This window comes from Vitis vinifera, chromosome 3 (assembly GCF_030704535.1).
Source record: "Vitis vinifera cultivar Pinot Noir 40024 chromosome 3, ASM3070453v1".
NCBI classification, from domain to species: Eukaryota; Viridiplantae; Streptophyta; class Magnoliopsida; order Vitales; family Vitaceae; genus Vitis; species Vitis vinifera.
The window spans coordinates 13,443,291-13,515,379 of record NC_081807.1 but is presented as its reverse complement, the minus strand read 5'-3'; the positions used below and the strand labels follow the sequence as shown (position 1 = coordinate 13,515,379).

The window sequence follows — 72,089 nt, the reverse complement described above, 5'->3', positions numbered from 1 at the left end:
CATTTCCCGGTATTCGCCGGGATTTTACGATTTTTCGTTATTCGCTCGGATTCTACCATTTTCATTTAGTCACACTGATTCAACCCTTTTTCGGTACTCGCCCGAACAGTTTTTCGGTACTCGCACGGATTCTACCATTTCCCGGTATTCGTTGGGATTTTACGATTTTTTGTTATTCGCTCGGATTCTACCATTTTCATTTAGTCACACTGATTCAACCCTTTTCCGGTACTCGCCCGAACAGTTTTTCGGTACTCGCACGGATTCCACCATTTCCCGGTATTCGTTGGGATTTTACGATTTTTCGTTATTCGCTCGGATTCTACCATTTTCATTTAGTCACACTGATTCAACCCTTTTCCGGTACTCGCCCGAACAGTTTTTCGGTACTCGCACGGATTCTACCATTTCCCGGTATTCGTTGGGATTTTACGATTTTTCGTTATTCGCTCGGATTCTAATATTTTCATTTAGTCACACTGATTCAACCCTTTTTCGGTACTCGTCCGAATACTTTTTCGGTACTCGCACGGATTCTACCATTTCCCGGTATTCGCCGGGATTTTACGATTTTTCGTTATTCGCTCGGATTCTACCATTTTCATTTAGTCACACTGATTCAACCCTTTTCCGGTACTCGCCCGAACAGTTTTACGGTACTCGCACGGATTCTACCATTTCCCGGTATTCGTTGGGATTTTACGATTTTTCGTTATTCGCTCGGATTCTACAATTTTCATTTAGTCACACTGATTCAACCCTTTTTCGGTACTCGTCCGAACAGTTTTTCGGTACTCGCACGGATTCTACCATTTCCCGGTATTCGCCGGGATTTTACGATTTTTCGTTATTCGCTCGGATTCTACCATTTTCATTTAGTCACACTGATTCAACCCTTTTCCGGTACTCACCCGAACAGTTTTTCGTTACTCGCACGGATTCTACCATTTCCCGGTATTCGTTGGGATTTTACGATTTTTCCTTATTCGCTCGGATTCTACCATTGTCATTTAGTCACACTGATTCAACCCTTTTCCGGTACTCGCCCGATCAGTTTTTCGGTACTCGCACGGATTCTACCATTTCCCGGTATTCGACGGGATTTTACGATTTTTCGGTATTCGCCCGGATTCTACCATTTTCATTTAGTCACACTGATTCAACCCTTTTCCGGTACTCGCCCGAACAGTTTTTCGGTACTCGCACGGATTCTACCATTTCCCGGTATTCGTTGGGATTTTACGATTTTTCGTTATTCGCTCGGATTCTACCATTTTCATTTAGTCACACTGATTCAACCCTTTTCCGGTACTCGCCCGAACAGTTTTTCGGTACTCGCACGGATTCTACCATTTCCCGGTATTCGTTGGGATTTTACGATTTTTCGTTATTCGCTCGGATTCTACCATTTTCATTTAGTCGCACTGATTCAACCCTTTTCCGGTACTCGCCCGAACAGTTTTTCGGTACTCGCACGGATTCTACCATTTCCCGGTATTCGTTGGGATTTTACGATTTTTCGTTATTCGCTCGGATTCTACCATTTTCATTTAGTCGCACTGATTCAACCCTTTTCCGGTACTCGCCCGAACAGTTTTTCGGTACTCGCACGGATTCTACCATTTCCCGGTATTCGTTGGGATTTTACGATTTTTCGTTATTCGCTCGGATTCTACAATTTTCATTTAGTCACACTGATTCAACCCTTTTTCGGTACTCGTCCGAACAGTTTTTCGGTACTCGCACGGATTCTACCATTTCCCGGTATTCGACGGGATTTTCGATTTTTCGGTATTCGCCCGGATTCTACCATTTTCATTTAGTCACACTGATTCAACCCTTTTCCGGTACTCGCCCGAACAGTTTTTCGGTACTCGCACGGATTCTACCATTTCCCGGTATTCGTTGGGATTTTACGATTTTTCGTTATTCGCTCGGATTCTACAATTTTCATTTAGTCACACTGATTCAACCCTTTTTCGGTACTCGTCCGAACAGTTTTTCGGTACTCGCACGGATTCTACCATTTCCCGGTATTCGACGGGATTTTACGATTTTTCGGTATTCGCCCGGATTCTACCATTTTCATTTAGTCACACTGATTCAACCCTTTTCCGGTACTCGCCCGAACAGTTTTTCGGTACTCGCACGGATTCTACCATTTCCCGGTATTCGTTGGGATTTTACGATTTTTCGTTATTCGCTCGGATTCTACCATTTTCATTTAGTCACACTGATTCAACCCTTTTCCGGTACTCGCCCGAACAGTTTTTCGGTACTCGCACGGATTCTACAATTTCCCGGTATTCGTTGGGATTTTACGATTTTTCGTTATTCGCTCGGATTCTACAATTTTCATTTAGTCACACTGATTCAACCCTTTTTCGGTACTCGTCCGAACAGTTTTTCGGTACTCGCACGGATTCTACCATTTCCCGGTATTCGCCGGGATTTTACGATTTTTCGTTATTCGCTCGGATTCTACCATTTTCATTTAGTCACACTGATTCAACCCTTTTTCGGTACTCGCCCGAACAGTTTTTCGGTACTCGCACGGATTCTACCATTTCCCGGTATTCGTTGGGATTTTACGATTTTTCGTTATTCGCTCGGATTCTACCATTTTCATTTAGTCACACTGATTTAACCCTTTTCCGGTACTCGCCCGAACAGTTTTTCGGTACTCGCACGGATTCTACCATTTCCCGGTATTCGTTGGGATTTTACGATTTTTCGTTATTCGCTCGGATTCTACCATTTTCATTTAGTCACACTGATTCAACCCTTTTCCGGTACTCGCCCGAACAGTTTTTCGGTACTCGCACGGATTCTACCATTTCCCGGTATTCGTTGGGATTTTACGATTTTTCGTTATTCGCTCGGATTCTACAATTTTCATTTAGTCACACGGATTCAACCCTTTTTCGGTACTCGTCCGAATACTTTTTCGGTACTCGCACGGATTCTACCATTTCCCGGTATTCGCCGGGATTTTACGATTTTTCGTTATTCGCTCGGATTCTACAATTTTCATTTAGTCACACTGATTCAACCCTTTTTCGGTACTCGTCCGAACAGTTTTTCGGTACTCGCACGGATTCTACCATTTCCCGGTATTCGCCGGGATTTTACGATTTTTCGTTATTCGCTCGGATTCTACCATTTTCATTTAGTCACACTGATTCAACCCTTTTCCGGTACTCACCCGAACAGTTTTTCGTTACTCGCACGGATTCTACCATTTCCCGGTATTCGTTGGGATTTTACGATTTTTCCTTATTCGCTCGGATTCTACCATTGTCATTTAGTCACACTGATTCAACCCTTTTCCGGTACTCGCCCGATCAGTTTTTCGGTACTCGCACGGATTCTACCATTTCCCGGTATTCGACGGGATTTTACGATTTTTCGGTATTCGCCCGGATTCTACCATTTTCATTTAGTCACACTGATTCAACCCTTTTCCGGTACTCGCCCGAACAGTTTTTCGGTACTCGCACGGATTCTACCATTTCCCGGTATTCGTTGGGATTTTACGATTTTTCGTTATTCGCTCGGATTCTACCATTTTCATTTAGTCGCACTGATTCAACCCTTTTCCGGTACTCGCCCGAACAGTTTTTCGGTACTCGCACGGATTCTACCATTTCCCGGTATTCGTTGGGATTTTACGATTTTTCGTTATTCGCTCGGATTCTACAATTTTCATTTAGTCACACTGATTCAACCCTTTTTCGGTACTCGTCCGAACAGTTTTTCGGTACTCGCACGGATTCTACCATTTCCCGGTATTCGACGGGATTTTCGATTTTTCGGTATTCGCCCGGATTCTACCATTTTCATTTAGTCACACTGATTCAACCCTTTTCCGGTACTCGCCCGAACAGTTTTTCGGTACTCGCACGGATTCTACCATTTCCCGGTATTCGTTGGGATTTTACGATTTTTCGTTATTCGCTCGGATTCTACAATTTTCATTTAGTCACACTGATTCAACCCTTTTTCGGTACTCGTCCGAACAGTTTTTCGGTACTCGCACGGATTCTACCATTTCCCGGTATTCGACGGGATTTTACGATTTTTCGGTATTCGCCCGGATTCTACCATTTTCATTTAGTCACACTGATTCAACCCTTTTCCGGTACTCGCCCGAACAGTTTTTCGGTACTCGCACGGATTCTACCATTTCCCGGTATTCGTTGGGATTTTACGATTTTTCGTTATTCGCTCGGATTCTACCATTTTCATTTAGTCACACTGATTCAACCCTTTTCCGGTACTCGCCCGAACAGTTTTTCGGTACTCGCACGGATTCTACAATTTCCCGGTATTCGTTGGGATTTTACGATTTTTCGTTATTCGCTCGGATTCTACAATTTTCATTTAGTCACACTGATTCAACCCTTTTTCGGTACTCGTCCGAACAGTTTTTCGGTACTCGCACGGATTCTACCATTTCCCGGTATTCGCCGGGATTTTACGATTTTTCGTTATTCGCTCGGATTCTACCATTTTCATTTAGTCACACTGATTCAACCCTTTTTCGGTACTCGCCCGAACAGTTTTTCGGTACTCGCACGGATTCTACCATTTCCCGGTATTCGCCGGGATTTTACGATTTTTCGTTATTCGCTCGGATTCTACCATTTTCATTTAGTCACACTGATTCAACCCTTTTCCGGTACTCACCCGAACAGTTTTTCGTTACTCGCACGGATTCTACCATTTCCCGGTATTCGTTGGGATTTTACGATTTTTCCTTATTCGCTCGGATTCTACCATTGTCATTTAGTCACACTGATTCAACCCTTTTCCGGTACTCGCCCGATCAGTTTTTCGGTACTCGCACGGATTCTACCATTTCCCGGTATTCGACGGGATTTTACGATTTTTCGGTATTCGCCCGGATTCTACCATTTTCATTTAGTCACACTGATTCAACCCTTTTCCGGTACTCGCCCGAACAGTTTTTCGGTACTCGCACGGATTCTACCATTTCCCGGTATTCGTTGGGATTTTACGATTTTTCGTTATTCGCTCGGATTCTACCATTTTCATTTAGTCGCACTGATTCAACCCTTTTCCGGTACTCGCCCGAACAGTTTTTCGGTACTCGCACGGATTCTACCATTTCCCGGTATTCGTTGGGATTTTACGATTTTTCGTTATTCGCTCGGATTCTACAATTTTCATTTAGTCACACTGATTCAACCCTTTTTCGGTACTCGTCCGAACAGTTTTTCGGTACTCGCACGGATTCTACCATTTCCCGGTATTCGACGGGATTTTCGATTTTTCGGTATTCGCCCGGATTCTACCATTTTCATTTAGTCACACTGATTCAACCCTTTTCCGGTACTCGCCCGAACAGTTTTTCGGTACTCGCACGGATTCTACCATTTCCCGGTATTCGTTGGGATTCATTGAAGAGAAAGAAAAAAAAAGGAAGAAAATACGCCCAAGAAGATTAGGCTCTTGATACCATGTTGAAGTAGAGAGAGGATTATTGAGAAACAATGGCTTGACTTTTCCATTGATTAAAAATGAAGATATATACACAAAACCTAAAACACAAAAATAGGAAAAAATCTACCCAAAACACAAAAATGGGAAACAATCCTAGAATTAGGGGATTACAACAAAAATAGGAAGTTACAACTAATTAAAAAAATTTGAAAATAGAAAGAAAATCTATTGTAATGAATTCTCTAATAGTGAGATGTATTCTCCAACACAGTTTGTATGAAGAACTTTGATTGGGCTACCTATGTCTTTCTCAACCAGCACTTTATAGTTTTTAAAGGCTGTAAAAGCTTCAAATTTATCCTGCAAAAAATATACCCAAGTTTTTTTACTAAAATCATCGATGAAGGTAATTATGTATTTTTTACCTCCATTTGAAGATGAATGTATTGGGCCACATAGGTCGGAATGCACCAACTCCAATGCCTTTTTTGCTCTCCATGACTTTCCTTGTGGAAATTAATTTCGATGTTGTTTGCTAATGACACATTCTTCACAAACTTGTTGAGGGAATTCAATTTGAGGAAGGTCAATCACCATATTTTTCTATTGTAACGTCTTGAGTCCACCAAAGTTCAAATGCCCATATCGAAAATGTCAAAGCCATATAACATACTTCATCTTAGCAGAGAAACACAAATTGGTAGCATTATGGAAATACAAAGGAAACATACGATTGGTAATCATATTGACTTGAGCAATCAACCCTTTCTTTGAATCTTGAATTCTGCATACTTCTTCTTTAATAACTATCTCATATCATTTCTCTTGAAGTTGTCCAATGCTAAGCAAACTTGTTTTTAAATTTAGAACAAAGAAAACGTTAGAAATAATCTAAGCAAAATTTTCTTTGGTCTAGATTATCACATTTCCTTTTCCCATAATAGAAACTGTAGAGTTATCTCCAAACTTTATAGTATTTCAAAAGGATTCATCTAGTTTTGAGAATACATTCTTGTCTCCACACATATGATTGTTATAGCTCGTGTCCAAATACCACATGTTCTAGTGAGTTTCTTCCTTAGCATAACACGCCATTAAGAGTGAGATACCTTCTTGCTTCTCTACAAAGTTAGATTTTTCACCATGCTCTTTATCCAAATTGGTTTGACATTCAGACTGATAAGGACCATATATGTGGCATCTAAAGCACTCAATATTGGATTTTTTTTCCTAACTTTTGCTATAAGTGTTGGAATGGTGATTGCCTCAACCTCTTCCTCTCCCTTGAGATTCATGAACCTGGTTATCTTTAGGTTTTTATTGTTGTCTATAGTCATTGTATCATCTATCTCTAACTTTACCTCTGTTTCTTCCTCTATCGACTTTAGATGATGTCGAAGACTGATTGTTAGTGGAGACTTGCAATGTTTGCTCTTCTTTATCTTGTTGTACCATTTTATGTTCATCAACCAGTAATGAACCCTGTAGTTCATCAATTGAAAGAATATCAAGATCTTTAGATTCTTCAATTGAACAAACCACGTAATTGAATTTCGGTGTCAACGATTAAAGAATTTTCTCAACCATAGTCACGTCTTCTATCTTCTCTCAATGGACTCGCATCTTATTAAGAATTGAGATTGTTCTGGAGAAAAAATTAGATATGGTCTCACCTGTTTTCATACTGAGTATTTCAAACTCTATACGAAGTGTTTGAAGCTGCTACCTTTTTGCCTTCAATGACCCTTGAAATTTCTTCTTCATAGAATCCCAAATCTGCTTGGAAGTTTCTTTGTTGAGAATGGTTTCCAAGATAGAATGATCAATTGCTTGGAAAAGGTAGTTCTTTGCCTTTAAATCCTTTAGCTTCAATCCTTCTAGTTCTATCCTTTGTGTCTTTGTCATCACGGTGCCAAGTGTTGGTTCTGCTACTCCAGAATAAAAAACTTGCTAATATTCTTTGGACCTAAAAAAATTCTCCATCAGCAAGCTCTACTGGTCGTAGTGACCATCAAAGCGTGGAATGGTTGGTTGCACAAAATTCTCAGAAGCCATCACCCTTTTCTCTTCTACTACACAAGTGAATAAAAGGCTACAACTTTACCACTCTATCTCACGACAATTTTGTAACTTAAACATGAAAGAAAATAACTCTTATAAAATAGGTACTTCCTAACCACTACTGTAACAAATAAAAGAAATGCTAAAGACTCAGACAACTTCAACAGAACTCATGTATAGAGTTCTTTGACTCTTTCAACAAATATCCATTTATAAGTTAATCTTGAATTGGTGGTCCCAATAGATGCTCCCACTAGACAATGATATGAGGTGAGTCCTAGAGTGGGGTTATATAAGGTAGGGCTTCTACAAAGCCAAAAGGCCAAAGAATGAAAGTAAGCCTTCCTCAAAGGTTAGAAAATGGATAAAGAACCTTCTTCTTCCTTTCCATGTCACAGTTTGAGGACAAGAGTAATGATGAATATGGTTATTGTGATGTAATGAGGACGAGGGTTGTAATCAATGTGGTTTCTAAAAGGAGAATCTAGGAAAGTTACAGCCGAAGGTAAGAGCTTTCAACCTTTATAACTCAATAAAAATTGCATTTTTCTTGCTTTAAAATTAAGGAAAAAAAAAAATCTAACATGTGCACATTCCACCCATATTTTGCCAAACTTATTTGAAAATCTCCTACTTCCTCAAAGATAATTTCAAAATTTTCAAAAAGAGTACACTTAGACTTGAATTTCCCAAGACCATCAATTGTGATGTTATAATAAATAAAAACATGAAAATTGGAAATCAAGGCTCGTTTCGGTCATATTTTTTAAAACTTGTTTTTAAAAATTGTTTTTAAGTGAAATAAAAAATAATTTTTTAATATTTTATAAAAATAAGTGTATTTGACAAGTTGTTTTTAAAAACAGTTTTAAAAATAAAAAACAAAAAACTTGTTTAAATAAATTGTTTTAAAAAATATTTTTTTTACTTTAGTTTTGTAAAAACATTACAAATTTAATTTATCTAATATAAATTTAATTTAATTTAGGACAAATTGAAAATGAAAATAGTTTTGTAATTATAAATAAATTTAAAAATAATAATTTTTAGTAAAACATGAATAATAATATTACAATGAAATTATAAAACTATATTTTTTTATAAAAAAAAATATACAATTTTAGTGTATGTTAGAAACATAAGGATATTAACACCTTAAAAAAATTTTGATTAAAAATGAATAATAACAATTTTTAACAATATTTTATTTAAAATGAATAATGAATAAAAAGTGCGTTTGATAGTGATTTTAGGAAGTATTTATACTCCTTTTAATACTTAAAATTTTTTATCTTTCAAGCATGAAAAAGGTTATAAACACTTCTTAGAATCATTACCAAATGAACTCTAAATTTTACTTTTTTAATATGTAAATGAGTCAAGTTTTTCATTTCATGTACATAATATTCTATGAACTTAAGGCTAATCTATTTAGGAAAATCACACAAGAGTGAGGGCGAATTGAGTTTTTGAAAAACTTTTCAAATCACTACAAAATTAATAAAAATAACCACAATATCAAGAGATTGAATTAGAAAGAGCAAATACAAATTTTATAGTGGTTTGACACCCCTTGCCTATGTCCACTCTCCTTAAGCTCCAACCAAGTGACGATTCCACTATTCTTAAAGTTTCAACCAAGTTTCTAATGTCTTTACACTTGGATTTTGGCTCCAATAGGCACTTACTTCCTTCAAGTATTCACCAATTTAAAGCTTTCAATGTTCACAATCTCATTTAAAAAACAATGAAACAAACTCTTAACCTAGCTCAATAAATGCTCAAATACACAAAAAAAGACTATGATAAATAACAAAGGGTGTACTAGAGGGTGTGTAAGTGGAGAATTAATGTACTAAAGAGAAAATGAGAACTTTATATGAAAAACAACATGCTAGACAATTGATTGCAAGTGGTCTCTTGCTCATAAGTGAAATAGAGCTATCTATTTATAGGTTTCTACCATTGGACATAAAAAATACTGAAAAATTACCTCATTCGATTGAGCTTCAGTTTGACCGATTGACTAGTCGTTAAGCATTAAATGCATAGTAGGTGACTGTTATGCTTCAACTAGGCCTTGATTGAGAATACCTACTCCTCAATCAAGAAAGGTCTCACCCTTGATGGGGAATGTATAGCTACGAAAAGGGAGAAAATGATTTTTACATCCCTCGACCGATCCTCGATTGGGTAGACTTAATAGGTCAATTGGTTCCCTGACTGATTGAGCAGGTTAACCAAACCCCTGAATTTGTTCACCTGTTTTAGCCCAAAAACATATCCTTTTTTATTTCTTTCACTTCTAATACTTAAACAAGGTCTTTAAGTAAAAAATTTAAAACAATTTGCCTAAGGTTCGGATGAGGATACTTTGGTTTTAATGAAAATCTAGTTTTAATGCATAAACCAAATTTTTAAAGATGCACGATTTAGTATGAATAACTTAAGTGCACGCATGCATTCACTTTACAAACAATTCCTAAGTTTGAAAGGTCTTCCATATGCTTCGAACTTGCATTCATTTAGTCATTTGATAATTTTCTTGAATATCCTCTTGAATTTCCAAATCAAAACTTGAAATTCTTTTGATTTAAAATCATTAACAGCTTAACCATGGTTTGTTATCATCAAAATATGATTAGGAGAACCCTTGGGCTAGCAATCTCCCCATTTTTTATAAGTTTGAAAGGTCTTCCATATGTTCTGAGCTTGTATTCATTTGGTCCTTTGATAATTTTCTTGAACATCCTTTTGAATTTCCAAATCAAAACCTGAAACTCTTCTGATTCAAAATCATTAGCAATTTAACCATGTTTTATTATCATCAAAACATGATTAGAAGACCTTAGGCTAACAATCTCCCTATTTTTTATAATGACAAACGTCAATTATCTAGGAGGAAATGAATTTTCCCCTCAAACCAATCATAGATCACCAACAATTATTTAAAAGTTCATAACAAGATGATCAATTATGTTAGTTCAATCTATTTAGCATAAGAGTATTACAATGAAAATCATTAATCAACAAGTCATCCAAGCATTCAATATAAGTAAGGATCATCATTAGTATAGTCATATGATATGTCAAGTATATCAATCATGTCCAAAAATCCAAAATATCAAGGATAGATCATTCTATCCAAAAGATAAGTAGTATATGATTCCAAATAAGTGAATGTCAAAATAGTAAAGTATAAAATGCAAACATATAAGAATCCTAAGGTATCCTATCCTCCTAGATAAGATAAATTATCTCCCCTTTTGGTAACATAAAAAAAAAAAAAGGACTAGGGATCCCCAAGTGATGATAAAGGCTAATAAGGAAGTGGAGGAAACAAGGATCTCAATTATGCCATCATCTCCTTATGCTGATGCACATGACGATTAATTTGCTACTACAGGTACTCAAATTGAAAAGTGAACCCACTCTGATACTGGTCCATCCTATCCTCCATAAAATAGAATCGAGTGTCACTATTCATGGAAAGCTCCTCCATACGGGTATAGAAAGCTGACCTGAGCAGACAAGTTTATTCATGGAGTGTGATCGTGAGCTGGAGACGCCTAAGACTATGGTATCTCAGTATAAGTAGGCTTTGTGAATGTTGGCTCAATAAAAGCAGGCTCTATGTATGATAGCTGAGTAGAAGGTCCTTCTATATAAGTAGGCTCAATCATAATAGGCTTAGAGAATATTGGCTCAAATTAGACACCCTCAATCTGGGTATGAATCTTTGTCTGTAGTAGAGAAATGTCGAGCTCGGGCTCATCCTGTTGGCCACCCTAAGAATCTACCCCACCCTTCATTTATCCAATTTCAACCTTCTCTTCAACTCTAAGAGGTACCTATGCATGTGCCTATGCCTGTACTTGTGCATGTGCATATGTCTGTGCCTATGAAGGTCATTTATTTGCTTTTCTAACTCAAGAGCTATTAGGAGCTTTCTCGAACTTCATTCATCCCATAAACTGATCATTGTAAATATCATATATGTTGGGTGCCTCAAAGTCTATCTCTCTCTACTCAAATCCATGCCAACCTTTTTTAATACTTGAGTAAGAAAACAACAATAGGGGAATACACGGGTAGTGTTCTAGTAAAAGGCAATCTTATACTACAACATGATATGACCAAGATGTACTCATTGTTGGGTCAATATTGACTCAATCAAAAAAGCCTTCAGATACAAAATCTCATCCCTATGTCTCCTCTAGGCATAAAAGAATAACAAATCATGTGATGTAGGACACAACTGATAATAGTTAGATTGTTGTTAAATGGTTGCCAAGATTATTGCCATCGGGTAATCCACAAAGGTGTTGTATAACTTCTCCTGCTAAAAAATTAGGTATTTTAGGCCATGACTTGAACTCATAAACTCTCAGGCCTACTACAAGTACCCCAAGAACTCGACAATTCTTGTCTACATCGAGTTAAATCTCAACTCTCCTCGATAAGTAGGAAATTGACCCTTCAGCATAGAATCTAACCTTAACATAGAATTCCCATACTAGAATGGGATATATAGGCTCAACCAATGTCACAACAGGAAGTCATCCCATGCTGAAAAATAAGATCTTAGAGCATCACCATGCTTCCCTGTACCTTCTTGTACACATAAGGCCTTTTGCTATGAAAATGTTTGGTTGTTGTGTCTTATAAATCAGACACACTGCAATAGATAGGAGTAATATGATGGATTTGAGTATGACCATTATTGAAAAGGTTTTCCATAGTTGAAACAAAGTTTCAAACTATAACCTTTAACTATAGTCTTAGCCACATAAAACTCAAGTTTTTCATCTACTCCTATGTTCCTCTTATAGACCAACTTACACATATGAGTTTTATTCCTTTAGGTGCTTCTACAAGAACCCAAACCATGTTAGAATACAAAGATTATAACTATCTCTTCATAGCTCATTATCTTAAGTGAGCACAAATATTGCTCACTACTTCATCATAATCTATGGGATATAAACCTCTCACTATGATGAGGCACTAGTCTACTAGAAATCATAGGAATGGTATGCCTTTAACCCTTTGGATTCATAGTATCCTATGCAATGTGGGACTATCTTCTCATATATCCTCCAATCTATATCACTTTTTGCCTTATTCCTTATTATATAGTCTTCATAAAAAATCTAATACTTGTGTCAACAAATTTCTTTTGATGATCTTGACTATAAAGGTAATAACCCAAAAATCCTCTTAGATATCCTATAAATTAATATACCTCTTAAGAAAAAAAGGTATTACACAGTCTATAAGATATATCCCTAAAAGAATCCGGGAAAATATGAGAAACCTATCTACGATCTCAATATGTCCATCCAAGTTTGATATCTTCTTTCCACCTCTCCATTTTGCAATAGAGACCTTGGTGCACATAACTGGGAAATAATCTCGTACTTCAATGGAAAAAATCAAACTTACTAGACATATCACCTTGATCTAATCGAAGTGACTTCGTATGTATGCCCAATAGGTTATTTGATCCCACCTTAAATTCAATGAATGTATTTAAGGCATTAGATCTCCTATGTACATATCTAAACCTAGAGTAATCATCACTAAAAGTGATGGCATACCCTCGTACCCTCCCCATTCATGGACACTAAAAGTTTCATACATGTCAGTATGTAATAACTCTAAACATTCCTTAGCTCCAGTCCTCTTAGTCATTTTACAATCTATATATGATTCGTAGACTAAAAGATCTTCTGGAATCAAAGAGTCTAAACTTTATTATTCTTTGGATCCTATTTAGATTAATATGACCTAGGTCTAGAAACCAAATGTTTAATTTGGGCTAGGTTTAATCCTAAGATTCGACTATTCTCATCACTTGACAAAGAGATAATGGAATACATATAAAAGAAAAGGATATTACTTCCACTAACTTACATAACTAACCTTGCATTTGAAGCTAAGGTAAGTATAATCTCATCATTTAACTTTCTCACTTGTTGAGTATCCTATAAGGACTTACAAACAATGGGCCTAGAGTCTATCCACCATGAATGGTGAAATCCACCACTAAATATTCAACAATGAGAAAATGATGCATACTTTCATTTTTCCTTTAGGTAAACTAGGCATTCCTTTCCTAGTGTCCTAAAAGGTCATAAAGGAATCACTTGCCCTTGAGCTTGCTCTCTCATTCTTTCTCTTAAACTTTCCTTATTTGGTATTATTCTTCTTCTTCTTGAGAGAAGAACCTTTGACTTCCATATGAACGCTTTGAGAATCCCCTTAGCCATCCCAAAAGAAAATGGCAAAGTCCCTAAGATCATATGAATATTGGTGTTCATAACAATCTTGAGAGTAACATGTCAAGGCTGAACTACCCTTATCACCAAATAACCATTGCAAACTAGAAAGAAAATATCAAAGTCTCTAGTAATAAACATGTGTTGCTATTACAACACATTATCCAAGTATTAGACACTTGGTCTTCTGATCTGTCTAATACGACCTTGATACACTACTCTTTCATTTTGCTAGTTTAGTTCATAAGGAATAGCTCGGTCTTCCTAAACTAGTTTTTATGCAATTAGTTACTATATCTAGAATAAAATTAGTCCAATTGATTAGTGAGGCTTGACCCATTTTAAGAAAAAGAATGATAAAGGAACCAACATGATATCTATAATAAAGAATATAACCAAACATATAACATAATTGAGCATTCATAGCAATTGGTAATTAATTTAGCAAAAATGTAACGCTCTCAAACTACATGTTCTTTTGCAAGGTATCCTAGTATAATAAAAATCAAGCCTTCGTGGAGCAGGTCATGACCTTATTACTAGTTAGAGACCTTCTCAAATTGATCTACTTGCCTTAACCATAAAGGTATCTAAAGGCAAGATCAACATACCTTTTGGTTTGGTAAGCCTAATATATATATATAAAAAAAAATTATATGCAATAGAGCAGTTTCTTTCACATCTATAAGTACACTATCTGATGATTATAGTTGGATAGCCCAACTCAATCTACCAAACCATGCTTACTGGATACATGCTAAGTGGAAACCTATGAAGGAAGTTCTATAAAAGCTCTTGATATTCTACTTGAATGATGAGGGAATGATGAAAGAAAATGATATTATACATCCCCTATAGATTGAACAGTTGTGTACTTGAAACATAAAAATGATTGGATTATATGGTCTTTCATGCTTCTCTGATCAAACGAGGTAGCCAATGAGTATTTACATCAGAATATAAAACTGAATAAATTAAAATTTCACATATCATCTTATGGTTGTGTCTATAATTGTGGCAAAATTAGTGGCGTCTAATGTGTTGTTTAGGGGACCTTATGGGCTTTCAAAAAGAGTAGTGAGTATCTGTTTATGGCATTCATCACATAAAAAGAAATACGAAAAGTGGCCCTCATTTGGGAGCTTATGCACATTGGCCTTAGCTAGAATCCTGCTCACATAGTCAATCATTGATGGTATATTATAGATATATACTAAGTGAATCAATTTACTAAGTGATCAAACTTTTTCTATATCTTTGAAAGGGTGCTGAACTTATTGTTTTTCTACTTAAAGGTTGATCTCGTATGTCTATAGGAGTAAAAAAGTGGATTTCTTTAGTTCAGCTTGTAAGAAGCTTGCAGGTGGGTGATTAGAAGAAGGATTTCTTGTCTCCTTGAGACAGAAATTACCATCATTTAGGGTCTTTGTCAATCAGTTTCTTTGCATTACCTTTCTATCTTCAAGGTCTCATCTGTTGTTACATTTAGCATTAAGAAAATTCAAACAATTTTTCTTTAGTTGAGACCAAGCTCGAAGAAGAGATCACTTGATAATTACTAGTAGGTTTGCAATCTTAGATGCATTTTTTGTTAATCATGAAAAAACAAATTTGTTGCATTGAAATAATAAGTACTAAAAGGGATAAGAAATCCTTTAAAAAATAAATAAAAAAGGTTCCAACAAAAAACAAAAAAAAATTAAGGACTAGTTTTGAGGAAATTAAAAAAATTGCACAACTAGGAAAGGAAACCAAAAGAATGTACAATTTTAAAACTGCTTCATGAACTTAATGACATAGAAAGTCCCTTATAAACAAGACTAACAGTTTTTCTTCTCACTTAGCAAATTGAAGCATGAAATCATTAACTATGCTTAAAGCCCCAAAAGAGTAGCATCCCAAATATCTAGTGACATCACAAATTTGGCAAAGCCACTCCAGCATCCTTCCAGAAAAGGTTCTAAGGATCTCATGTCCTCTAGTAACATATGATAACTGTTAAGAAATCATGAGAACTCATTTTTCAAACTTAGTAGGAAAAACTACAAAGTACCTTACTAGTAGCAGATTCCATTTTCAATACTTGTCGGTTGAGCACTTGTATTGCATAAATCCATTGGTCTAACACTCATATCTAAGTATAACATATTGTTCTTAACCATCTATGAAAAACAAATATGCCACCCAAAAAAAAAAAATTAACAACTATATTCATCTGAGAAAAGTATGAGAAAGCAAAAACGTAGAAACTTAATGTGCACCACCCAAGCTTAGTTAAAATTGAAGAGTATCCATATCAGCCACCCTAATACACTCTTATCACCCAAACTCTAAGTTATCAATTAGAAAAGAGTCAAAGAAAATTATTAAAATAGTGAAAATCAAACCAATCAAGTGTTTGTTTTATGAATTTAAAAATTAATTACATTAAATTGAAAATTTGAAATTTTTAGGCTCAGTTTAGATATTGGAAATTGTCAGTGGAAGGAAAAAGAACTATGAAAATCAATTTCTCTTGTTTAGTTTTGATAGAAAATTTGTGGAAATGTAGAGAATAAAATTTAAAATTTATTTTCCATTTAAAGAAGTGAAGGAAGTTGGAAAAGAGTTCATGAAAAATTTATTGGCCTTAATTTGCTTTCTATTTTCATTTCTTTTTTATTTTCTTTCTTTTCCATTATCCTTCCCTTATAGTTTCCAAAATCTAAATGGAACTATAAAGTCAATTCAACTTCTAGGAATCAAAGCTTGACCTGAAGTCAAATGTTAAAAATTTAAAACCTTTCATACCTATGCAAGGTGTTACCTTTTTAACTTCCAGGCTCCTCCAATTTTCTTATCTTTCTTCTATAGTTTAAGTAACAAAAACTTATTCAAAGGTCAAAGGTTTAAATAAGGCAAGCAATGCGATGTTTATATTAAGTCAAATATTAGCTTCTAAAACATAAATACTTCATTGTTGATCTCTTAACTCCAAAAGGAAAAGTCATAAGCACAATGACTAATGATAAATGAATAAAAAAAGGTACAAATGAAAAGGTATAAAAATGATATCAAGACTAATTACATCAATGCAAATGTAAGGGTTCGAGAATTTTAATCAATAGTTCTAGAATTGAAAAAAGCACATGACTTTGAATAGGAGCCACACAAGAGTAGCTCATTACATGATCCTTATAAATGCAACCCCAAATCCTTTTCACCCAAACCCCACACCCTCCACGCAAACAAGCTTAGCTAAAAAAGCCGAAGCTACCCAAAGGATGGACTAAATTGAGAATAAAAATCATATAGATAAAGCAATAAGGAAATCAAATAAAGAACGAAGAGACCTTCTTGAGAGAATCCATGGTGGAAGTTTTGGAGATGCGAATATAGTTGTACTGATCAAGATTGGCCTCGCCCCATCCATCTAGCACCACCACGCCCAAAATCTTCCATTTTAGGAGCTTTAGGTGGTTTGACAATTTCCATGAGAACCCTCACCTCTCATCTCTTTCTCTATTGTTTCTTTTGAAATGATTGAATCTAAATCAAATCTAAAAAAAATCAAATCGAGATACAATATTATGAAGGTTAAAGGGTATATATATAGAACAAGATTTGACTCGTGAGAAAAGGTTAAGCAAGCAAACTATATTCTTTAACCACCTAACCCCATTTTTTCTTCAAATTTCAAAATTAGGGTTAGGGTTTAATACAAAAGGAGCAGAGAATGAATGTCACATCTCTGCTTCGTGCTCTTCAATCTTCTTCACTGTGATTTGTAGACATTAGTGAATTGTGAATCTTTTTTTATTACTTGGAAGGAGTCTCAAAAGATTATTTGAAGAAGGGTCACGAGTTTTGAGTGTTTCGAAAAGAGAGAAAGATGAGGTAGATGAATGAGCAGATGGAGAAGATTTTGGGAGAGAAAGTGAAGACAATTATTTATTTATTTATTTTATACATGGACACTGACCTGGAGGCTTTAGTAGGAAAGAAGAGGGTAAATTTGATATTAAAAAACACATGCACAAAGTGCATGGAATTCAAAATATTTTAGGGATTAATAGTGTAAACTTAAAATTGAGATGGTCGGATTTCAATTTCATAATATTTGCATATCACAACCCTAAAACATAAGTTTCCCAAACTTAAAGCTTCTCGAAACGTACCTATCAACCTCGTTTGCCACGTGTAAAGAAGGCACAAGTCCCATGCGGCATCCTCCACCGTACTGTCGGTGCACGACCCCGGTTTATGACCGTAATTAACTCCAAGGAAAGACCTATTTTCACAGCCCTAAAAGCCCACCCAGATAAGCATCAATTTTCACCGTTGGATCACAAATTAACGGTGATCCAACGCTGCAGATCCACTCCAGACCCTTTGGCTGACACATACTTTCACTCCACGTGATCCCATCCTTCCTGGAGCCCACGTGTCACCCACCAACATCCACAATGGAGGGCTGGGATTGATTCCTCATTTTCATTCATATATTTGTATTTGAAAACCAACAACTTATGAGAATAATGATAAATTTATTAATTTTTCTTTCATTTTCGGAAAGCTGTCTACAAGCGAAACACACGTATTCAAAATCTTTAAATATTTTTCATTTTTTTGGTGTTTTATTTTATGACAATTGAATTTCTTGCTCTTTCTTCTTGTGATTGTTGCAATTTGATTCAATATAGGGTTAGGGTTTCGAGTTTTACTGAGAAAATGAAGTTTCTATGCGTTTGGAGGGAGAGAAAGTGAGAGAAGGTGATGCTTGTAGGATGGAGACAGTGAATCCGAGGCCACTGCAAGCGCTTCCATTCGAAGAGCATGACGATGATAGCATGCAAGTACCAATTGAGATCAACGGCAACGAGGGAGGGTTCGAAGTGGAGGATGTTACTGGAGGTGGTGGGGAGGCGGTGAGTGGAGGAGAAGGTGGGAGGATGAGTTCAGTGAACGCTGATGAGAAGAGCTCTGTGGTTGCGCAGCGCACCAGTGAGCTCACCATATCGTTTGAGGGTGAGGTATATGTCTTCCATGCGGTCACACCTGATAAGGTTAGTGCTCATTTAAGTTTTGGTCTCTTGTATTGTGTAGTGTTTAGTATCCGGGAAAATGGAAGGAGAGAAAATTGAATTTTTAATTAATGGTCTCTGAGGAAATGACTGGAACATTACGCTTTGGATTTATTGACTTACGTTGGTTACTTGGTTTTGAGTTTCGTTCTTTTCTCTCTGTTGTTTTGATTCTGTTCTATATGATGGTTTCTTAGGATTCCTTCTTCTTCTTCTTCTTTATTATTATTATTATTTCAAGGTTAACGTCGAGTTTAATCATCTTCTTGTTCTCTGTTTGGTTTGTGAGAAAAAGGATGAAAAGGAAAAAAAAAAAAGGGAAGAAATTTATGTTCTGAATTTCACTGTTTGTAGATTGTTTCTAAAAGTAAAAGATTGTGCTCAGTTAAGCAAAATACTTGATTACTTGTCGTAGGTTCTAGTTGAGTGGTAATGTTTCTGACAAAACGGATGAAAAGGAATATGAAAGAAATTTTTGTGTTGGAGTTTTACTGATTTTGGATGAGTTTTTGAAAAATTGAACTCAGCTTAGTAACATGTTTGACTGGTATTAGGCTATGGCAGATTTTGTACCGGAGGTTAGAATTTATTTATTTTCTTCAAAAGTGAAGAAGTAGAAAATGTAGTAGCGTGCTTGAGAGAGCATTATCAGAGGGAAAAAAAATCCTAAAAAATGGAGGTAGCAGTGAAATGTTGCTTTTGCATGTCAAAAATATGGTTTGCCTTTTAAATTGATTTTTTCTTTTGTATTTTTAAAATATGCAAGCTCGTTAAACAATTGATAGTAGCTCAAAAGTGAAAAGCTTCAACATGTTCATCGTTCTTTTTTTTTTTTTCAGCTTTTCAGCAACTTTGATGTTTTTTAGAACTGTATAAAGTACTTTTCGCTGTCAAGCATCCATAGCTATTAGAACAGTATGATGCAATTCAATTGTATGGTTAATGGAAGATGTACTATTAGTGGAAGAGTTGCTGATTTTTGGGTTCCTTCACTAGTGTAAGAACTACAATTAGGCAATCAGGATTTTCTCTAAATTCTTTATGCAGAGTGTGTTTGATCAAATTGAAGGTCTTAATCTTTTTTCTTGATGTTGAAATGCCGTTGCATGATCTGTAATGATCATCCATGTGTAGATTAGCTGCTGCTAGTATTATGAGATATAAAGTATTGATGCTTTGAAATATCTAAAATTGGTTGAGTTGCAAACTATTGGTTAATTGTCAAGGTAACGACTACTTATTATGGATTTAAATAATCCATGTGTCATTTCTATTCTGCTTTATGTTCACCTGAACATAAGCTTATCTGCATAATTTACTATCTTCTTTGATAGAATTTTCTGCTTTAGTATCTCATGGTGTTAAAATAATGCTTGATTATTTAAAATATGCATATGGCAGGTGCAAGCAGTGCTATTGCTTTTGGGAGGGCATGAAACACCTAGTAGTGTGTCTAGCTCAGAATTTCTATTACAGCAGAATATGAAGGTATTGCTAAGAGGTACTACTTTTCTCCCTGAAATTTTTTATCAGGTTAGTTCTTCACTTGTTGCTGGTGCTTTATGCACAATATTGTACAGGGCTTAGTTGATGCCTCAAAATGCTCAAATCTTCCACGACGAATCGCTTCCTTGATTAGTGTTGAGAGAGAGAGAATTCATGTAATGTCTACTTACAATTGAGAGATATATATATACAAGGCTAGGAGTCCTAACTACCATACATGTGACCTATATTAACAAGGAAAGATAATATACTATAAATACATTATATTCAACACTCCCCCTCAAGCTGGAGCATATACGTCATATGCACCAAGCTTGTTACAAATATATTTAATCCTAGGACCTCTGAGAGATTTAGTGAAGATGTCTGCTAGTTGATCATTTGAATTGACAAAACTTGTAGCAATACATCCTGATGCGATCTTCTCTCTAATAAAATGACAGTCAACTTCAATATGCTTGGTCCTTTCATGAAAGACTGGATTGGATGCAATATGTAATGCGGCCTGGTTATCACAGATGAGTTTCATCTGTTCATCCTTTCCAAATCTCAACTCCTGAAGAAGATGTCTCAACCATATGAGTTCACATGTTGCCAAAGCCATAGCTCGATACTCGGCTTCAGCGCTAGATCTGGCCACTACATCTTGTTTCTTACTCTTCCAAGATATTAGATTACCTCCAATAAAAACACAGTACCCTGAAGTGGAACGTCTATCTGTGGGTGAGCCAGCCCAATCTGCATCTGTGTAACCAACAACTTGAGTATGACCTCTATTCTGGTACAATACACCTTGGCCTGGTGTACTTTTGATATATCGAAGAATACGGATTACGGCATCCCAATGGCTATCACATGGTGACTGTAGGAATTGACTAACAACACTCACAGGAAAAGAAATGTCTGGACGAGTAATGGTGAGATAGTTCAATTTACCTACGAGCCGTCGATATCTCCCGGGGTCTCCTAAAGGCTCCCTCTGTCCTGGTACAAGTTTGACATTCGGATCCATAGGTGTGTCTACCGGTTTACAGTCTAACATACCGGTTTCTTCCAGGATGTCTAAAGCATACTTCCTTTGGGAAAGGACCACACCAGAACTGGATTGAGCTATCTCAATTCCCAAGAAATACTTGAGTTTCCCCAAGTCTTTGGTCTGAAAGTGGGTAAAAAGATGTTGCTTTAGTTTCTGAATACCATCCTGATCACTGCCTGTAATGACGATGTCGTCCACATAAACAACCAGATAAATACACTGCATAACTGTGCATCTATCTTCTTCCACTGTACGCGGTCAACCTCAGGGATATCTGCCTCCTGGGTAACCAAGTGATCCTCATATCCTTGACCCATAAACCAAAGTTCAACAGAGGCAGACCAGGAAAGATAATTTTCACTGCCAACCAATTTCTCTGAGGTAATCATAGGAGATCCAGAGATAACAGAGGTAAAGATCTGATTTTTGGTGGTCATATTCACGTATTTGGATCGAAGAGAGCCCTAATACGACTTCAGATTGCGGCGTGGCACCACCGAAAAAGGGAGACGGCCTCAGATCGCGACGTGGTACCACCAGAAAGGTAGAAGAACACTTCCCAAGGCACGTGCAGGGATTGGGGTGGAGAGAAAGTAGCCGGAACTTCGTCGGAAAGGCTGTTTGGAGGGCTGACGGAGACAAAAATCCCCAAAAGGGGTACGTGCAGGGCTCGGATGGGAGAACCAGGTAGGTAGGGATGCTGGTCGGCGGCAGACGAGGCTGGAGGAGGAGGCGCGTCGCCGGAAAAGGCCTCACGTGCCCTCACGCGCCGGCGCGTGAGATGCAGTCGCCGGCCGGAAAATGGCGTGTGGCCGGCGCGTGGATCCTCTTTTGGTGCCGGTGCCTTCACAAAAGTTGGAGATCTCCTCCAGGCGCTCCTTCTGGTATGGTCGGTGTAGGAAAAATAGGTCGCCGGAAAAGTTCGCCGGAAAGTTCGCCGGAAAATTTCGCCGGCGGTGAGTGGTTTCTAACGACGTTCCGACTGACCGGAAAGTATTGGGAGATGGGGAAGGTGACCGGAATGAAACACGGTCACCGGAAGGTTGCCCGGAGTTGATGACACGGGAAACGGGAAACAGGAAAGAATTAGGTTTTCTTCCCTAGCTCTGATACCATGTTGAGAGAGAGAGAAAGAAGAAAAACCTTAATTCTCATTCATGTAATGTCTACTTACAATTGAGAGATATATATATACAAGGCTAGGAGTCCTAACTACCATACATGTGACCTATATTAACAAGGAAAGATAATATACTATAAATACATTATATTCAACAATTAGGTTTCGTGAAAAACGGAAAGAGAGATGCTTTGAGAAGAAAATTCGGTATACTTGCCGAAAGGAGGTTGCTCAAAGGTAAGGTGAACATACAACAATGTTTTGATAAATTCTATTGTAGTTACCAAAAAAAAAAGAAAAGCGAAATAATTAGAAGAAGATGAATAATATTTTCTCATGTTCTATATTCACAAGTATAAACTATTACATAGAGTTTATAGGTAAAACAGAAAAAGGAAACTTTGATACACTAGCCTAGGAATCAGGTAACCATAGGAACAAAAATAGGGGACTTCTATGCACTAGCCTACGAATAAAAAAATCATAGGCAATTATGGGTCACCCTTACAAGAATGGAAACTCCCTAAGTTACAATATATGTGTGTGTGTGTGTGTTTATTTATTTATACAATTGGTTTCCCTCTTAACCACTTCCCTTAAGTTGATCAGTAGATGTTTTTGTTCACAGTTTGCTTGTAATTGCTTGAAATGAGTGAGTTGTAAGTCCTTTTGCCAATATATGAGCTAGTTGAGTACTTGTAAAAATATAGTAAGTGCAAATCAGACCACTATTCAATTTTTCTTGATGAAATGTTGATTAGCTTCTATACTTGTTTCAACAAAGAGTCTCATTGGTCCTTCCCAATTGATTATAAGGTTAATAAGGACAATTTACCTCTACACTTGATCTAGCTGCCATAGATTACTCCTTACTCTTGTACGTAGTCAAATTTGCTCTTAAGAAAATGTAAGACCTTGATGTTGATCATTGGTCTATAATCAAACTTGCTCTCCTCAATCAATATTTATATAGGCTTTAAGGTCAATTTTGTAGTTTTCCAAAATGGAGTTGAGCAAGGCCATATGTTCGTGACGACCTACTACAATTATATAACAACTTATATTGAGAGATTGGTGTCATCTTCAAAATTCTAACTTTTAAAGAGAGAATCTAATTTGTGTCTATGTGTGTGTTTTCCCAATCACACAACTCCATATTCTATTCCCTTTCCTATGGTATACCTTTCAATGGGGGTTAGTTAGATGTATCTTCCCCAAGAGAGAGAATGATAAGGATGGAAAATGGATTCGAGTGGAAGAAGGTGTTGGTTTGTAGTGGATTCAAAGTCCTTTGATCTTTTTGTAGAGCTAGTGGGAGGGAAGCTGAAGGGAGTCATTGTGGAAAGAGAAAGAGAAAGAGGCAGAGGCAGAGGCAGAGGCAGAGGCAGAAGCATTTGTTCTTGATTAAGTTTGAGAACTTGAGCTTAGGTTGTTTGTTGGAAGGGGTGGAATCTTGTTGTAGAGATGAAGGAGTAGTGAGGTGGTGCAAAGTTGGGAGGAGATTTAAGTTGGAGTGTCGTGTGAATGGGGCGGGGAGATTCATTTTCTGTTTTGTTCTCACTGAGGAGGGTCAATGGTTTTCCTTGATCTTTCCTAAGGGGAGGGGTTTCCTTAGGGGATGGAATGTCTTGCCAGAGAAACTTCACCTTCTGGGGGTCTTCCTAAGACAAAGCCTAGGAATGGTGCTTCCATAACAGCGAAGTGGACGGTTCGTTAGTAGCTACTAAAAGAGGCTACCATGTGGAGGCTATAAAAAGGGAACTGTGCTTGGTGGGAGATGTAGTTTGGGTGCAACTTGGGGAGAGGGAGATACAAAGTAGAAAGGACTAGTTGAATTGTTGTCTAGTTGGGAGCTTTGAAAAGGATTTTGAACTAGAGCTAGATTTACTTTCGTTGAGAATTTGGGTGACTAATCTTTGGTCCTTGATTAAGGGGTTGAAGATTTTAGCACTTGGGGGTGACTTGCTTTTATTTAAGTTTTGAGGATAGACTCGAGGCAGAGAGGGTGCTTGCAAGAGGGTTAAGTAGTTTTAGGGAGAAAGTTGTGTGTCTAAAGGGTGGGAACTTGAAGTTGGGTGTTTTCGTAAGGGTGGGGCACCAAAGGAGTTATGGGCGAGTGCCTTGGGACTCTTGCTGCATTTTTGGAGTTTGGAGGTGTTGAAGAAGCTAGGGGACTGCTGTGGAGGTTTCCTAGTTGTGGACGAAGACACTGCTATGCTTTCACACTTGTAGTGGGCAAGGATTTTAGTAAAATCAAATGGTAAAGCCTTTCCTAGCTCATTATAAGTCCTAGTGGGGTTGTCCAGTTTCTCCATCCAAATTTGTTCGAGAGTTCCTAGGTTTTCAGCTGTGATCTCTAAGAGCAGTTGTAGTGGGTGTTTAGAGTTGAAGGTTAGGGGAGATATAGTGGGTGTTCCACACATTGTCATGGGAGTAAGGAAGGAGCCACTTGTAGAGTAGTTTGTAGTTACTTGTGTGTCGATCTTTGGAGACAGGAACGAGAGGGTAGGTGTAGGTGCAACTTTTTGCCCTGTAAACCCGTTATTGGAGTGTTGAAGCAAAGTGATGAGATTGTTGCAGAAGTTGACTGTGTGGGTGGGGGTGCCTTTTAAGGGAGACCATGGTGGGGTTGTTAGTGGCTCTCTTTGTTTGGGCCAAGATGAGGCCCAAGGTTCTAAAGGTTGTCCCCCTGCTAAGGCCCTTTTAGTTACTAGTCATTCTTTGGGGGTTGGTTCAAGAGTGGGCCACTTGGTCTTTTTAGGCCCAAGCCTAAGGACAAGTCGGGTGTCTCTTTTGGTGATGGGGGGAGTGAAGGGCTTCTCAAAGAGACCCATCCTCCCGCTGTGGATGGTGGGTTAGAAAAGTGGAGTGGTTACAAAGATTTTGGCAGTGCGATGGAGAGTCAAGTGATGTTGTTAGGGTCCTCTTTGATGACCTCTCATTTTGCAAGGGAGTACAATGCTTTGCTAGATTCATTGTAGAGCTAAAAAATTTGCAAGGGAAGCAAAAATGGGGGGTTCAATGAAGGTGGAAGGTTAGGTTCGTTCTCAACTCCGACTCCTTTGTCGTTGGCTCGTCATCTACTGCTTACTAATGAAGTCCTTATGGAGGAAGTGACTTGATTTCCAACAGAAAGTTTCTCGGGTAAGTTTGTGTCTAATATGTCCATTGGGGGGAGGGTTTTCTTCTTCTTCTTCGGCTTCTTCCATGTCCAAAGATGTTATCTTCAGGGAGGATTGAAAGCTTGGTTCTAGGAAGGGAATAGAACGTGGGACTTCCAGCAGAGGGCAAGGGTGACGTCCATAGGCCTATGCGTAGGAATTTTGGCAAGGACTTGGTTGTGGAATCCCCAAAGAATCAACTCAAGGATGTTGAGACTGCAAGCCTAGAAGTATGTAATGAGGAGGCAACTTCAGGTTTTGGGAACCCTAGTAAGGGCCCGTTGGAAGTAGAGAGCCTCTCCAATCTATCTTTTCAGAATGTTGTCTCCTTTAGCAAGTTTGTGGGATTGCAAGTGGATGGGCATGAGAAGGAAATTGCATCCTTACTGAGAAAGATGGAAACTGGAAAGGGCCATAGGGTTTCGACTGTGAAGAGGAGGCCCCCCTCCATGGCCCACTTTGTTAGGGAGCTTTGAAATTTGGAATGCTCAATGGATTACTACAATTCAAACAAAAAAGAGAGGAGCTGGAGTAATGGGTGGGAGATGGTTTGGAAGTGACCTTGTTGGTTGTGTTTTTGGGGTGTTTGTTGCTTGGCTTAAAGGCTAGGTGCTTGTCTCTCCTTAGAATCAAGAGGATTATAGAAGAGGAGAGAGGTTGGGGTTCTCTCACCTGGTCTCAAGGCAATGGTTTTAGGGTCGTGGGCTTATTTTGTAATTCCTAGGGGGCAGAAGCTGGCAGTTTTATGTGCCAGTAGTGGGGTGTTTCCGGTTGGTTGCACCTTAAGTATGGGTTTCCTACGTATTTTTAGGCTCTAGAGTAAAGTCTTTTGTATTGGGTGTTGGCTTGTTATTTTTCTTTCCTTTTTTACTTGTTTTCAGCTGCAACTTTTATACTTCGTGAGTACTTTGTGGGCCTTTTCCAAGCGCTTTTAATATATTTGCTTCTTTTACGCATCAAAAGAAAAATATCAACAGATGGATCTTTATCAAGAATTGGTTTGGAATTGTGTGGAGAGCATGCTTTTTTAATTTTTTTTCCCCTAGATCTAAAATTTGAATTTGATCAAGCTAGGAGTGATTCTTGTAAAGGAGCCTATTCCATGATCAATGGAGGTCTTCAATTAGAATAGAATAAAGCAAACTTTAAGTCATGATGAGAAATGTACAGACTGGGAATTTTGCTTTGATTATTGCTAGCACTCCTCAACATATGGCCAATCTAGATTCTGCCTTTCTTGGTAGTCATTGGAGCTTTGGAAAGAAAGGAAATGACAAGACATTTGGTGTGATCATTAACAAATCATGCCATACAAGAGAGACATTGAGGCAACACAAAGCAAGAAAGTAAAAGAATAGAACACGTCTTGCCTAAGAAAATCTAGAATCAATCAGAGACTCAAGCAGAGATATCTATTGACTAAAAATTTAGAACAAAAGAGAATCTCTTTCCATCATATCGCTCTCTCCTATTATCCCAATAACCCTTTAGTGTCTCACAACTTCCAACGCTTAGAAAATGAAACCTAAAATAAATAACTACCTAATTAATCAAGTACTACAAGTCTCAAGTTTACTAGGTAATTTAAATATTATTATGATAAATGTTGACTCGACTACTTTCTTAGGACTAGATGTCCTGTGTCAAATATATTGGAAGATCCACAATCATGGAGATAAAAACAATTGAGGCAGCAACTGAGGGCTATAAGTTGTTAGAGAACCACCAAAGACACAAAACACAAGGCAATAAGGAGCTCTTGAACGACCAACCTTCGGCAAGGAACTAGAGCCCTTCTATAGTTATGAGTCAAAATAAAAATTGTAAACCTTTTGGACTTCATTGTTGCCCTACACACCGGTCACTCAAAATCAAACCCTTGGATCATCAATTCAAGGGCAACTGAGCATAAGACCATAAACAAGTTTGTCTAATTTATTCAGTTCATATTTTCCATTCTCAAGTCACCAAAAGGTTATGATTGTTGATGGATCTCTCATTTGTTGCTGGAAGGGGTTCAATATCTATTTCTAATGATCTTACCCTAAATTTTGTCCTACATGTCCCGAATGTATCCTGCAATCTTGTCAATAAACTTAAGAGTGAATTTCAATAATTGTGTACGGGGAGGAGGATTAGTTGTTCTAGGGAAGTGGACGGACTGTTTATCCTAGAAGAAGACACCAAAGCCATAGTAGAAACTTCTTAGGGTCTTCAATGTGAAAGTTCTACAACTTGAGGTATAAATAATTTTATGGCATCTTAGATTAGGGCACCTAAGCTTTACCTATCAAAAACTGTTATTTCCCTTATTGTTTAGGAATAAAAATGCTTTATATTTTCGATGAGAAGTTTGTGAACTTGCTAAACATCACCGCAACTATATTCTTACTTAAGTTTATTATAAATCTAGTCTGTTCTCTGTTGTACATAGTGATGTGTGGAGGCTTTCTTAGGTGAAAACAATTTTGGGTGCTAGGTGGTTTATAACATTGATGGATGATCACATATGAGTGTGTTGTACTTCTCTTAAAAGAAAAACCTATCGCAATCACAATTTTTTAGAATTTTTATCAAATGATCCAGACCTAGATTCCAAACTAAAATTTGCATTCTAAGAATTGACAATTGGAAGAATATTTCTCACAAATTAAGGAGTCATCTTGAAAAGAATGGTATTGCTCACCAAATGTCTTATATTGACACATCCTAACAAAATGGGATTGCAAAGAGGAAAAATACACATTTTTCCAAATGCAAGTTCCTAAGCATTTTTTGGGGAGAAGTATGGTTAACAAACTTGTACCTAATTCAGTAGGTTTGGTAAAATTTAATGGATGTTCCTTGGGTAACCTTGGTCAAATGTGTATTGGAGGCGTGATTAGAGATCACTCTAGTACAATGTTGAGATGGGTATTGAAGTTGTGATTAGAGATCACTCTTGTGCAATGTTGATGGCTTTCTCTAATAAGGCATGTCTGAGGTTAGCTATTGAGGCAAAAATTTTGGCGTTGTTGGAGGGTTTGTTGCAAGCGAGGCCTCTCCACTTTGACTTTAGAGGAAGTTTTGTTATAATTTTTATTTTATTTTTATCAGAAACAAATGTTTTTTATTTATTTTTATTTTTTGATAGGTTTGATAAGAAACAAAATATATATCGACAATAATAAAGTTGAAGAGAAGGATGAGAGGTGCTTGCCAAAAAATTCAAAACTTGATCAAAATAAGACTATTCTCCTCCACTATACAAGGAGAAGTATTGATAAAAGCATGTATAAAATATCTTAAGAACCAAAATCAAATTTTGTCAAATGTTATCCACCCCTTTTAAATTACAAACCGACAGTCAACTAAATAGAATAACATTAAGTGGAATTCCTCTAAAAGTGATAGTATAAGAAGCCTAAAAAGAGGAGTAGAAATGAAAAAGATCCCATAACATCCCTTTTGTCTTGCATCTCATAAGTCTTATGTGGTATGGGATTCTTCGGTTGAGGAGAGGTTTAAAAGGAGATTGGCCCATTGGAAGAAACAATACTTATCAAAAGGATGACGATTGACTCTCATAAAGAGTACCTATGAAGCCTTCCCATATATTTAATGTCCTTTTTTGTGATCCTAAGAAAGTGAGAAGGTTAGAAAATATACAACAAAGGAAACTCCCTAATTTAAAGCCTATTAATTTGATTATACAATTGGCTTCCCTCTTTAGAAAAAACTATTTTCTCTAGAGGTGCCACCATTCTAATTTGACTGGATTGTCAATAGAGAAGTTGTAATGAAAAAAACTAGTTCATTCAATATTACAAAATTGCTGAATTTGTTTTTTTTTTTTTTTTAATATTTAAGTGTTAGTGTGTGAGCTTGGTTCAAGCACCATTGATCACCACCACTAGTTGGATATTTGTGGAACCAATTCCCCTTAATTGTAATTGACGCAAAAATGGGGAAAATTTTACGGAAAAGAAGAGGAAATAAAAGAAATGAGGTGGGGATTTCCTCTTTAGGGAAAATAAGGAGAAGGGGGTTAAAAAATAAAAAAGGCCAAAGTAACTAAGTAAGGGGACAAATAAATGGAGGACCAGACTATGAGGAAGATGCCAAAAATCCCCCTTTGTAACATCTACTCTTTTGGATTCAAATTGTGCCATCCCTTTCCCATTAGAGATTATTTGGAACTCTTGGATTCCTTCTAAGGTGAGCTTTTTCACTGGGAGGGCTTGCTGGGGTAGGGTGTTAACTTTGGATCAACTCCAAAAAAGAGGTTGGATGTTAGTCAACAGGTGTGCCTTGTGTAAAGAGGAGTTAGAATCCATTGATCACATCATCCTTCACTGTGATAAAGCTAGGATATTATAACAATTATTGTTTTCTATTTTCAGTATTTAGTGGGTTACCTCCACATCAATTCCGAAAACTCTCCTAAGGTAGCATGACTTTTTTGTAGGTAGAAGGCACATGAAGGCTTGGAGAGCTGCTCTTTTATATATTTTCTGGACTATTTGGAGGGGAAGAAATCAAAGATGTTTTGAAAGAGAGGAAATGTCATATCAAAGATTCAAAAGTAGTTTTCTTAACAATCTATATTTGTAGGTTATATGGGTGGAGGCACTATGCTGTTGGTTGATTTTATAAATTGGTTGGGTTTTTGTTAAGGAAGGGTGATGATGATGAATCTTCAAGATATATATCAAGAAAAGGAATTAGTATTAGTTGCAATTAAAGTTGGATTAATATTACTTGGAATTAAATTAGGATTATCTAGTAAGTTATAATATAATTAGAATTTGAGTCATTATAGGTTATTAGAGTCCTAGTAGACTTTGGATGTTGTAATTAGAATTAGAATCATAAGTGGTTATTAGAGTCCTAGTAGACTTTGGATTTCTTAGAGAAGCTTATAAATAGGCTAATCAATGTAAATCAAAGGGATGAATTGATATTAATAATATTATGTTTTTTTTCATTGCAATTGTTGCAATCCTCAATGGTGAGACTCCATTGATTTTCTTCTAGGTGAGACTCCTAGAAGGCCTTAGTGGGACTCTAAGTTTTCCATATTTTCTTCATTGTTTCTTTTTTCTCTCTATTCTTTATCTTATTTTTTTTCTCTATCATAAACTTTATTCCTTGTTCCTCTCCTTATACCCTAAAATAAAACCCTAACCCACCTACCCTTGAGTGTAGGCAACCATCCTAGGGTTAACCTACATCAGTTTGGTATCAAAGCGAAAATTTTTGGCATGAAGGCATATGTAATTGAGGAGTGGAGCAACATATGGAAACAAGGTTGAAGGCTACAACCTTTTTTATGCAGCTTACAACTTTTTTATGCGACCATTGGTGAACATACCAAGGCTAAATGAAGAGGAGGATTGGCGACATACTAGCATCTTCCGAACTCGTGTTGCTTGTCAAGGGAGACTATATACTTTGATTATTAATGGAGGTAGTTATTCCAATCTAGCTTCAGAGGAGCTTGTTGAGAAGCTTAATTAAAAAACAGAAGATCATCCAAATCCCTATCAGATAGCATGGATAAATGACATCTATTTTAATGAGTTCTTGTTGTCTAGTGACGTTTAATTTCAGTAATAATTTTGAGTTATCAACATGATGTGATGTTTTGCTGATGAAAGCTGCCCATATTATGCTTGGAAGATCATGGCTTTTTGATGAAAGGGTCCAACATGATGGATATGAGAACACTTACACACTTGTGCACAATGGGTGTAAGAAGATCCTTTGTTCAATGAAGGAAATTCCACCACATAAACAACCAGAGGAAAAATTAGCACCCTTGAAACTAGAAGAGCCATCAAATACTCTTACTAAAAAGCAAGTCGAAGTTACGAGAAAGGAGTAAGAAATCATCAATGATGAATCTAGAAAGCAAGAGGCGATGAAACTAATCTTGGATCAACCAATAGAAGAGCTTAAAGAAGTTGTACAAGTTTCAAAAGAATCGATGTTAGACTTCCCAAGGCCAGACATTATCATGAGTGGTAGCAAACATGAAGAATATGTTGAAATTTCTTTTGAATATAGGATATTAAAAAAAAATCTTACTCTTCTACAAGACAGTTTACAAGAAGAGTATGAGAAGCAACTTTCCACAAGCTTGTTGAAGACACATAATTATTTTGGGAATTATCAACTTGTTTTACAACATCGAAATTTTTTTCGAAGTCTAGTATTTGTCTTGCATGAAATTGAACAAGTTCAAGATATCTTGAGATCTTGTCTTAGCACGGTAAAGAGACAACGAAGAAAGAAAGGGTGGAAGGCATTGCTCAGAATTTCAATTGACTATGGAAAATCACTAAAACTCAAGGTCAAGTTTTTTTGTTTTTTCAAGTCAAGGGGAATTCATGAGGATGAATCTTCAAGATATATATCAAGAAAGGGAATTAGTATTAGTTTCAATTAAAGTAGGATTAATATTACTTGAAATTAAATTAGGATTAGCTAGTTAAGTTATAGTATAATTAAAATTTGAGTCATGATAGGTTATTAGAGTCCTAGTAGACTTTGGATTTCTTAGAGAAGTCAAAGGGATGAATTGATATTAATAATATTATGTTTTTTTTTTTTCATTGCAATTGTTGCAATCCTCAATTGTGAGACTCCATTGATTTTCTTCTAGGTGAGACTCCTAGAAGGCCTTAGTTAGACTCTAAGGTTTTTCATCTTTTCTTCATTGTTTCTTCTTTTTTTCTATTCCTTATTTTTTTTTTCTCTACCATAAACTTTATTCCTTGTTCCTCTCCTTGTACCCTAAAACAAAACCCTAGCCCACCTACCCTTGAGTGTAGGCAACCATTCTAGGGTTGTCCTACATCAAAGGGAGCATTTTTTTTTTTTGTTTCCCCTCGTTTTTGCTTAGTCTTTTTGTGCTAATTGTGTACTTTCTGTGTACTTTTATGCGCTAGTTGCACTCTTTAATACATTCTCTTATTTATCAAAAAAGAAAAAAAAAAGTAGCAATATCTTCTCTTTTGAACAAAAATCCATGGTTTTTGCTAGCTGAGCTAGGAACATGAGAAATCATCCTTAAGAATTGTGAGAAATTAATTATTACTGATGGCAACTCATAAATATACTTTTAGTGGTTTGATTATAAGAATTTTCAAGGGTCCCTATTAACAAACAAGTTCATGTAGGGTTTTGCACTGCTGTTAATGCTGCCTTTGAACTACTACTTTGCTTTGCCTTACTGTTCACTGTGCAAATTGGCCTTTCTAAATATTATTCCTTCAATTCAAACTTCTGAAATTGGGGGAAAAACATTAAAATTATATTTTTTTCAGTCTTGCATAATGTCATTGCCCATAAAACATCTCCTCCAATAACAAAGTTGGTTGCTGGAATGAGCACTACAGCTTTGTTATACGGTTGGTTTTTTTTTTTTTCTTTTTCCTTGGTTTCATTTTCAGTTATATTTATCTGTTAGGATGCATCGTAAGAATGGGCAGTTTGCATCAGTGAAAGAGAGTTTCAAAATGGCTACTGGAAACTGGGATCCAAGCTCTGGTACTCCTTGTCCAGAATATGTGTGAGTTTGGCATACTTGTACTTATTTCAGCTGATGGCAGTATATTGATACTTCTATAAAGATGATGTAGTGCTTCTTCTTGTGTTGTCATTCTTGATGCTGATGTGGCACTTGTTCCTTTGTGCTCATTTCTTTCTACACTTATTTAGTTTCCGTAGATGTCAACATTGTGGGATTAGTGAAAAGTCTACTCCAGCAATGCGCCGTGGGCCAGCTGGTCCAAGATCTCTTTGCAATGCTTGTGGGCTTATGTGGGCAAACAAGGTATATTTAAGCTATTGGTGGATTTGATTTTATGTCCCCAAAAGTTATTTGTTTATTAGAAACTTATGCATTTAGTCTATTGGGCATATATTCAGGACATCAGGGAATGAAGATAATTTCTTTTTATTGTGATCAGATTTACCAAGACTTTTTGCCCTGGGTTTTGTGTGGGTAGCATATATATATATATAGTGGGCCAGCTTGTCCAAGATCTCTTTACAATGCTTGTGGGCTTATGTGGACAAACAAGGTATATTTAAGCTATTGGTGGATTTGATTTTATGCCCCCAGAAGTTATTTGTTTATTAGAAACTTAGGCATTGTTAGTCTATTGGGCAGGACATCAGGGAATGAAGATAATTTCTTTTTATAGTGATCAGATTTACCAAGACTTTTTTCCCCTAGGTTTTGGGTGGGTATTATATATATATATATGAAATGAGACAGAAGCATAATGGTACAAACTGCAAACATATTCAGCTCGAGTGTTGGGGACATATGCAGCAGATCAGAAGTTGGATGCCTAGATATGGTGTTTATTAGTAGAATAAAGATTTTGCTTCTTTTTGTCTACCTGAAACCAAGAATGGCCAAACTTGTTTAGAAGTAAGTATTCGGTTGATTTCATGCCTGTGATAATGCTGTAGTTCTTGAGAATTCATGTAGGTTTTATACAGGATTTGAGAGGGAGATAATGTGCAATAGTAATGGGAAGAGCCCAATTACATCTTTTTTTCCCATATAAAACCTTAAAAGTTTCTCAGAATGCCTGTTAAAAATATACCTACCAAAAAATGTTCTGTTATCATCATCAAATTGGTCTCTGTACGTATTTTTATAGAAGCGATTGCTTAATGCAATGGACGTCAATACCTTCTTCAGCTATTCCATGTGAAAACATGGGCTCAAGTCTCTGTATAGCCACTTCATGGGAAAATGATGAAGATTAAAGACTGTGATACTTGTGCGTGGCTATTGAGGTGACTAATTACCCAAAAGAGCCCTCGATTCAAAATTTTTCTTCTGCATGGTATGATATTGTTTTGCTTGTTTGCAAGATTTGATGTGATTGACAATTTTTGCAAATTTTAGGCTTGGCACTCAATTCAAGTCTGTGTATAGCACTTCATGTGAAAATGATGAAGGTTAAAGACTTTTACTTGTGCATGGCTATTGATTTGACTAATTAGCCAAAAGTCCCCTCAATTTAAAATTTTTCTTCTGCATGGTATGTATCGTTTTGCTTGTTTGCAAGATTTGATGTGATCGACTATTTTTGCAAATTTTAGGCTTGGCACTAAATTGGTTTTGAGAGTAGCACAGAAAAGTTTGTTCCCTTGTTCAATGCTTACATCATGTAGCCTTCCAATTATAGAGTGTTCAATGAGAGAGAATAACTACCCTTTGCCAAATAACTACTAATAACTTTTTACACTCTCCATTAAGTTGGGGCAATTTATTACTAAGACTTGGCTTAGAACACATAACAGAAAAATATTTCTCCTCAAAAGCTTTAGTAAACACGTCAGCCAATAGATCTTCAAACCTAATGTAAAGAGTAATCACTTTCTTGCTCATCATAATTTCTTTGATAAAGTGATAGTCCACTTTAATATGCTTGGTTTTTTCATGAAACACTAGGTTTTAGTAATGCGAGTAGCATTCTAATTATCACAATACATAGTAATGGATTTTTCAAGAGAAAATCCAGACTCCTATAACAGGTTTTGCATTCACATTAACTCACACACTATATGTGCCATAGCCCTACATTTTGGTTAAGCACTAGATCTAGTTACCACAGTTTGCTTTTTATCCTTCAAATACTTAGATTATCACAAACTAAGGTATAATCATTGGGAAACCCTGGATTGGTCCATTCCTAGGCCTTAGATCATTAGAGTGTATGTAAGCTTATCCTAGACCGTCTAAATCTAAGCACAATGGAAATATTGGCATTTAGAACCAACAATAATACCATAGATCTAGAGAAAAGTGTCATACTTGTGATCCAAATGTTTCCAGATTAGTTCATGTTTATTTAAAATACTTAAAAATCATAAAAGTCTCGTAAAAGTCGTCTTCCACCTAACGACTCCTCTTTCAGTTTAGGCACTAAGATGGTGAAGATCTCAGGGTTGGAGGCTAGGTTTTTATATTTTTTTTTATTTTTTATTGAAGGGAGAGAGTGGCAAGATTGAACCTTAACCCCTAAGATGAGTATTTATTGGCTTTCTGTTGGGCTTAAGTGACTTTAGCCCACTATGGGCTTAGATCACTTAATCTAGCTTATAAAGGTTGTTAATTGATTAATTAACTCAATAAGGCTCCAATTAATCAATTGGTTTAGTGTACAGATATTAGTCACTTACCCTTGTGCAACATTTTCTAATTATCAAAACACCCTTATTCACATAAGTGAACTAAAAACCCATCCAACCTTTATAAGCTGTGCCATCAAGAAATATGAGCTTCAGTGGGGACCATTAGGACCCCTAGGATAGTACCAACTCCCCCAAAATCTAATTTTCAAGTTAACTAACATCCTGATACAGAGAGTTAACTGCATTTTAGTACTCTTATGTATATTATAACGAGACACCAAGTGCTCGGGTTTTTGACCTGCTATCCATTATATATAGTCTCCCCATGAATTGATCATTTGTAATCTAACAAGGTGAAAGCTATCATTCTTTTAAGACTACCTATACCATCCTTGAGTTATAGATTCTCCTATTATGTGAAATGATATACTTTAGCTCACTAAGAGCATGTTAAATTCTATTAAAGGAATTACTACGGGCCCACAAATTTCATGATCACATGTGCTTAGAATCACTTAAGAGGATACACTGTTTCAAAGTCCATGAAATATTATGGTGCCTCTATTGAGGATACCTATTCTACTGGCTTCCATTAATAGTGACTCAATTCATAGGGAATGTGTCTAATCACTTTAGAATCCCACCCATAAGCCAAAGTCATTGCTAACTTATGTACAAGCTTATTATTCTCTTAAGGTTGAGAGATGATACAATGTAGTAGTTTGGTGAAATCATAACTACTCAATAGCCTTATGTCATGACTCATCGTAGGTCTTGTCTAATGTGTAACCATACACACTAGTGTGCTTACCATGGGAAATTTATCCCGATGGCTAAGACTAGTCATCTTTCTAATTAGGAGGTGGTATACTACAACCTTAAATGGATTGCCTAAGTCCATAAACTGGTTGTGAACAAATCATCTACTTGCAAGGAAACCATGACTTGGATCTTCTGTGCAACTTCTAATGCACTCAAATCATGTACAATGCAAGAGATGCTAGGTTAGAGAATGCTTATAGAGTATAATTCATGAAATAAGGATATATAAAAGGGAAATTGAAATATCATTAAATTAATGATGAATCTAAATCTATTGTATCATAGCATGCTTTTAAGGGCTTTATCTTGACAATAATACCCACTAGGGGACCTCCTATTAGTTGAGGATCCTATGCAACTTGCACCCGAAAAACTCATCATTAAGGTTGGAGCTAGACCACCTTTTGTAGAGTACTCCCATGCTTATAGTATCTTTGAGATACCTTAGGATTCTACACAATGCTTCTCGTTGAATTTGCTTGGGTGCTTCATTCTACAAATTATTGGAAAAGTAATGTTAGGTTTGGTGGTTGTCAAATAAATGAGTTTACCTAATAGAATCCGATGTCTTCTTTTATTTGAAAACCTTAGGCTATCATCTCCATTAAGATTCACATTTTGCCTCGTACGATTGTCAGTTCACTACTTCTAACATGCTAGTTTCATTAAACCAACCCAATACGTACTTCCTTTAGGACAAAAAAATCTCACCTTTACTCTCTATAACTTCAACGCTTAGGAAGTAACATAGTGAACCCAAGATCCTTTATATGAAAGGTTTTTTTCAAGCAATCTTTTCTTCTTCAATACTTATAGCATCACACTACCAAAAACAATAATATCATCCACATGTATAATGAGTCCTATTATGCTAATTTCTCTCTTGAGAATAAATACCAAGTGGTTAGAATTACATCTACTAAAACCAAATGGTAGAAGGGTGATACTCAATTTATTAAACCGTGCTCGAGGAGATTGCTTTAATCTATTCCTTATTTAGTTTGCAAACTCTTTAACTTTTGCTTCCCCTTGAGTAACAAACCCAGGTGATTGCTCTGTATAGATTTCCTCACTCAAAGAGTCAATCAGCATAGATGAATGCATTCTTCATACCTAAATGATGTAGGCTACACCTAAATTAATAGCTAAGGAAATCAATGGAAATTAGAATACATATTGAATCATGATGAGTGGTAGGAAAGAGTCCCAAAATAGTTCACACCACAAGTTTGAGTATGCCCCTTAGCAACTAATTGAGCTTTTAAACATTCTATAGGCCCATCAGATTGATACTTAGTAAAAACCCAGTCGCAATCTTCAACATCCTTTTCTTGAAATCAACAAGTTCCCATGTACCTTTGTTTAAGAGAGCATGCATCTCTTCTTCTATGACCACCTTCCAGGTAGTATGATTTAAAGCTTCCTAATGAGACACAGGGATGGAAATGGAAGACAAGGCATGAGAAAAACACCAAAAAGTGGAGAGAAGTTATTTAAAGATACATAATGAGTAAGAGGATCGTTAGTACAATTGTGTTTAACATTCCTAAGTGCAATAGGTAGGTTTAACTCCTTGGGAATCGAGGGAACACAAATAGGTGGCGGTATAGGATCATCCAATTACAAGTCCAGAGGAGGTAGAGACTGAATTTAATCTTCTTCATTCTCTCTGGCCAAAATGTTTTGTTGATACACTTGTAATGTTTGTGAATGTTAGATGGAGACGTATCAATAACAATAGGAAGAATAATAGACTTAGACTTAAATAAGTCATTTTCTAATTGGAAACCATGATCAGAAAAATAAGTTGTCTTAAAGATGTTTCATCAACACTAGTAAACTATGTTCGAGATACGGGATTAAAACATTTGTATCATTTTTGAGTTTTAGAGTATCCAAAAAAATACACATTTGATGAGGATCAAACTCGTCGTTATTTGGAGAAAAATTATGAACAAAGCAAACATATCCAATAACTCTAGATGGGAGAGAAGATAGGGGATGATTGGGAAATAACACAGAATATGAAGTCTTATGATGCGATACATAAAAGTATAACCAATTTATCAAATAACATGTAGTGAGAATAGCATCTTCGAATAAGATCTTGGAACTCTCATATGAAACATAATAGAATGAGCAACATCTGATAATTGATGACATTTCCTTTTAGTAACTCCTTCCATTGGGGTTTATAAACACACGAAAATTGGTAGACAATTCCATTTTCAAATCATTATATTCAAGGGCATTATTAGATCGAAGAATAAGAATCAAAATACCAAATTGATTTTTTATTTCTTGATAAAAATTTTAAATACATGACTCACTTCAGATCTTTCTTTAACCAAAAATAATCGAGTGAGTTAAAGTGGATGTAGAACTTGTAATCGAAGTTTGGATTCCTATTATTAACCTTATATGGAAAAGATAACCTAGGTGTTTGTCAAGTTAAACTCACTTGAAATACCGATCCCAAGGAATGTAACTTTGCCTAAAAGAAGCATGACCTAATCTGTAATGATATTGGAGAGGAGCAATAGAAGAAAAGAGAGAGAGCAACAACATTTATCATTTTTCTACTATGAGACTAGAATATGGATCGTCATCAAGATAATAAAACCATCTTTCTCAAGTCCACTAATCATCCTCTTTGTGTGGAGATACTAAAAAATTTTACCATTGGAAGAGGAGACAACCTGATTAGCTTATGTAGGACAACCAAACTTGCTCTAACATTTTCCAAGGTATGATTAGTCCTATCACAATGTAAGAATTGCATGTTACTTCTACCTTCACCTCTACCTTTGCCTCTCTAACCTCACCCTTGGACTCATATAGGAGGACCACCTCTACTTTGTCCTATGGATGCAAGTGCAGAAGTATCCTTAATACCATTTCCAGATGAAAAGAATTGTGTATCGATGTGTTGAAGATGAGCATAAACATTATTGAAAGATGGTAACTTCTCACTAGTAAATATACTATGTTTGACTTCAACATATTCAGAATTAAGGCAAGAAAAAAAATTAGCAACTTGGAACTCTTCCTTTTGGTTCTTTGAACCTCAATATCGACAAACAATGGACACACATTCAATTCCTTCCACATCCCTTTAAGGGATGCATAGTGCTCATTCAATGGTTTCCCATTTTGCTTTACCTAAAAAAAATCTTTATACAATTGATAGGTCTTGAAATATCTTTTTTCCCCTAGAGAGTATAGCTATTTAAACTACATCTCATATTTGCTTTATAGTGTATAGAAACATGAATTTAGCACTAACATACGGTTCCCTACTATTCCACAACCATGTTATTATCACGAGGCTATCTTGTTGCTACTAATCAAAACTTTTAGATTTTTGGGGAGGAGAATCTTCTACGAGATGTTCTAGCTTTCCTTTTGCCTTGATGTACACCCTCATGGCTTTCAACTTATAATAAATGGTTAGGTCCCTTTAGATGCACTAAAATAATCTAAATACCAACTCTATCTCCAGATGTATGATTACTACTAGATGCCATACTTTCACTTAAAATGGGGACTATTGCACTTAAAATTGAAGCAAAGGGATGTTAGGAAACCTTCAACACTAACACATTCTTGCACTAATCTTGCATCACAAACTAAACCAATCACATAAGCACTAGTGCTAGAGTTCACTATAGTAAAATCATTGTAGCACGTCATTGTAGTTTTTTTCCCCTTTTTTTAAGGACTTAGGCTTTGGATAGAGAGAGAAAAAGAAAATAGTGTCTCATTCCTCAAGAAAAGAATACAAAGCATATATATAGACTTTGACCCAAAAAATAAAAAAATAAAAAAAGAAACAAAAAAAAAACACACTAGTAGACTAAACTACCCCCTTTATCAAATAATTGCTAATAACTCTTTAACATAGAGGAATATATGATTTGAGTACTATAGAAATCATAGTTTTAAAAGGCTCAAGGTGCACTAAGGAGCAAAGTCCTCCTGAAGCTTGAGGCGCAAGGTGCACCTAAGGCACGAGCTTTAGTGAAGTGAGGTGCGCCTTATTTTACATATATAAATTTATATAATATAATCAAAGTTAGTAATTATTTATTTGTCCTAAGCACATATACCAAGGCCTTGGAAATTTTCCTATATTTTTCCTCTTCTTTGTCTTATTCCCTTCTTCACAGGCACATGAGAGGCAGAGGCGGAGCTAGGGCTTTTTTTTTGGGTTTTGTCGGCTTCAAAATGAGCAATCTGGGGGTTGGAAGTGAAGAATTGGTCCAAAACGATGTCGTTTTGGCCTTTTATTTTATTTTATTTAAAGAACAGACTCCCAAACGACGTTGTTTTGGTCTCCACAAAAAAAAAAAAAAAAAAAAATGCCCTAGGTTTGGTTGTGTTCTTCTCTACAACTCGTTGCCGTCGAAGAAGGAGAAGAAGAAGAATTAGGAAGGAGGCCCACCTGTTGGGGGTGTCACGCCTTGCATGCCTAATCAGCACCTCCGTGAAGGAGCGGTGCCCACAGTCAAGTGAGCCTTCGAAGCATGGCCTTGTGCCACCTGGAGCCTAGGCACGCCTTTTACAACTATGATAGAAATTGTTGGGCATTCATAGATGAAAGCTATCCTGCCTTGCTTTTCTGAGCTTCTCAATTGTAACTTGTTTTAAAAGTTGAGAAAGCCCCTATCATTTGATGGAAATATATATTGCCCCCATTGATATATAAAATGTGAAGATGATATCCCTCCCAACCTTAGTGCTATGCGCATATTGCTTGCAAAGATTATGTCCCTTAGTGTTATTCTCTTATTGCTTACGAAGTAAGGAGAAGGATCTCGTCTTTTGTTGTTCTTTCCTCTTCAAGTTTGCCTTTTTCAGTGCTGAACATATACATTATGTGTACTTTGCTGTGCCATTTGCTTAGGCACTAGTATAAGACATACACTTTTTGCCTATCAAAAGAGAAATGTGCTCTCTACAATTGTATTCATGAAGGGCCTGTTTTATTTTGATGAATTTTAGAAATCACTTCTTGGATGTGGAAAACATTTTTGCCATATTTCTAATAATTTTGTTAGATGCATTTTATTATTGTCATTGCATGTCCACAAGAATGTTGATTGTATCTAAATTTGTGATTTTTTTGGTTTCTTTTTTATGATTGTGATGAGAGGTTGTAATAGTATTATTTTCTCATTTTTGGCACCATTGACCCTTTTCTCAACCTTCCAACCTTCATTGGATTTCCAGGGCACCTTGCGTGATCTTTCAAAAGGGAGTAGGATGATTCCTTTTGGCCAAGATGAGCTGGTATGTATTTTAAGAAGCAGCTGAACTCTTTTTTTTTTTTTTTTTTTTTAATGTAAGTGTATGCTCCTTCATTTTGGAAACAAATGTATCATAAGATTCTCTATGTAAAACATTATTCAATATGGTAATCATCAATTGGGTTTTGTTTGGTCTTCTATAAGAGTGCCCCTTGTGCCCTGCTATTTCAGTCCTTTCTGTTTAGCACTGATGAACTCTTGATGATCTTCTAATGTTCAGGAAACATCAGATGATATTAAGCCTGTAACCATGGAACGAGAAAAGGCCTATGGCAACCATGATGAGCTGGTATTGTTTTTAGATCAGTTCTTATATGAAGGAAAAAAAATTTTATATGCTGCGTTGCTGGCATATATGGTTTGTGTTGGCAGTTTATTTTGTTTCCTAATTATGAATTTGGGAGAACCTCCTGAAGTTTTCTGCTGGACCTCAACGCATATATGGTTTGTGTTGGCAGCTTATTTTGTTTCCTATTTATGAATTTGGGAGAACCTCCTGAAGTTTTCTGCTGGGCCTCACTGATAAGTTGAGGTTTCTTTTTGATCCCAGTATATATAGCAGTATCTTTTCCAAAGTGAATCAACATAGCTCCAACATTGGCATTTGGTGACTATTTATTTTTAGGGACTTATCTGGGGCAATTAGCTTTGTAGAAGGGGTGATTATTGAAGTGGTTTGACATTAAAAAACAGAAATAGCTGTAGTTTTGTAAACAACTAGCACCTAATTGTTGTAGGACTCATGGTTTCTTGCTTTGAATTAGCAGGGAAGCTCTGAAGAGATGAAACCTGTACCATTGGAGTCAGGAAATCCTACTACAGGACAACAAAATGAACAGGTATGGCTTCTTTGGAACAGGAAGTGCATGAAACAATTCATTGATTTTGGGTGATGTGATGATCAACTTTGAATAAATGTAGATATGTCTCCAAATCTTTCTGTTTGTATTCTTGGTATCTGGATGATTATTTTGCTTGACAAACTATATGAAGATGCAAAAGGAAAAATTATTAGTAGATAATGGAATAACAGATTCCTCTGTCCTGTCCCTCCAAATAAAAACAAATTAACAAATAAAAAAGAAAAAAATTATAGAAGAATGGATCATGCAGAGGTCCTTCCTAAATTTTGTGGGAATATAAGGAAATATATGAGACTTGCAGTATAATGTGGTATACTAACATACAACATATTGTTTAGTTTTGATTCACATCTAGCTTGAGTGGATTAAGGATTTGATAGAATATTTGGGTTTTAGATTCATATCTTTGATACTCTTGTTTCAGATAGAAAGCAAGGAAGAATGTTATCAGAAGAAAAAAGGGAGGAATACTAAGGAAGATGCAAGACTGTTCAAATAAGAAAAGAAACAGAACTAAAGGTCCAACAGCTACAATGCTACATTAGTGAATCCCTCTCAAGGATCAATAGGTGGAGAATCCTGACATAGGAGACAAAGGGGTCTAGCTTCTCTCTATGCCAAACCTCCTGGTTAACTAATAGGTTCCATGACACATCCATTAGACTGGACTTGTAGAAAAACTCTCTTTGACATTCAATGGATGACTTTCAAGCACCTATAGTCATAGAAACCAGTGAATAATTATACTGATTGCAGCCATATCTCCTTTTAGTATCAGGTGTTAAGTGTCAAGAATGGCTAGGATTTCACCAGGTTTGGAGAAGTCTTGAATTGTCATACCCCAAAGTCTCAAGCCATGGCTCCACTCAAATTCAATGAACAATCCATGATTCCAGACTTTGAAGTGTGAATAAGATAATTAATACTGTTGATGACAATTAATGCTGAATTATGTCTCATTTCACATTAACAACCTACCACCTAAGTGGCCATGCACATACCATCAGGTACCATCATAAAAACTGAAGTCACAAGGCTTTTAAAAGCCAATAGCAAATCCAAATAAATTGTGAACAGGAGGAGTACTGTCCCCAAATTGGGCGCCCAAATCTATAAGATAAAGGTTTCATCCAAAACTTTTAATCCAATGAAAATAGGAAACTTACTTGAAAGCACCGGTGAACAAGGAGGAAAATGTCGGGATATATCGGCAATATATCACCGATATATAATGTATTGGGAGACGTCGACACGATATTTAGAGGAGAAAAATTGTTGAAAATCAGCAAAAAATCGTCCATATATCAGCATCAGGCGATAAATCGCCGATTTAATGGAAAAAAAGGGTCTAAAAGATTTTTCGGCCGGTCAATGCGGGTCAAAGCACTACAGTGCTCCCGCTACAGTAAGCTACAATGCACCCGCTACAACAGTGCACTCTCAAAAATGCCTTTTTTTTGTGCCACTGAGGGGATTCAAACCCTAACACAAAAGGTTTGGGGTTCAGCTCATCAGACCACCAGGGCAAGTTTGCCCTTTGTTAAATGTATTGCACTAAAAATATATATTCAAAGTCATCATGTAAAGAAAATTTTAAAAGAAAATTTTAGAGAGCAAATTAATTATAATTATTTTATAATTAAATACAAAAATTTCTTTTAATTGATTACCAAAAATATAAAAATTATCACAATAATTTTCTTTATAGTGTTTTTAATATCAGTAATAAATTAATTAAATATTAAAAAATTGTACATATATCATAATTTATTTTATATCATTTAATACAATTGAATTAAATGGATCATAATTTTAATATTAATATATATTTTTAAGTTAGACATATTATAATCAAATATCATAATATTATTATGAAATAATATTTGATGTAATTTAATAATAAATGTATATTTATAAAATTCATATTTTTATCGATGCATACGATATTATTATCAAATATGATAAATCATATTATACATATATCAAATTCTTTAATAAAACAACTTTAAAATATCTATTATACTTTTAATTACATTTTTATGAAGTTTTTCTTGCATTTTTATAAATTTTGATCAATTTTAGACTTATCGATATTTTTTTCCAAAATATTCGCCGATATATCTTCGATATATCCGTAAAATCAAAGTACCAATATATCTGTGATTATAGATATTTTCATCCTTGCCGGTGAGTAGGTACCTAAAGGTTCCCAACAAAGCTCTTATTTTTTGGAATTCCTCCTAATTGAATCCACCCTGTTCCAAGGATTTTTTTTTATTTGGCTAAGCAAAGGACAAGTTTGCTTGCCCATTATTCCTCTGTTATCCTCCCTTGTAATCCCACTCTTTGCTAGATGTAGTTGGCTTACCATGAAGTTTCCAACATTTTTCTCGTGTATGTCTAGGTTTCTGACAGTGAGCGCACCATAAGTTATCAGTATTATCACGGTTTGAAGCCTTTGATCAATCAATCCTTTTGTTATCAGCAGTGCTAGCCTTTTGATCATTACCTTTGTTAGCGACCATAGTTGAGTGCCTTCCATATTCTGAGGTTCAAGCATGACACTTCTCCTACTTTTTTCTGTTCAAATAATGGAGATAGTCTCATTCAAAGTTGGAAGCTCTTTGCTAAGTATTTGAACTCGAACTTGGTCAAACTTACTATTGAGACCAACCAAGAAATCATAGACTCGATCATTTTCAATGTAGTTCTTTAGGATTGCTACATCCTTAGGGCATTTTGTCTCAATACAACGATTGTGGTCAAGTTTTTGCCATAGGTTTTTCAACATATTGGCATACTCCGTGACTGTCTTGTTTCCCTGTTTAGCTGCTTCGGTCTTAACTTTTATACACTTGGGCTGCATCTAGTGCCTTTGAGTATGTCTGATGAACTGCATCGCAAATGTCTTTAGTAGTTGTCAAAAACATACAAGTGTCACTAATTTCAAGTGCCATAGAGTTCCACATCCATGCCATAATCATTGAGTCTTGTTCATCCCAGGCATCAAATTGAGGGTCTCCTCTACTTGGTCCAATTCCCAAGAGGTGACTTAATTTTCCTTTTACCTTCAAAAAGGTACGAACAAGTTGTGATCATTTTAGATAATTCTTACTATTAAGTCTATATGTCGCTTTAATATTCTGCAATTCACTTGTGTTATGAGTGGTAATCACTCATTCAGAAGGATTGGTGAAGACAATAGTTTGTGATACCTTAGAAAATTTTCCTTTTTTATTTATTTATTATTTTTTTAAAACAAAAAAAGACACTTTTTTACTATTTTACCTGTTAAGGCTTTAAATAGCCTAACCTAAAACAAAAACTCGTTGAAGCTATTGCTAGTGTTGTCACAAGGTTGTTGGCAACGATGAGATGCTAGGGTGACAATGACGATGACGATGTGGTGCGAGGATGGCAACGACGACTCTAATGATGGTGGAATTTCACCGGTTGTGTCGGAAGATCTTTGGTTGCAACTATGGCGATGGCGCAATTCCTCTCGTGCGATGAGATCTCAATGACGTGAGGGTGGGATTCTAAGGGAAAGTGGAAGTCGATGACGAGGAAGTGACAATGGCAACAACGCAACGTGAGGATGACGACGACGAGAAAAAGACAACTTTGGCATGAGGAGAAGATGATGGCAATGATGCAAACTTATAGCAATAGTGAGATCTTATAATAATGGTTACGATGAGGAAAGTGGATGGCAGTGTGAGGCGGTGCGACCTTAGTGGAGCGACGACAGGAAGTTCCCTTGTTCAACAACACAACAGGAACAAGGGTCGTCTATTGCTCTTTCACAATCTGGGTTTGCTACGTCAATGCGAAGTTGAGATTGCAGCACAAAGAGGGACATCTTAGGGTCAACAATGGAGGTTGACTATGATCTTCAACTTGGCAATGAAGGCTAAAAAACTTCTCTTCCTAGATTTATAAGCCTAAAGCTATGATACCACGTAGAAGAGAGATTGAAGAATAAAAGGTTGAAAATTCTTCTTTTTAATTCTTTTATACAGAGATATGTACACATGATTATACAAAAAATCCAAGAACCCAAATTAGGGACTTGCCTGACTCAATTACAGCAAAATCCCTTTGATCACTGGATTACCTAATTTTCTATTCAGAATCATATCTTTTCTAATTTCAATCTTCCACATATTATTGTAACATTAGATTTTTTCATAGAATGAGAAAAGTTATTAGAAATATTTCTATAAATATTATTGATCATGAGGGGAAAAGGTTATGAGATGAAGATGGGCTTGTAGAGACTATACAAGGTAGATAGAGATGTGAGGAAGAATGGGAGATACGCGATGGAACGAGAGAACTCTTGGTTTGGGGAGTGGATACAAGGACTGGGGAAGCATGAGATGTTTCAAGAACCCAACAATTGTATCTAATTTCGTCCTATGTGATATTCTCTATAGTATAGTAGAATGATTCTCTCTCATTCGTGGATGTAGTCATGGTTAGCAGAACTGCATTAAAACCTTGTATACCATGTGTGATTGTTTTATCTTTGTGTTTTTTAACTAACCTTATTTGCATTAAAGCTTCCATTGGCACAACAAACTGGTATCAAAGCCTGAGCTAAAGATTTTTGGAAGAGCAAAAGATTACAAAGCATGCAAGATGAAGAGAAAAAGAATTTTAGTTGAAGGTGGAGTTGATTACTCTCATCGGGATGTGATACAAAAAAAGCGTGTATCGTGGAGAGATGGAAAATTGACTTAACGGAATTTGCTCCCAAGTGGAGATTGTTGGAAAGTGTCTTAAATTCCTAATTAGTAAAGATTCCTTTTTGTAAAGAATATTGTTTAAAATATTGCTTAAGTTGATTTGTTATTATAATATTGGATTTCTTTATTGAATAAGGTAAGTTATTGTGACTATCTCTCTAAATATTCTAAATTATAAGGTAAAAAAGTTATAAGATGAAGATGGGTTTGTAAAGATTATACGAGGTGGGTAAAGATGTGAGGAAGAATGGAAGATACCCAGTGGAGCAAGGGGGCTCATGGTTCAAGGTGTGGATACAAGGAGTGAGGAAACATGGGATGTTTTGGGAAACCAATAATTGTATTTGATTCTGTCATCTGTAATATTTTCTATAGCATAGTGGAAAGATTATCTCTCATTTGTGGATGTAGGCATAGTTAGCCAAACCACGTTAAAACCTCATGTACCTTTGTGTAGATCATTTTATCTTTATGTTCTTGAACTAATTTTGTTTGCATTAAAGCTTCCGCTAGCACAACAAACTGGTATCAGAGCCCAGATTGAAGATTTCTGCAATAGCAAAAGAGTATAAAGCATACAAGATAAAGTGAATTTTAGTTAAAGGTGGAGTCGATTGTTCTCTCATTGGAATGTGATATAAAAAGAGTGTATTGTGGAGAGATGAAAGATTGACTTAATGAAATTTGCTCCAAGGTGGAGATTGTTAAAAGTATCCCAAATTCTTAATTAGTAAAGATTCCTTTGTGTAATAAATATTGTATAAAATATTTCCTAAGTTATATATTATTGTAATATTAGATTTTTTATAGAACAAGGAAAGTTATTTAGGAATATCTATATAAATATTCTATGTCATGAGGGGAAATGGTTAAAAGATGGCTTGTAGGGGCTATACAAGGTGGATAGAGATGTGAGGAGAAACGGGAGATACCCGGTGGAGTGAGGGAGCTCATGATTTGGGTTGTGAATACAAGAAGTGGGGAAAAATGGGATGTTTCGAGAACCTAATAATTGTATTTGATTATGTTTTCTATGATATTCTCAATGGTATAGGGGAATGAGTCTTTTTCATCTATGGACGTAGGCATGGTTAGCGGAACCACGTTAAAACCTCATGTACTATGCGTGTGATTGTTTTATCTTTGTGTTCTTGAACTAACCTTGTATGCATTTAAAACAATTTTTAATAATGTCAGAACTCTTTATGAGCCTAAGTTGGAAAAATGGAGTAGAAAAGAAACTCAGAAAAAATCAAGTAGAAGAGACTAGGTTAAAACAATCATGCAAGACAAGCACAATTGATCATTCTGTGAGTGTGAACAAGTGATTGTTCTAGGTTGGTGCATGTGATTGTCCCTCTTTAATTTGTGAAATGATTAATGGAGAGACTTTCATTAATGGTATGAGGTAAGGACAATCATGAAGGAAAAGTGTGATCATCCTGTCTCTAGGAATGAACGATTAGTCCTTTTAAGGTGAAGTATTAGATGTGCTTGGGGAATGTGTGATTGTCCTAGCCTAGAGGATGAATGATCAATGCCCAACACCGGGGTTCTTAATCTTTTTAATACCATAAGAACCACAATCAACCACAACTATATGTTTAATAATAACAAAAGATTATATTTCTAAGTTGCATTGTCAAAGGTCATGGATACATATGGATGTTCTCTTACAACAAACTAGAAACCTGCCTGTTAGGGTGTCTTCATTTTCTTAAAGTTATGTACATTCTTATGTTCAATTTCTCACACCAAACATACATCAAAATGACACCTCAACTCTTACCATACACATGATCAAAATAAGGTCTTCATCACTTCAACTCAAGCATCATGTCTTTTAGCACAAGGAAGCTCTTGAATTGAATCTGAAAAAAATAAAAATTAAAAGGGTGAGCTAACAAAGCTCAGTAGAGAATAATTGTATTTTAAAAATGAAGCCGCAAAGTATCAGATAATTTAAATTCTGTACATTAACACTCAGTGGTGTAATATATTATTGCCTCATGATATCAAATAAAACCATAAACGTCATAACTTGAGATACTCTAGCTTTACGAGTCTTACCATATGTTGTAATTTAATCCATTGCCAATCATGAGCTAATGTCAGGTATATTTAGGAACTCTCACCCAAGGACATGCGTCTATTGACTCTATTACTTCCCAATGGGATTTCTCAAGGTAACTTTAGGTCTTTCACCCTAGGCATGCTGCCCTTCTTTCTTTCGAGGCTCTTACTCAGGGAGCATTTCTGCCATTATTTAACAAGGCCACCCTTTCCATGGTGTCAATTTCCAATTTTCCAACTTCACCATGTTTTGTATTCACCTAACAATGTTAGTTTTTCATTACCAAGACAGGGTTCACCATTAGTGCCTCAAAGCACCATCCACATTGCGATTTATGCTGAAATCAAAGCTTAGCAACAAGGATAATATTTCATGCTTTCAACAATTGGAATGACACAAATTTCAGGCTATATGATCGCACTTTAATGTTGCATATGAGCAACAAAGTCCAACATAGTACTATAGCCCATTATGCAGGTAGCCCATATATTTAGAAATTTCAGCAAACAGTCACCCAAAACTCAATTTTAACACATCAACATCAACTAGCATAGATCTCCCTCAAGACATAAGTAATAAAAATAAAAATTAATAAAAGAAATGTCATTTCTTTCACAAACAGATAAAGATACAAATAAAACTCAACAAAAGTTATCAGAAAATTTTAAGATTTTAAATCTCAAAATAGAACCTCCCCTATCTATGGTAAAGATCACCAAATTCAGCAATCCATACTTTCCACTTTGCTGGTTTTGTGTTGCAATTTAATGTAGGAGAATAAAACAGAGGAGGAAATGAAAAGAGTTGAGAGTTGTTTTAACCTTTTTAAGTTGGTTAAAGGCTAATAGGTGAAGCATACAGATGAACCATGAACTTATTTGATTTAAACAGGTGCTATGTGTCCTATGGTGTGGCTTATAAGTGTTCCAGTATTAGCATCAACAAGCTGCCTGTTTAAGAACTTGTGTGGCTGACTTAAGATAAAGACAAGTGGCTTTTTCCTATAATGTGTGATTAGTAGTTGCTGACTTTTTGCTATTGATTGGGTACCACCATGTTCAATGGTGGACTATCTCCTTCAAAGGCTTTGGAAATCATGCAAAAGGAAAAGTTCTTTGGGGTATTGCTAGCCTTAGTATGATTTGGTCAATATAAGGCATCCCCCTTGAGCCCTATATTGTTAATTGACCGCTTGTTTGCAAGTCAATGAGGTTGGTTAGAAAGACTTCAAAAGTATGACCAGTTTCAATTGAAGGAGTAGTTGGGTTAAACTTTGGTGGATGTGCTTTGGGCGCCCCAGGGCAACTTGAGACTGGTGTGATTATTGATCATCAATGTTCAGTAATCAAAGCATACTCTAAACTTGCAGGTGATGGTTTTGCTATCAAGACTGAGATTGTAGTGCTTCTAGAGGGCGCCTTGTACAAGCAAAAGGTTTGGGCTTGTCCAATTTTGTGGTGGAGGATCCTATTGTTGTTTTCTCATGGATAGCTAAAAAGGAAAGAGGCTCATGGAGACTTTATAGGTGGCTGCACTAAATATTCTATAAAGACAAAGTTGGGTTGCTCCATTTGGTGGGTTCCTCACTTAGCTAATCAGGTGGCATGTGAACTAGCTGAAAGAAGAGCAAAGCAAGTGGTTTCTTTTTTTGGAGATTATGTGGCTCCTTAACTCTATCTAATGTTTGTTTCAAATTTTGTTTTACTTTTTGTAATCTCTCCTGTTTGTTCAGCTATATGGGAGTCCATGTAAGGGAATCTATTCCTTAGTTTTTGATCTAAGTGTGTACATTGTGGAAGGATGTCTCCTTGATCTTTTTAATTAATAGAAAAGATCTATTGGGTTTTTGATTTAAAAAAAAAAAAAAAAAACAAAAGGTAGGTGTTGGCCATTCTCAGCTACCTGTTCTTAGTGATGCAACTACTTGCTCCTTGTGGTTGAATTAGACTGCTCAATAATGAAAGTGGCTATTTCTACCACTATTGCATCAGTTGTTGCAGTAATTATGATACAACTAACATCTGAAATAGATAAATGTATTAATCCCCACTAATTTGAATATAAAATCTGGTTTTAGTTAATAAACCAGGGACATCACATCCTACCCTTAGAAAGAAATTTCGCCTCCTTAGATTTTTAACCAAATTTTCCTAAGGAAACAAAAAGTTACACAGGCTCGATTCCAATTCCCTGGTAGCCTCCTCAACCCTATGATATTATCACAAGATTTTTTTATTCCCAGTTTAGCTTATTTTTGTGATCATTTTGTAAGTTAAAGAAGGATGATCACTCATTCTTGTTAACTCATCTACACTGGGCATGATTTGACCCGCAAACCATTTTTCTGGGACAAGGGAAAACAAACCTGCTTTTTGCAGGCTGGCTGACCTGGGCTAGATTTTCTTTGCTTGTATTTGGGCAATTCCAGTAGGTGTCTTCTATGCAGTAGGATCCAAGTGGGTAGGCAGACGATAATCAGTAGACACTATTTTATTCACGAAGATGGGAGTAGCTGCTAGTATCTTTTCCATTACAACTAATTCAAACAAAGAGAAGAAAGGGAGAGGTTTCTTATTGTTGGGGATGTAGTTTTTCCTCCTTTTTCCTTACTTTTTTTTTTTTTTAATTGCCATATGACAGTTCCTCCCCATTTGTTTAAATTTAAAAAAAAATAAAATAAAAAATGCCTCTGTTTCCTATCTGTGAAAAAAAGGAGAAAATAGAAGTATTTAAAAAAAAAGGGAGAAGAAAACAGAGTTCAGAGGCATAAATGTTAGTTTAAGAAACTGGATATTCCAGGCATTCACCTATACCAAAAGCTCAATGTGGTCTGACTGTAAGTCATATATGCACTTTGCTTCAGAGAAAAAACTGGGGGTGATAAATTTTTAGGGTGTGGTGTTCATTAATATTATACATATAAAAACATCAAAAACTAGATTTTGAGATTTCAACTTCACAAAATATGATATCTGTTGAATATAATGTATTTATAGTATATTATCTTTCCTTGTTAATATAGGTCACATGTATGGTAGTTAGGACTCCTAGCCTTGTATATATATATATCTCTCAATTGTAAGTAGAGATTACATGAATGAGAATTAAGGTTTTTCTTCTTTCTCTCTCTCTCTCAACATGGTATCAGAGCCAAGGAAGAAAACCTAATTCTTTCCTGTTTCCCGTGTCATCAACTCCGGGAAACCTTCCGGTGACCGTGTTTCTTTCCGGTCACCTTCCCCATCTCCCAATACTTTCCGGTCAGTCGGATCGTCGTTAGAAACCACTCACCGCCGGCGAACTTTCCGGCGAACTTTCCTGGCGACCTATTTTTCCGACACCGACCATACCAGAAGGAGCGCCTGGAGGAGATCTCCAACTTTTGTGAAGGCACCGGCACCAAAAGAGCATCCACGTGCCGGCCACGCTCCATTTTTCGGCCGGCGGCTGCATCTCACGCGCTAGCGCGTGAGGGCGCGTGAGGCATTTTCCAGCGACGCGCCTCCTCCTCCAGCTTCACCTGACGCCGACCAGCCTCCCTACCTCCCTGGTTCTCCCATCCGAGCCCTGCACGTACCTCTTTTGGGGTTTTTTTGTCTCCGTCGGCCCTCCAAACAGTCTTTCCGGCGAAGCTCCGACTACTTTTTCTCCACTCCAATCCCTGCACGTGCCTTGGGAAGTGTTCTTCTACCTTTCTGGTGGTACCACGCCGCGATCTGAGGCCGTCTCCCTTTTTTGGTAGTGCCACGCCGCAATCTAAAGCCATATTAGGGCTCTCTTCGATCCAAACATACTTCATTCTCCAATAAGTGGATATGGCTACTAAAGCTTCCATTTTTTCCTCTGTCATATCTGGATCTCCTATGATTACTTTGGAGAAATTAGTTGGCAGTGAAAATTATCTTTCCTAGTCTGCCTCTTTTGAACTTTGGTTTATGGGTCAAGGATATGAGGATCACTTGATTACACAGGAGGCAGATATCCCTGAGGTTGACCGCGTACAGTGGAGGAAGATAGATGCACAGTTATGTAGTGTATTATGGCAATCGGTTGATCCCAAGATTCTTCTTCATCTTCGGGCCTACAAAACTTGTTTTAAATTTTGGACTCAGGCCAAAGGATTATACACGAATGATATTCAGCGTCTTTATAAGGTGGCTTCTGCTATTGTCCTTATCAGCCAACAGGACTTGGATCTATCTACTTATATTGGCCAGATTGCCTCTCTTAAGGAGGAGTTCTTGATTGTGATGCCTCTTACTCCTGATGTTGGGGTTCAACAAATACAGCTTGACAAGTTTTTCATGGTTCTTACTCTTATTGGCCTCCGTCCGGATCTTGAGCCTGTCCACGATCAGATTCTTGGTAGTTCATCAGTTCCGTCCTTGGATGATGTGTTTGCTCGCCTCCTCCGTATCCCCTCCACTCAGACTTTGCCATTTGATAGCACTTTAGATTCTTCTGTATTAGTTTCTCAAACTAGCTCTCGAGGAGGCCGCAGTGGTACCGAGGTAGAGGTCAACGTCCTCATTGCACCTATTGCAATAAACTTGGCCACACTCGCGATCGTTGCTATCAGTTACATGGACGGCCTCCTCGCACTGCCCATGTGGCCCAGTCCTCTGATTCTCCGCTGCCTCAGCCTCCGAGCTCTTCCGCATCTCAGGCTTCTGTTGCCTCTATTGCCCAGCCTGGTAATGCCTCTTCCTGCCTTACCCACACATCTTCTCTTGGACCCTGGATTCTAGATTCTGGAGCTTCTGATCACCTATCTGGTAATAAGGATCTTTTCTCCTCTATTACTACTACCTCTGCATTACCTACTGTTACCTTAGCTAATGGTTCTCAAACTGTGGCTAAAGGTATTGGTTTGACCCTTCCTCTGCCTTCTCTACCTCTCACTTTTGTCCTTTATACTCCTGAATGTCCTTTTAATCTCATTTCCATCAGCAAAATCACTCGTACTCTTAATTGCTCTATTACCTTTTCTGATAAATTTGTGACCTTGTAGGACCGGAGTACGGGGAAGACGATTGGCATAGGACGTGAGTCTCAAGGCCTCTATCACCTCACCTCGGATTCATCTCCTGCAGTTTGCATTTCCACTGATGCTCCTCTCCTCATTCACAATCGTCTAGGCCACCCTAGTCTCTCCAAGTTCCAGAAGATGGTCCCTCGTTTTTCCACTTTGTTGTCGCTTCCGTGTGAGTCATGTCAGCTTGGGAAACATACTCGTGTCTCGTTCCCAAAGCGTTTGAATAATCGGGCAAAGTCTCCTTTTGAGCTTGTCCACACTGATGTTTGGGGTCCTTGTCGGACTGCGTCTACTTTAGGATTTCAGTATTTTGTCACTTTCATTGATGACTATTCTCGATGTACTTGGTTATTTTTAATGAAAAATCGAGCTGAGTTATTCTCTATTTTCCAGAAATTTTATGTTGAAATCCAAACCTAGTTCAATATTTCTATTCGTGTGTTACGCAGTGACAATGCCAGGGAATATTTTTCAGCCCCATTTACTTCGTTTATGTCTCATCATGGGATTCTTCATCAGTCTTCTTGTGCTCATACTCCTCAACAAAATGGGGTAGTTGAACGCAAGAATCGACATCTTGTTGAGACAACTCGTACTCTCCTCTTCCATAGTAATGTTCTTTTTCGTTTTTGGGGGGACGCTGTTCTTACCGCTTGTTATTTGATTAATCATATGCCCTCCTCTATCTTACACGATCAGATTCCTCACTCCCTTCTCTTCCCTGACCAACCACTTTATTTCCTTCCTCCTCGTGTCTTTGGTTGTACTTGCTTTGTTCATATTCTCACTTCTGGACAGGACAAGCTTTCCGCCAAAGCCATGAAGTGCCTCTTCTTGGGATATTCCAAACTTCAAAAGGGTTATCGTTGTTATTCCCTTGAGACTCATCGATACTTTATCTCCGCTGATGTCACCTTCTTTGAGGACTCACCATTCTTTTCCACCACTTATGAGTCTCTTCCTGTTTCTGAAGTCTTGTCCATTCCCATTGTCTCCCCACCTGATGCTATGCCTCCTCGACCACTTCAGGTTTATCATCGTCGCCCTCGTGTCGTTGCTCCTCTCTCTTTTGCTGTGGCACCTGCTGACTCACTTCCTATCCCTTCGGCTTCACCTGCCCCGGCTCTACCTTCTCCTAATGACTTACCCATTGCTGTTCGGAAGGGTACTCGCTCTACTCGTAATCCTCATCCTATCTACAATTTTTTGAGTTATCATCGATTATCTTCACCCTATTCTGCTTTTGTTTCTGCTATATCCTCTGTTTCTCTTCCAAAGAGCACCCATGAAGCTCTTTCCCATCCAGGCTGGCGACAGGCAATGGTGGATGAAATGGCTGCTCTGCACTCTAATGGCACTTGGGATCTTGTTGTTTTACCCTCTGGTAAATCTACAGTTGGTTGTCGTTGGGTCTATGCAGTTAAGGTTGGTCCTGATGGTCAGGTTGATCGCCTTAAGGCCCGCTTAGTTGCTAAAGGCTATATTCAGGTTTATGGTTCTAATTATGGTGACACATTCTCCCCTGTTGCCAAGATTGCTTCTGTTCGCTTGCTTCTCTCCATGGATGCTATGTGTTCTTGGCCTCTTTATCAGTTGGATATTAAGAATGCCTTCCTTCATGGTGATCTTGCCGAGGAAGTTTATATGGAGCAACCTCCTGGTTTTGTTGCTCAGGGGGAGTCTAGTTTAGTGTGCAGGTTACGCTGTTCTCTATATGGCTTGAAACAATCTCCTCGAGCATGGTTTAGCCGTTTTAGTTCTGTTGTTCAAGATTTTGGCATGCTTCGCAGTACAGCAGACCATTCAGTTTTCTATCATCATAACTCCTTGGGGCAATGTATTTATCTGGTTGTTTATGTGGACGACATCGTCATTACAGGCAGTGATCAGGATGGTATTCAGAAACTAAAGCAACATCTTTTTACCCACTTTCAGACCAAAGACTTGGGGAAACTCAAGTATTTCTTGGGAATTGAGATAGCTCAATCCAGTTCTGGTGTGGTCCTTTCCTAAGGAAGTATGCTTTAGACATCCTGGAAGAAACCGGTATGTTAGACTGTAAACCGGTAGACACACCTATGGATCCGAATGTCAAACTTGTACCAGGACAGGGAGAGCCTTTAGGAGACCCCGGGAGATATTGACGGCTCGTAGGTAAATTGAACTATCTGACCATTACTCGTCCAGACATTTCTTTTCCTGTGAGTGTTGTTAGTCAATTCCTACAGTCACCATATGATAGCCATTGGGATGCCGTAATCCGCATTCTTCGATATATCAAAAGTACACCAGGCCAAGGTGTATTGTACGAGAACAGAGGTCATACTCAGGTTGTTGGTTACACAGATGCAGATTGGGCTGGCTCACCCACAGATAGACGTTCCACTTCAGGGTACTGTGTTTTTATTGGAGGTAATCTAATATATTGGAAGAGTAAGAAACAAGATGTAGTGGCCAGATCTAGCGCTGAAGCCGAGTATCGAGCTATGGCTTTGGCAACATGTGAACTCATATGGTTGAGACATCTTTTTCGGGAGTTGAGATTTGGAAAGGATGAACAGATGAAACTCATCTGTGATAACCAGGCCGCATTACATATTGCATCCAATCCAGTCTTTCATGAAAGGACCAAGCATATTGAAGTTGACTGTCATTTCATTAGAGAGAAGATCGCATCAGGATGTGTTGTTATAAGTTTTGTTAATTCAAATGATCAACTAGCAGACATCTTCACTAAATCTCTCAGAGGTCCTAGGATTAAATATATTTGTAACAAGCTTGGTGCATATGACGTATATGCTCCAGCTTGAGGGGGAGTGTTGAATATAATGTATTTATAGTATATTATCTTTCCTTGTTAATATAGGTCACATGTATGGTAGTTAGGACTCCTAGCCTTGTATATATATATATCTCTCAATTGTAAGTAGAGATTACATGAATGAGAATTAAGGTTTTTCTTCTTTCTCTCTCTCTCTCAACAATATCTTAATATATAGATTCTTCATAATATCTACAAAATTGATTTAGCTATAATTTTTAGTTTCAAGTAGATGTATGTATGGTTGATATTTATATGCCACTTTCAAAGTTCTAACCTTACTAAGTTCATTGGTCCCTCCCTTTAAGGGGAAAAATTCCAAAAGAAGATGTAATATATCAAGCAAAGTTTTTATTCACCATCACATTTAAGGTGACGATGAAAATTATTCAAATAACAACTGCCAGTATTCATTACAAGAATATGTTTACTCATGTTTGAAATTTTCATTGGAATGTATCACATTTTTCCTGGAGGATTATTTCATCTCTCTTCCATTTTATCATAAATTCTAACTATAAATTAAATTTTATACCATTAATGTAATTTTTTTTAAAAAATTTAATTTTCCTTAAAAAATACTAAAAATAGTCAAAGGTGCATATATATAGTTGTATCATGTATCAAATCACGTATCCTTAAATACAGTTAACATAAGATTGTAATAGTGATACTATCATTTTTCATTTTACACAAAATTGGCATCCTATTGGTTATGGTATTGTGTATTTTAAGTTTTTAACAACTATTTATTTATTCTCCTTTGGTTTCTAATAGTCAAATTACTAATCTGATGCACAGGATTTGCTGGAAACTGCTGTAGCTCTAGTTGATCATTTACCTGTACCAGTGGATAATTCGTCTATCAACCCTGATGAGCAGGTAACCCTAGATAGGGGAACAGTTAATTCAAATGACACAGGTAAATTAGGTACACATTATTGTTAAGGAATTTGTGAGCAAGAACTCATGAGAAAATGTTTGCCCTTGCCTATATGTTCTAAAAAATGTATTTAAAAAAAAAGCCAAATTGGTGTAAAGTCAATCAAGCTAATTGCTTCTTTCTGTACCAATAAGGAAACAATTGCATTTCTCTACAACTAATAAAGGTATACGATATGGCTCTTGAGGTCTTAGTCGAGTTGTAAAGGGCTTAGAGGGGTTTGTGGGCAGTTCAGGTTCAAGTCCTAATGAGGAAAAAAATTGTATATATATATGCATTGTGTGATAAGTATTCAATCAGAGATCTCAGAGGACTATATAGACACTCCCACCTTTGGCACATCATGTTGAATCTTATTAGGGTTGGACTGCTCTCTTGGCTTATAGCTCAGGCAATTTTATGGTTGTTGAGATTATAAGAGCAATTATACAAAATGTCATAGGAACACTATTGGAGAGATTGTACGAAAGATTGTCGGAGAAATTGTGGGAATATGTTAGATTTCTTCCTTTTCTTTTACTATTATAGGCTAAAAACACCCTTGTAACTTTATTCAGAATTTGCAAAAAATATGAGGTGAATTCCCTTCTTTTTAGTATTCTCTTTTCAATATGGTATTTAGAGTATAGTTGTTCTAAAGCCACCATCTCTCCTTGATAACTATCCAAACTCTCCTTACATTGTTGCTATCTTTTTACATTTTTTTCCCCTTAATCTCAGTCTCATCAGATCTTAAAACTTGATTTCATTCTCATATAATATGGGTAAAAACATGCCAATCAAAAAGTCACTCTATCTAGTGTCAAATTAAATGCGCCTAACTATCATCTATGGTCTCCGGCAATAAAAGTTTTCTTGAAGGCATGTAGTAAAATTTTTCATTCAGTCATCTAAAGATACAAATGTAAAGTTCATTGATGCTTAGACAAAGAGAGTGCACCAGTCGTAACTTGACTTGGAAATAGTATAACCAATGGTGTTTAATAGGGGTGTCATATGTCTTAGTTCTACTAAAGATAGTTGGAATTCATTGGCTTAAATGTATTCTTCTCTCGTATTTATGAACTCTATAAAAACTTATTGTCTTTCCAAAAAAGTGATAGATTAGTTCAATAATATTACTCAAAATTAAAGGGCATGTGAAAAGATGTTTATTTGCCCTTGACTTCAGATTTAGAGATTCAAAAGCACCAGTAAGAACAATTTTGCATGGCCAAATTCATCATTGGTCGTCAACAAGGGCTTGAACCTATACACTCATAGATTCTTTCCAATGAAAAGTGCCCATTGTTGGAGACACTTTTACCAAAGTTTACCATGTCATCCTAAATCTACCACACGAGACAAATCTGATACATCAACTCTTAGTACTCTTGTTAGTTGCCAAATTCTTGCATGTGGAGGTCATGGAGGACATGGAGGTTGTACAATTGTAGTGGCTAAAGGGGTTATGCCATCAACCAATGCACTTACTATGTCCAAAGCAACCATATTGTGGACTTCTATTTCATGGTACACCTACATGGACTAATCAGGCTACTGTTGAGGGGGAGATACTTGTGACTATTGTTGAGTAGCTAGTTACACTTTCAAAATCAGAATATGATTATCTTGTCAAACATTCTATTCTTTCATCTACCTCCATTGCCACTATGGGTAATTTAGGTAATACTTCATTTTTCAACCAACTTTGGAATTATAAATTTTAGGGCATTTGATCGAGACAGGATTTTTTTCCTTCTTTCCAATCTTTATCATCCTTTGTGACTATTGTGAGCAGGTATAAATCTCCTATTCATGGGATTTTACACTTTCATCTAATTTTATATATCCCTAATTTCCTTCTAAAACTTTTTTGGCCTATTAACAAACTTGTTCCTCACTTGAGCTGTTCAATCATATTTTATCATTTACGTTGAATCTTTCAGGATTTAAAGGCAAAGAGGGTGATTGGTGGGAATTTGATAAGGGTGAACTCAACTACTTTAAGTTGTTCTACAAGTCCTTAACTCTCCATACTATCGTCTCCCCATACTAGTGACACTTTAGTCTTGGTTGCTTTTCCTTTGCTAGCCCTATCGATTACTTCATACTTATGTTCCTTTACACTCTTAAATTGTGAAAGTTGTGAGCTCAGTAAACATCATAGAGCTACTTTTGAATTGTACTCAGTTGAGCTACGTTTACATCCTTTTGATTTGGTCAAGTTTGATATTTGGGGTCTAGCTAGAACTATTGTCTTATTTGTCTATTGTTATTTCATTTTATTTATGGATGATTTTTTTTTTTATATGACTTGGTTGTATGCCCTCAAAACACAGAACTCAAGCATTTGATGTTTTTGAATCTTTTTATGTTGAAAATACCACTCAATTAAATGTTAAATTAAAAATTATTAGGCTTGACTATGCCCTTGAATATGAATATTCTCACTTTTGGTGCCTTCCTTGAGTCAAGGGTTATTGTTAACAAAAAATTGTGTGATGATACACCTCAACAAAATGGAATTACTAAAAGAAAGATCGATCTTATTCTTGTTGTTGTTGTGCTTAATGTTTCAAATGAATGTGTCAAAATTTTTTGGGGAGATGTTCTTCGATCAGCTTTCTATTGAATAGAATGTCTTTTCAAGTTCTTCATGATAAGTTTCCATTTTAGATATTGTGTCATGACCAAGAACTTTTCCTTTTTCTTCTTAAGAGTTTTTAAGAGTATCCATTTTGTTCATAAATTGAGTTAAAATCACGACAAACTTTGATGTTTTGACCCCACAAATGCATATTTCTTGAGTATTCTTGAATGTGATGCTATGGTTCTACTTTGTGAAAACAGTGTTAAGTTGATGTATCCTTTTTTTAAGGATCTACCTTATTATTCTAAGGCAGGAAGTAAATTGTCTAAGCCTCTTATTTTAGAATTAGTTCATCCTACGCAAATTGTCAGCATTTCATCTTATGAGAAGTTTTATGTTCACAAATGAAACAACATTCTTCTCTAAAAGCAAGGAATGCCCCTTGTCACCTCCAGAAGTCCTTGTAGAGTCTTTAATTCTGCTTCTAATCTTCCCATTGTTTGTGGTAAACGTACATACATTTGTACTAAACATCATGGTCTCTTATTGTTGAATTACCAATTTTCCTAGATGCTTAATCTTGTAGGATTTGGACCCACAATGTGTATCATGCACTCTAACACTTATGATCGTTTGTCTCCCTTTTTTAAAGCCTTCTCTATATCGCTTTCTTCTATTACTTTTCCTAAATCTTACGATGAAGCTCTTTTTCATTCTGGCTAGAGGTGAACAATAGAAGTGGAAATGCATGCTTTAGAGTGCAATCACACCTAAGATCTTGCTCCTAAGCCTATTGATGCTCAAGTTGTTAGTTGTCATTGGCTCTTTACCACAAAGCACAACCCTAATGAGATAGTTGATAAATTGAAGACTTGATTGGTGGTTGAAGGATTTAGGTGGTGGTTGTTTTTTTTACTTAATTCTAAATAGAACTTAAAACTAAATAGTGCTTAATAGTGTTAAATATTAAGTTGTTTGTTTTTGTAACATTTTATTTCTATTAAACATTAAAAAGTAAAGAAAAACCAACATGTTGCTTTTTCCATTTAGAAAAAGCCAAATATTTTGGCTTTTTTTATTTAGCAAAAAATTTGTAATAAGTAGTGAAAAAATAGAAAAACAACTGAAAGCAAATTGCTTTAAGCAAAAAGCTAAAAAAACAAACACCCTCTTAGTCTAAGGCTTTTTCTTTTGTAGCTAAATTGAATTCTATGCAAGCTATTGTAACTATAGCAGCAAATCTAGATTGCCCCTTGGCCAACTTGATGTAAAAAAAAATGTTTTCTTTCATGGAGACTTAAATGAAATAGTGTTTATGGTTTAGCCACCTAGGTTTAAGTCCAATGGGGAGTATATTTGTTAACTAAAGCAGTCTATTTGGACATGAACAATCCCCTTTTGCATGGTTTGAAAAATTCAGCAAAGTGGTAGTATCTCATGACATGACCAGAAGTGAAGCTGATAATTCATTGTTTGTTAAAGGAACAAAACATGACACTGTAATTATCATTGTTGTGTAGATGATGTTGTTATCACTTGAAGTCATTGGAAGGGGATTAATAATTTGATTCATCATCTTACCACCAATTTCACACTAAATATCTCAGTAAGCTTTGTTATTTTCTTGTCTCGAAGGTTTTTACTTGCCTCAAAAGGAAGTACACTCTTAATATTTCAAGAGATACAAGTTATCTTGGTGTGAAACCTCTTACTATACCTATAGAGACCAATCAAAAGTTGATCAATGATGATGAGTTAGTGGATGATCCTAGATTGTATAGGAGACTACTGAGAAAGTTAATTTATTTAATTATTACTTGCCAAATATCTCTTACGTAGTCAGTGTTGTAAGCCAAATAATGATCACTCCACAGGTTTCTCACTTGAATGCAATCAAACGGATTTTGAAATATATGAAGGGAACTCATAGTCATGGCTTTCTCTATCAATCCTTCGGACATTTTCGCATTGAAGGATATGCTTACTTTGATTGGGCAGGATCTCCTCATGATAGGAAATCAACAATTGGTTATTGCATTTTTCTTGTAGGTAATCTCATAACCTAGAGTAAGAAACAATTAGTTGTGACTCCTTCTAGTGAACAGGTGAGTATGAAAACCTTGTTGAAAAACACAGTACTTGAATTGACTTTGTTGAAAACCTTTTGCAAGAAAATTGGCATACCATAATTAAATCCAACTCTATTGAAACAATCAAGCAGTCCTTCATATGGCTAGCAATCCTATTTTTTATGAAAGGACAAAAAATACATCAAGTTAGATTGTTAATTTGCTCAAAAGTGGAGTCAAAAGAAATTGTCATTTTATTTGTATGATCTAAGAATCAACTGGTGGACATCTTCACTAAAGCTGTTTCGAAAGCAACTCTTGACTCTTGCTGTGATAAGGTGGGAACTGTTAATATCTACATTTCATCTTAGGAATAGTGCTGAGATCATAGGAGCAATTGTAGGAGTTACTAAGAAAAGATTGATAAAGAGATTGTAGGAAAAATTGTGGAAATATTCTAGTTTTATTTCCTTTTCTTTTACTGTTATAGACTTGTAAATACCCTTATAACTTTATTCAAAATATACAGAAATATGAAATGAATTCTCCTTTTTCCAACGCTTTCTTTTCAACAATGCTGGCAGACTTGCTATGATGGAGCCTTAATGCTGAAATTTTATATGGGAACTGCACTCATCATAGTCTGTTAGGTTAGACTTTTGTCTGTGACGAATTGTTTCTTGAAGCTAGGTGGTATTTATCCTTTTTATTTTGTTTTAAATTGTTCCCTTGTGAAGACACCTCCTTAATGATTTTGTTTCTTATGGAAGAACACATACATAGGCACATGTGGTGGGTTCACATTCCTCAAAAGAATAATGAGAAAAAATCTTGCTGCAAATGTAAAAGAGTAGTTGCTTTGGTTTTTTGAAGATCTTTATTCTATTGTTGTTTATTAAATTATCTTTGAAATGGCGGCTTACCTGTCCTGTAGTTTTGGGAGGATGATCTCCAATTTTACATAAGCTGCAAGAATCTGGTATAAAGCTTTCTTATTGAAAAACTTTTGCTTTTTATGTCGCCATATATTGGGACTTGCAGGAGAATACAGAAGTGCTTGCCAATGTTTCAGGGACAGATTTTGAGATTCCTACGAACTTTGACGAGCAGGTATTAGTTTTTTAGTATTGTGACCTCAAGCTTATGAGAGACTAGCTGTATACTTAATTTGGGTTTCAAAAGCTTTAAATTTAGGTTACTCTCAAAAGTTCATGAATACCAACTTACAGGTTGACGTTGGTGATTCCAACATGGCAACTGACTGGCCTGAGAATTGAGATCATACCATGTGCTCATGACATTGGACTCTTTTTAAGTGCATGGTCTTGTCTGACCTGGACAAAGATGCAATTTACATTTATGGAGATGATATATGTTGATAGAGCGAATTTTCTTGCTTATAAGTTTCTGGACATCCATCTTAGAACTTCATTCAATTTATATATTATGATCAGTTTTACATGTGGTTTTCTTGGCTTTTCTCGGCTTTTCTATCCTTATCATCCATTTTTTTTTGGCTGGATTCTGTTGATAACATTGGTTGGCATTTTGATCATGTAATTCACCTACTTGAAAGGATTCTCTCATGAGAGCTCTCATAGGTGGTCAATAATTGCCTGTAAGGTTTTGCTGGAGCTCTTCCATGAGAAGCGAGAGGGGCATTATAGAGTTCTCTTCTTCATCATTATCTCAAAATTAAATTCTTCTGAAATAACATCACACTTCTGGAGCCTTCCTCTTCTAACAATCTTTGTTTTGATGAAGCCAAATGTAAGTATCCCCTTTGTTTTATGTTCTTGGAAATATACATATTTTCTCTGTCTAGAGTACATTGTGATTGAATTTTGGGGAGAAAATCAACAGAGTTTTTATTTTCCTTGTGCAAATGCTGAATGCCCCAAGATTTTGGTTTAGGTTTGAAATCGAGAAAAAAAAACTCTGAATGTATGATTATTAGTGTTAAAAGAAAAAAGAATAGTGGAAAAGAAAAAATGCAATTTTGTTGAACTTTGATTTAATAGGAAAGAAATAAAAGGAAAAATGTGATCTTCATTACTTGTTGGAGGTTGGGCGTTGGGGGTTTTGACTGATGAGTTTGATGGCAGCCATTTTTCCTCCTTTGAACCTTTCTTTTCATGCACTAGGTGGTATTATTGATGTGGAAGCAAACCCATTCTTCAAGATCATAGGTAGTCTCTCGAGTGGATCGAAGTCAGCCTTAGCCTCGTTTGGGCAGCTGTTATATTGTTTGCATTGCATCTAGATTTGATCATGTTATCAGAATTCCCAGTTTCATAGAAAGAAATACCAAAGCAAAGCCATTTTCTTACAGTTAGCTGATACTTGTTAGAATCACAAGTGGGTCATCTTTAAGGTGTTTTTGGTTGATTGAGAAATTACCCTCAAAATTTATAATAATTAGCCAATGTTGTGATGACCCAAACCCGAAGGTTAGGACACCACAATCATTTCACATGTGAAATCCAAAGGCTTAATATGAAAGTGACCCAACAAGCTGAAATAACTAGTAGCATGCTAATCATAAAACCTATCTAAAGTCCTTACTAGAAAATTTGTCTTCCCATACAAAATTTTAATAGTCAAATTTATGACCGTTCTCCCAAAAAGTAGTAAATATAAACTACTAATATTCAAATAAACTAGTTTTATAACTAAAAATAGAAGGACTTTTTGAATCCTTCCTACCCATGTCGTTCCTTCTTACCCGTGTTACTCCCTAGAATCAAGTATGCTTGAAAACATTTTAAACAAGTAGTGAGTTCAAAAGCCCAATAAAGGGTGGAGATCAAGTGCATTTATTTTTCAAATATGAAATGGGGAATGTTTGTAATATGATTATAATCATATGAAATAAGCTTGTATTTCATGTGTTATTTTCATGAAAGTATCAAATCAAATATTTTTGATAGACATGCATATATCCTAATAATTTTTGGTTGTTAGTTGAATGTCCATGGTAGTGAGACTTTCAAAAATGTCTATTTTAGTGGGGCTTATAAAAATGGTTAGCCTTAGATGTTCCTTATTTGTTAACGGGTAAAACTTGAACCATTTTAATGATATACCATAGGTCAATAACTATCCTATTGATTAGGTTTTTAGTTCATTATTATCCCCACCAAGGGTAATAAAGATCAACATCTTTTACTTTTTTATTAGGGTTAGATAACAAGAATGAACATGTAAGATAAAATATAGTCAAATAAAAAATGATTCCCAATTTCAATACTTCAAACTTATTTATAAACATTTTTCAAAATTTACAAAACAATATATATATATATATATATACTTGATCATTTATAACCAAAAAAACATATTTTTTAAAAATCCCCTAACCTAAGTTTGATAATCCCAAAGGAATAAAGTTATAGAAATTTCCTATGAGTCACATGAGAGATTTAAAGGAATCCTTTAGACTAATGTACTAATAAATTTTATACTCTAAGAAGTATACATTTATTTATTATTGAACCTTATATCAAAATTAGATATATTAATTCGTTTAGGAAAATATCCAATTTCCATTACTTCTGTTAACTTGTTTTCCTAAAAATTACTCAAATTTCTTTCCTATGGAATCTTATTCCAATATTTTTTTGGCATCCAACCATCCAAATGATTTATTGAACCTTTTATTGAGATTAATTCTTCTATACCTCAAATATGAAATCTCCATAAATGAAAACTTATTATGCATGGAGACTGCATAGGTGCTTATGCCAACATCCCTTATGCTCAAAACCATGTAAAAAACACTTCTACAACCTACAAGGCTTTAAAAATATACCCATTATTCCCAAACAACATCATATCATGTTTTTTTTTCAACCCTAAAACACATTTATAAAAATTTTCATAACCAAATTGTACTATTATCAAGTTTTCCCACAACAATCCTATTATCTCCATGTGCAATGTGCTATGAATTTCCCTACAATAACAAAATATCAAAGGGCATGATATTTGATCTTACGACCACTTTTTTTTTTTGTTTTTTTGTACTTCCTCAAAAAAAAAAAAAAGTACATATCAATAAGATATTTCAACCATATTCAAACTTTCATTTTAGGGTTAACTTATTCTCAAATCTTTATCAAAATAACTTTAGGTTTCAAATTTCTGAATTCTAGATTCGCCTAAACACCTATTTATTTATTCACATGCTTTTCTATTAATTTTTTTTTCTTTGTTAAACCAAAAAAACAATTGTATTCTAAAAAGAAGGAATATATTTTGGAATAAAAATTTTACCTTGAAGTTTTCTTTGAAAAAAGAAAAATAACTTCTCTTCACCTTGGATTTGAAATTCCAACCTTTCTAACCTTCGTTTTCTACAGCGTGGGAAAGTGTATTTAAAATGTTTTAGGATGTGTTTAGAATGCATTTTAGGGTTTTTATATTATTATTTTGTTCTTTTGAAAAGAGAAAAATAACCTCTCTTAACCTTGGATTTGAAATTCCAACCTCACTGACTTTCATTCTCTATAGCATGTGAAATTGTATTTAGAACGTTTTAGGATGTGTTTAGAACGTGTTTTAGGGTTTTTATATATATATTTTTTTCTTTTGGCCTACAACTTAAAATTTAAGCCATGGGGATTTAAACCACCACCACCACCACCATCATGATTATTTTCTTTTGGTTTATAGCCCAAAATTTAAGCATATAAGGATTTAAATGACCCTGAGATTAAAAATTATGTATTTCTATTCTCTCTTTTTGGAAATCATGTCACATTTTGGAAGAAACTTACCTTTTCTTTTTTTGTTCTTGGTTAAAGGAAAGAAAGAAGGTGCTTTTTGGTTCTTGTTGAAGACAATAAAGTTTTTCAAGAGTAGTTACGGTTGTAGATTCTTTAGGAGGAAATTTGTTATCAATTGGTGTGCAATCCTTGCGGGCAAGATGACAATCATTTGGTAAGGGAGGAAATCAAATTTGATATTTTAAAATATTTTTGAGTTCCTAAATTTTCTTTCTTTCTTATTTAAAAAGCATAAAGGCGCTAAAATGATGAGATAGTAATACTACTAAACAATGACAACTGTGATTATGTTAAGTTCCAAACAATAAATTGGAAAATTTTAGACAATATAAAGATAGATAACAAAGAACAATATAGGTTGCTAAGGATGGCTCTTTATTATTTCTATATATATCGAGAGATTATTACATTAGGATTTGCATACCCATGAAATCTATCATATACAAGCACTTGCCATATAAAATTAGAAATCACTTGCTATATATAATTAGAGAGTACTTATTTAAGAGAACAAATAGAGGCTTTGTCTTGAGGCCTTGCAATTGTAGGCATTTAGCTTTTGGTTGAATACACAAATTGTTGTGTTGGAGATGATGATTGAGTTTCAAGCTTTTAGCCCTAATAGGCTCTTACAAGTGTAAGGGGGACTAAATCACACCAAGTTTTGAGCTTAGATGTTGCAAACTAGACACACTGAATACCTTGGCAAAGCCATTTGCAAGTTGATCACAAATACTATTAAATAAACCATCCATCTCCAAGTGCTTCTTTCTTGCGTGGACTATCGAATTAGTTGCCAATCATCCAACACTCATATATTAGGGCACCATATCAAAGGAGAAGTTACCAAAGGGAACTTCAATTCTTTCAACTAGGATTACGAGCATGTCACTTAGCTGTTGATGGAGGGCAAGTGCTCTATGCTCAAATTTGATGCTAGACTTGGCCACTAAATGTTTTTTGGATAACCAAGATACCAAAGAATCTCCTAAAAACACACAATAGCCACTTATTGATTTGCAAGCACTGTATAAGAAACCCTAAAAAAGCAACTATCTAATAAGGCTACACCCAAAGGGTGGTGAATAGGTGTTTTTAACCTTATTAGCCTAAAAATTGAATTTTCATAACCCAATTAATTCCTTAGAGTATAGTGATGATTAAAACCATTCAACACATGAGAAACAATATTTTTTACATGAAAAACTTCCACACAAAGTGCAAAGATAAGAAACCGTAGGGTTCGAGACCTCGAATCAACAATCCACTATATGAGAAAGTAGTATAGAGAATTACCTTGTAGATACTACCCTTATACTACTCTCCAAAACCTATACTATAATCCATGTTCGTGATGCAATACATCTTGTGCTTCAATAATCTTGCCTTAACACATGAGGGGATGTGGGACTCTTTCATAACCCAGTAGAAGTATGAAAGCTTCTTTGAGAGTTTTTGGAATGGGAAGGCAAACTAGGTTTTCTAAACATGTGCATCAAACTCAAAAATCTATTTAGGTAGGGTACATATAGGCCTAATGGTCTTAGAGGATTGGATATGGAATAACCCTAAAAATAAAATCTTAAATTTTCAAAAAACGTGGTTGCTAGAATCTAGGAGATCCTAGTGCGAGCGCTCAAGCACACTTATAGCGCTTGAGTGCTTGGACCAAAGCTTGAGCGCTTGTGCATTTTTAAACATCTTTTTTCAAAATTTTAAAATCATGATCAAAATCCATACATTTTCAAACCTAGTTTACCTTTTCTCAAACCTTTCCAAACTTACCTATGACATCCCGGTTAATCAATCAGCAACCTCGAGACCTCAATGGAGAGTAAACAATCTAGTAATATCCCATACCAGAATTAAAGGAACAAAATTGTCAATCTTAAACTACATAGCTATCCATTTCCCTATTTGACTATTTTTTACCAAACAAAGATTACATGAACCTCTCAACACTATCAAAATGGAGTTTACAAATCTCTCAATAACGTTTGTCTAATAGTTCTTGAGATTTATAATGTTCAAAGGATAATACATGAGTCCAATAATGTGAAATATCCTAGTACTTGTAACCTACACACACACCACAACACATCTAAGGAAAAGCAGTGTGTGGGAAAATATATAAGCAATGTGTCGAAGTTTTAGGAAGTAGTTAGGATGTTTTATTTTTTTGTTAAATAAAATATGAAGTTAGTAATTTAGATTGTAGTAAGGGGGTTTCCTATTTTTATGTTGTAGTTCGATTTCCTATTTTATAGCTAAATTGGTTATAAAGTTGGTAACTAGTTTATGATATATGTCTATGTACTCATACTTTATGAGATTCAAGAAGAACAATTACTTTTCTTCTCAGAAATTACATTGCTTCAAAGCCTCGTGCTCTTAATCCATTTTTTTTCTCATGACAAAAACGAAAATGATTGGCACAAGAAGAAACTTTACTGCTCCTGCATATTCATCCGAGGACATCCAATTTGTTGCTTCAACATCGAAAGATGACTCTTTCTCCCAAAATTTCAACTTGCAACTCATGGTTCACAAGCTCAATGGGAAGAACTATCTTCAATGGGCATAATATGTGAAATTGACGATTGATGGAAGAAGGGAAATTAGGGCATTTGACAGGTGAAGTGATAGAACTTGCAACAAATGATCCATCCTTGAATGGTTATATGAAAATTCCCTTGTCATTACGTGGCTCATCAATTCTATGGAGTCAACAATTGGGAAGCCTCATTTTTTTTACCAACAACCAAGGATGTTTGGGAGGCTATGTGAGACTATTATTCAGATTTAGAGAATTCATCTCAAATCTTTGATTTGAAGACACAACTCTATTATCCAAACGGGGTGAATGTGGCGTTACCATCGATTACAACGAGATGGTGACTTTATGGCAAGAATTGGACCAGTGTTATGATGATGTTTAGGAAAATTCCAATGATTATGCTCACCATAAGAAGAGAGAAGAGAATGATCGGGTTGACATGTTCCTCGCTACTCTTAATCAAAATCTGGATGAAGTTAGGGGACAAATTCTAGGCTGAAAACCACTATCCTCCATTCGTGAAGTTTTCTCTGAAGTCAAGCGTGATGAGTCCCAAAGGAGAATTATGTTGGGAAATCCAAAGCCTAGTTCAAGCTAGGAACCTAAGGGCTTAGCCCTTATATCAAAAGGGTTTGACTCAAAGGGAGATAAGCGGAAGAAGCCATGGTGTGAGCATTGTAAAAAAACCATGGCATACAAAGGAGACTTGTTGGAAGCTTCACGATAAACCACCGAATTGGAAGAGAAAATCTTGTAGAGATGGATGTGCTTTTCAAGCCATAACCGAGGAATTTTTGGAGCACCAAATTATTTCGAAAACAATCTTGTTCACAAAGAAGCAATGAAAGCACTTATACAAACGTTTTCAATCTCCAAAATTGCCTATAAACCCATTTTGTTCTTTGGCTTAATAAGATAATTATCTCACTACTACATTTTTTAGTGTCATCCTGAATTCAGTAAATTCTTTAATCATTGATTCTAGAGCAATTGATCACATGACAAGTTACTTGAAACTATTTTCCTCTTCTAGTCCTTGTGCATGCAATAAAAAAAAAAAAGTCAAAATTGCAGATGGTTCCCTCTTTGTCATCGCCGAAATAGGATATGTCCAACTCTTTCCTTCCTTAATACTTCATAATGTGCTTCATGTTTCTAACCTACCTTGCAATGTACCGTCCATCAATAAAATAACTTTTGATCATAAGTGTCATGCTAATTTTTATCCTTTATATTGCGAGTTTCATAATTGAGTGCGAGGAGGATGATTGGCAGTGCTAGAGAGTGTGCTAGACTTTACTTTTTTGAATATGGAACCAACTTAAGAAAACAAGACCAATGTACTTGTTTCAATTTTGTTTCTAAGGATAGTGAAATAATGGTATGGCATTATAGGCTAGGCCATCCAAGTTTTCAATATTTAAAGTACTTGTTTCCAAATTTTTTCCAAAATAAAATTCCATTTTTTTTCAATGCAAGATTTGTCAATTATCTAAACATCATCGTGCATTTTTTTTCTCTGCAACCTTACAAGGCTTCTAAACCATTCACTATGATTCATAGTGGTGTTTGGGGACCTTGTCGGGTTTCTACAAATGCTAGAAAAAAATGGTTTGTTACATTTATTGATGATCATACTTTATTAACTT

General features: G+C 36.0%; 1 protein-coding gene across 14 annotated transcripts; it reads left to right on the top strand.

Moving 5' to 3' along the window:
• Positions 1 to 18,279: 18,279 nt before the first annotated feature.
• On the top strand, positions 18,280 to 64,557 carry LOC100243813 (GATA transcription factor 19). 14 transcript variants are annotated; one of them, XM_059736016.1, is made up of 13 exons: positions 18,280 to 18,384; positions 18,491 to 18,853; positions 20,273 to 20,359; positions 20,452 to 20,510; positions 22,696 to 22,770; positions 33,148 to 33,249; positions 33,399 to 33,513; positions 41,892 to 41,951; positions 42,189 to 42,257; positions 42,736 to 42,807; positions 58,314 to 58,394; positions 64,138 to 64,206; positions 64,326 to 64,557. In XM_059736016.1, the coding sequence occupies exons 2-13, from the start codon at positions 18,530 to 18,532 to the stop codon at positions 64,371 to 64,373; spliced, it is 1,161 nt and encodes a 386-aa protein (XP_059591999.1). In that variant the 5' UTR covers positions 18,280 to 18,384; positions 18,491 to 18,529; the 3' UTR covers positions 64,374 to 64,557. The 14 variants fall into 14 exon arrangements, with proteins under 14 accessions (XP_059591999.1, XP_059591998.1, XP_059592003.1 ...); XM_059736015.1 differs by having other exon boundaries at positions 42,733 to 42,807; XM_059736020.1 differs by lacking the exon at positions 33,148 to 33,249 and having other exon boundaries at positions 42,733 to 42,807.
• The last annotated feature ends 7,532 nt before the right edge of the window (positions 64,558 to 72,089 follow it).

Bases quoted from the DNA above. Each gene is read 5' to 3' on its own strand.
- LOC100243813 (XM_059736015.1), top strand. From the start codon at position 18,530: ATGCGTTTGGAGGGAGAGAAAGTGAGAGAAGGTGATGCTTGTAGGATG. The intron at 42,258-42,732 runs GTATTGTTTTTA...GCTTTGAATTAG, and splicing joins ATGGCAACCATGATGAGCTG to CAGGGAAGCTCTGAAGAGAT. The intron at 58,395-64,137 runs GTAACCCTAGAT...TGGGACTTGCAG, and splicing joins CTATCAACCCTGATGAGCAG to GAGAATACAGAAGTGCTTGC.